Source organism: Lactuca virosa, chromosome 8, assembly GCF_052849685.1.
Source record: "Lactuca virosa cultivar CGN04683 chromosome 8, Lactuca_virosa_CGN04683_v6, whole genome shotgun sequence".
NCBI classification, from domain to species: domain Eukaryota; kingdom Viridiplantae; phylum Streptophyta; class Magnoliopsida; order Asterales; family Asteraceae; genus Lactuca; species Lactuca virosa.
Genome location: NC_136433.1, coordinates 334,002,115 through 334,074,203, shown reverse-complemented (window position 1 = coordinate 334,074,203; position 72,089 = coordinate 334,002,115). Strand labels below are relative to the sequence as shown.

Genomic DNA, 72,089 nt, shown 5'->3' with positions numbered 1-72,089 from the left:
CAAGAAAAACAAGGACAACAAATGAAAGGGGCGACAGAATCAAGGATCCTCCAAAAAGCAACACCAGCTGCTCCAGCCTCAACTATGCAAACAACTACCAAGCCATACTCAGGAACCCTACCAAATTGTAACAAATGAAGATTTCACCACCATGGAGAGTGCAGAAAAATGTAGTGTACCAACTGCAACCGCAAGGGGCACACCGCCCGGTACTGCAGATCTCAACCCCAACAGAACCGACAGCCAAACAACAACAACAACAACAACAACAACAACAATAACACCGGGGCCAGTCATACTTGTTATAGATGTGGAGGAACTGAACATTTTAGGCTAAATTGCCCCAAGGCCAACAACCAAGGAGCAGGAGGATCAGGCAGGGTCCTGACATTGGGCCAGGGAGAGGCAGTTCAAGACCCGACGGTTGTTACTGGTACATTTCCCCTCAACAACACTTACGCATGCATTCTATTCGATAGTGGGGCTGAGCGAAGTTTCGTGAGTAATAAATTCCAACACTTACTAAAACAAGAACCCCAAAATCTAAGAGAAGCCTTCACGGTGGAGATGGCTAATGGGAAAATTGAAACAACCAAAGACGTTTACGTACGATGCACGTTAACATTAAACAACCACTCATTTCATATAGATTTGATGCCAGTTAATATTAGGAGTTTTGACGTGATAATCGGCATAGATTGGTTAAGCCCCCACCATGCTGACATTATGTGCCACGAGAAGGTCGTTCGCCTTCACCTCCCCAATCACGAAACCCTAATAATCTACGGTGATAAACCTGGCGCCAATCTCCGTGTTATCTCGTGCATCAAGGCACAAAAGTGCCTGCACAAAAAGAATCAAGCCTTTCTCGCCCATGTTGTGGACAAAACAAAAGAGGAAATAAACATCAAAGATATCCAGCGGCATGTGACTATCCGGATGTATTTCCTGAAGACCTTCCGGAATACCCCCAGAAAGACAGGTCGAATTTTGAATCGACCTAATACCGGGAGCCACGTCAATTGCCAAATCACCCTACAGGTTAGCTCCCGCCGAAATGCAGGAGCTATCCAGTCAATTAAGCAAACTTCTGAGCAAGGGATTCATCAGACCAAGCTTCTCACCCTGGGGAGCTCCGGTCTTGTTTGTCAAGAAGAAGGACGGATCCTTCAGAATGTGCATCGACTATCGGGAGTTGAACAAACTCACCATCAAAAACTGATACCCACTCCCTCGGATTGATGATCTATTTGACCAACTTCAAGGAGCTAGTTATTTCTCTAAAATAGATTTAAGATCAGGTTATCATCAGCTCCGAGTCTGGGTGGAGGATATTCCAAAAATTGCTTTTCGAACCCGATACAGCCATTACGAATTCGTTGTTATGCCCTTCGGTCTGACAAATGCCCCCGCAGCATTTTTGGACCTCATGAATCGAGTCTGCCGCCCATTCCTCGATAATTTTGTAATTTTCTTCATCGACGATACTCTCATATACTCTCGAAGTAAGGAGGAGCACGGTCAGCACCTCTGTCAGATCTTGGAAACTCTGAGAGCCGAAAAGTTATATGCAAAACACTCCAAATGCGAGTTCTGGTTCGCAGTGTAAACTTCTTGGGTCATGTAGTGAGTGAGGAGGGAATTCATGTGGATCCTTCCAAGATCAAGGCTATTGAAGGCTGGGCGAATCCGAAAACACCAACAGAAGTCGGATAATTCTTGGGTCTCGCAAGCTACTACCGAAGGTTTATTCAGAACATCTCCAAGATATCCAAACCCCTCACCACTCTAACACAAAAAGGCGCACCCTTCGAATAGACGGACAAACAAGAAGCTGCTTGCCAAACCTTGAAGCGAGCCCTCTGTAGTGCCCCAGTGTTATCTCTACCAGAGGGAACCGAAGATTTCGTAGTATATTGCGACGCTTCAAATCAAGGGTTAGGCTGTGGTCTTATGCAACATGGACAAGTAATAGCGTACTCGTCTAGGCAATTGAAGACATATGAAGTAAATTACACCACCCATGATCTCGAGCTGGAAGTCGTGGTCCTCGCCCTAAAGATTTGGAGGCACTACCTCTATGGTACAAAGTGCACCATCTTTATGGACCACAAAAGCCTCCAACACATTCTAAATAAAAAGGAGCTGAACATGAGGCAGCGAAGGTGGGTTGAGCTGCTAAATGATTATGAATGCGAGATCAAGTACCACCCAGGCAAGGCTAACGTGGCAGCCGATTCCCTGAGCAGGAAAGAATACTCGAGTCTCCAGGTGAAAACCTTATCGATAACCATCCACTCTCCTCTAACTTCACAAATCATGGAAGCTTAATTAGAGGCATTAAAGCCGAAAAATGTCGCAAATGAAGCACTGCATGGAATGGATAAGAATCTGGAAGTCAAAGGAGATGGAGCTTATTACTTCATGGAACATATCTGGATCCCAAAATTTGGAGGATTCAGGGATGTAGTCATGAACGAAGCGCACAAAATGTGATACTCCGTCCATCCAGGTTCCGATAAGATGTACCTAGACATTAAACAACATTACTGGTGGTCCAACATGAAACCAGAAATTGCCACTTACGCGGGCAAGTGTCTCACTTGTGCCATGGTTAAAGTGGAATATCAAAAGCCCTCGGGATTGTTACAACAGTCAGTAATACCCGAGTGGAAATGGGAAAGGATCACCATGGATTTCATAACCAAATTACCTAAGACAGCGGACGGATTGGACGCTATCTGGGTGATTGTCGATAGACTGAAAAAATCCGCCCATTTCCTACCAATAAGGGAGACGTACAAAATGGAGAGGCTAACACGAATCTATATAAAAGAAATTGTGAGACTCCATGGAGTGCTGATATCTACTATCTCAGATCGAGACAGTAGATTTACTTCACGATTTTGGCAGTTGCTCCAAAAAGCTATGGGAACACAACTAGATATGAGCACTGCCTATCACCCTCAAACCGACGGCCAAAGCAAGCGAACCATTCAAACGCTTGACGATATGCTCCGAGCCTGTGTGATTGATTTTAGCAGGGCATGGGATACCCACTTGCCCTTAATTGAGTTCTCATACAATAACAGCTCTCCTACGAGCATCAAGGTTGCTCCTTTTGAGGCTTTGTATGGCCGCAAATGCAGATCGCCTCTCTGTTGGGCTGAGGTGGGAGACACCCTGCTGGCAAGAGGGAAAACACTGAACAGCACTCTTACACGACCCGAGATCATTCGGGAAACGACGGAGAAAATAGTTCAAATCAGGGCACGACTCTTAGCATCGCGAGACCGACAAAAGAGCAATGCAGATAAATGGTGAAAGCCTCTGGAATTTCAAGTCGGAGATCGGGTGCTATTAAAGGTCTCTTCATGGAAAGGGATGATCAGTTTTGGGAGACGAGGAAAACTAAATCCGCGATACATCGAGCCATTCGAGATTCTTGCCCGTATTGGTCTGGTGGCTTATAGGCTGCAGCTACCTGCGGAGCTCAGCAACATACACCCCGTGTTCCACGTGTCGAATCTGAAAAAGTGCTTATCAGATGAAACCCTCTTAGTTCCTCTGGATGAGATCGAAGTAAATGAGAATCTCCTGTTCGTTGAAGATCCAGTTGAAATAATAGACAGGGAAGTGAAGCGTACGAAAAAAGCAGCATTCCGATTGTGAAGGTTCAATGAAACGCTAAGCGCGGACCGGAATTCACATGGGAGCGCGAAGACCAAATGAAACAAAAGTACCCTCAACTTTTCTCAAATTCCCAAGAATAACTTTCAAAAAAATTTACGGACGAAATTCCCACTAACGGGGGGATGATGTCACAACTAGCATTTTGGCTAGGAAATTTTGTCTCTATGTAATCAATTCTCGATTGATCTTGTAACTTCAAGTTTAAGGATATACATGTTATTTATTTCAAAAACAATAATTCAAATCAAAACTCACTCATGAAGCCCAAAACCTAATTCGATACTTTTCATACACTCTACTTTGGGGGTTGTAATCCTAATTTCCGGTTCAAACTCAAATTGGACCAGGATTCTTTTATTGGGCCTGTTGGGCCAATAAACTCTCAATTTGAATTATTTTGGGCTAAGAAACCTCATTTGGGCCCTAATTGGACCCGCATTCATTAAACTATAACATTTTGGGACATAGACTTTTTATGGGCCTTATTGGGCCTAAAATGTCTCACTTCTTTTTCATGGGCCTTATTTGGCCATAACAATTTTCTTGAACCTCATTGGTCTGAAAACCCTTTGATTTTACCTCTTTTGGGTCGAGAGCCCCTACCCCCTATTTTCAGTTTTTACTATGTTTTGGGGGGGGATACAAGTTGCTTTGTGTTAGATCTATGTGTTTATGCATGATTATGTGTGCTTTCCATGTTATATGTTGTGTTTATATGTTAAAACTTCTTAAATTTCGATAGATCTACAAAAATAGGGTGATGTTTGTAAATCAAAACACTTTATGAATCTTATCATGAAGATGAAAGGATTAAACATGTTAAGGATGTTTGAAGAAAAAAACTAATAAAATCTTGAAAATGGTCACTTTTGACAAAATAAAGAAAAAGTGAGGTTCTTATGTAACTCACAGTTTTAACAGGACCAAAATGGATCATTTTTAAATAAAAATGGATTTTTATGAAGTTCACAGTTTTAAAAGGGCCAAAAGTGCAAATTTTCACAAAATGGGCCTCAAATTGGGCCTTCACGGTTTCATGGGCCAGATTTGTAAAATCTTGATTTTTTTGGAATTAATTGTCATTTTAAACAAATTTGAGCCAAAAATGTAAATTTCGGTTAAAAGGGGCTGAAAATGTCAATCTTTTAAATTTGGGCCGAAAAGGTAAATTTCTATACTTTTGGGCCGTAAATGTTAAGTTTCATCAAACTGGGCCGAAAATGTAATTTTAACAAAAAGTGGGCTAGTTATTTTACTTAAAGTAATCCCTTTAATGTAAATTTTTGGTCTTAATGGACCTAAAGTGTTATTTTTACCAAATATGGGCCTAAATTATAAATTTTCGGCTTAATGGGCTAAAAATGCCATCATTACAAAAAGTGGGCCTTTTATGTCGTTTTGGTAAATAATTGACCTAAAACAAACAACGTAATAACAAAAGGACTAAATACGTTATTTTCACTTTAATTGGGCCTGAAATATACATTACATGTTTATTGGGCCTTAGTGGTCCATTTACATGATTATTGGGTCTGGGATATACATTACATGTTTATTGGGCCTTAGTGGTCCATTTACATTCTTATTGGGCCTGGAATATACATTACATGTTTATTGGGCCTTAGTGGTCCATTTACATGCTTATTGGGTCTGGAATATACATTACATGTTTATTGGGCCTTTGTAGTCCATTTACATGCTTATTGGTCCTTGTAAACTTAAAACATACACGGAAACATTATTTACTGCGTTACATAGTGTGATACAATATTCGCGTAAACATAGTTAAGGTTCTTGTGAGACACATTCTTTCATTCGTACCTACCTAGTATACAACCTTTAGTCATGTAGTTATAACCAGAGTCTCCTGGAGGGAGAGCGAGAGTTTGTATATAGATCTATACGGGGTTGACAGCCCCGCACCTGAGCTGTTCGCTACAGCTAGACTAGGCCAGTCTAGGGTGACAAATGTCTTACCTTAAACAAGTCGACGCCTGAAAAACGTCATGATAGGCAATTCCGTCATATCAAGCATAGTTATAACGACTTACGTAGAGATTAACTCCACTGTAAATTTACGGAATACATATACTTTGATGGTGATACGAAACTATACAAACACCCTTTTTCGGTCTTAGGGTTTTAAGACTACAACACTTTTACAAGCAGAAAATATCGGATTTTGTGGGAAATACATTATACATCACATTTTACTTACAACAGAAAACATGGGATTTCTGGAATACACTCTTTATACATTTCAAAACAGAAACACACATGCTTTAATACAAGATTTGATACAGAACTTTCAAACCATTTTTACGGAAAATATCGGATTTTCTGGTGTTTACAAATGATACAAAACTTTTTTATACATATATGCTTATGAACTCACCAACATTATATATGTTGACCGTTTTCAAAATAACTTGTATTCTCAGGGAATCGTTAAGCGGATTGGACATCAAGAACATGTGGATTTTTGTTGTATTTTGTTATCATCATACATTAAACATTTGGAATGTAATTTGTAACCCAGCACACTTATGTAAACTATGATGGTTGTTATATTGTATGTGTGATGATGATGATGTTTGTTTCAATTATATATACTGTGATGATATTACTAGATGAAGTTACCCTAACCCCCGGACGTTTCCGCCGTTTCTTCGGTTCGGGGGTCTGACAAGTATCCACCACATACACAAGATACCCCATACAACCATGTTGAATGTACTGTCGAGCCCTAGCAGCAGAGCAAAAGGCTGACCCAATCCTGGTACCCTCTCTAAAAATAACCAGTTCTCCCCCTCGTGGGGTTTGAACTACCACATGCTAACAATCACATTCAATCATAGCCCTATATCTACTCAACCAATCCATCCCTACTATCATGCACACATCCCCCATGGGGATAGGAATCAAATCAATCGGCTAAGGCACGCAAATATCTCCAAAATACATCCCCGGTAAAAGCTCGATGCAGAAAACCCATGTTCTTTGGCGATAGAAACCCGTAATGGACACTCCAAGTCTCCAAGAGTCATATCAAAACCCCTACTAAAACACTTAGATACAAAGGACCAACTCGCACCCGAGTCGAAAAATACGAGAGCAGGCAAAGAATTCACTAAGAAGGTACCTAGAAAAATCATAAGCATAAGCATACCATAAAATAACTGACAAGATAATAAATAGAAACATACCAGTAATGATGTTCGGCGCCACCCTGGCCTCCTCTGCAGTGAGCTGGAATGCACAACCTCGAGCCTGCAGGGGCATCTCCCTACCCTGGCATCCATCCGACTAGTAATGGACATTGGGCCTTCACATGGCCCACCTGATCATAATGATAGCAGATCCTACTACTCGGCGGAGGAGCCTGCTGACGACAGTCCTTTGCAAAGTTCCATCCCGGCCGCAATTGCGGCATGCAGAAGAAGAAGACCAAAAAACACCATCAAGAACCTTGCCGCACTTCCCACAAGTGTGGCCCCTCTATCCTAAAGATCTGGAATCGGTGGGCTTGAACCACTTTGCCGCAGGATGAGACTGAACGGGATCCTGCCTTAACTCCCTCAATCGGAGCTCCATCTCAATCTCCTGCCTCCTTTCAGCCTCCTGAAGCTTATCGATGGAACCATAAAGTTGGATGGACACAAATTGTCGGATGCCCATGTTGAGCATGCTCAAGTATCGGGTCATCTAAGCATGCTCAGAAGCGGCAAACTTAGGGCAGAAAAGAGCCCTCTCAGTAAACATCTTGGTCCGTGTCTCAGATATTGATACTCCTGAGCCAACCATTCCCTCTCTACCAAGGGAACATACCTCGAGCAAAACATCTACGAGAACTACTTCCAAGTAACAGCAACTCTCTGCTCAGGAGTGTAAGAGCTAGTCACCAATCTCCATCAATGCTTCGCCCCTGATCGGAGAAGGTTCAGGGCATACTTGACCTTATATTCAGTAGGGCAAGAGCATGTGAAGAAACAACAATCCACATCAGATAGCCACCTCATCTCTACAATTGGGTCCCTGACCCCATCAAATTTTGGGGGCTTCGTATTTTCGAAGTCCCGGTACTAAAAGGATCTTTCCCCTCGAATCCCTGCCGTAAAAATCGTTACGGTGGTTGTAGCTACAACAGCATCAGAAAGAGCAGCATACCGATCATCAAAGAGCTCGATCATGGTGGTCTTGATAGACCCAAACATCTTCGACGTAGACCTCCGGACAGCAGCATCCACCTCAGTGACGATGATCTCTCGAATCTGATCATCAGCCAACCCTTGTCTATCCTGGCCACTCACTCCAGACCCGGAACCATATCCTCTCGTAAACACCATACTTAAAATAAACCAGAATATATCATAAATGCCACAATACATATTGCTACAATAACGAAACAATACTAAACCCTTGGGTTTGTGACTTCCTAGCTACGCGTACGGCTCATGTGCTTTCAGTAGTATGGGTCCATACTACCTTTCACACCTACCCATATTTGTCTCAAGGATCATCACAGCCACCTAACAAAAATACAATACCTAGGATACGTATACCTACTATCCTCACTCTCTCGAGAGTGGCTAAACATTCCTCATCTAGCACGCTACCCACACATATACTCATCCATGAAACTTCCACCAACCCTGCAGCACTCGCGTGTTCTAATCATACATATGTAGCACCTGATTACTGGTACGTATTTAAAGTCAAAAAATATTGCAATTTACTCTGGGACTCGGCGAGTTGGGGGCCCAACTCGTCGATTAGACTCGACTATTGATCGGGGGCTTAAGTGACCTACTCGACGAGTCGGAAGACCGACTCGACGAGTAGGAGCTGTCGGACAAAACCCTAATATTCAGGGTTTGCACCCTATTTAAACACTTTATCTCGTTCCAAACCAGCCCCCATCACCCTCCCAACTCAGAGAAACCCTAGATTGAAACCCTAAACCCTTTTTGAGTGATTTTGAGCTTGTTGTGCCTTTTTGTGCAAGTTAGAAGGTTGAAGAGAAGAAGAAGGAGCTTGGGATTTCAGAAGGAGCAAGGAGATCCAGAGGTTTTGCTTCATTTCATGTTTATAGAAGGTAAAAAGTCCAGATCTTGCTTCTTCTTTCATTAGATACTCTTTTTGGAGTAACTTAGGGCTTTTGGAAGCCATTTTGGAGCCATACGTGGATGCAACCACGATTTTGGGATAAAGACTTCATATCTGGAGCCATTGAGGGTTCCCATGGCATAAAGGTGCCAACTTTATGGCCATGGGAGACCCATCCATCATATAAACCCCTTTTTATGGCTTTTTGAGCCAAAGGCCCCATGCATGTACATCAAGTTTGAAGCTTTACGTATAAAATGGACCCTAGGAGGCCAGATCTATGGTTTTGACGTGTTAAGACCCATTGTAATCGACTGCATAGTGTTGGACAAAGAGGGACTCGGCGAGTCACTTGGGTGACTCAGTGAGTCGGGACGCTTTTTCCCCAAAAACGACTTCTAGAAATGGTTTAGATTGAGTGGAAGGAACACTCAGCCTGCTAGGGGTTTGTCTTGGACCTGGAAATCATAGGATTCGACGAGTGTATGAACAGACTCGGCGAGTCCAAGGCAATCTCCCAACTCATGACGACGGACTTGACGAGTTGTTCATATAACTCGACGATTCATAGACTGAACACGTTCGTATGAGGGAGATGAACTCGACGAGTTCAAAGGGAACTCGGCGAGTCGATTGAAGATGGTCCCGATATTATGGTTGAAGAAGGACCTGTCGAGTTCTTGCTAGACTCGACGAGTAGAGTCAGGGGTTGTATCATTTTGAAAGGATAGGAACTCGACGAGTTGGTGGACCAACTCGGCGAGTCAAGTCAACTGGATGTTGACTTTGACCAGAGTTTGGCCTTGACTTTGACTTGGATTTGGATTGACCCTTGTAAGGATGCAATAGTAATCGAAAAAGGTTGTTGTGTAGGGATTGGGGAGTAGAGACGAGTCGATTCCCGTGCCGATGACCGTGCAGATACTACACGACATCGAGGTGAGTTACCTTCCAGTAGCGGTGGGTCTACGGCCACAATGTCGGCCCACTAGTAGTAGTTGTATGTTAGGTGATTGTCTTTGTGATATTCATCTAGGTTTGCTACTACCTGATATGTTTATGTGCTAGCATGTTATGCTTTATGTGTGATCGGGTTAGTAGGGAGGGAATAGTCCCCACGTTCGGTTGCTAGGACCGAAGGGTAGGTCGGGCACCCCAGATATGCCTGTCAGTATGTTATGTTATGATATATGTGGAAGTGGTAGCAGGGGGTGAGATAGTCCCCAGAGTTCGGTTGTTTAGACCGACGGGTAGGTCAGCGCCCCAGAATGGCTTGACATGGGTAGGTCAGCACCCCAGAGTGGCTTGACATGGGTAGGTCAGCACCCCAGAACTGCTTGACAGGGTAGGTCGGCACCCGAGAATGGTCGGACCGGGTAGGTCAGGCGCCCTAGAATTTCCCCGCAGTATGTTTTGTTATGGGAATGTATGGTATGTGGTATGATGGGGGAACTCACTAACCTTCGCGCTTACAATTTTCAGTTTTTTTTCAGGTACCTCTTCGGCGAAGGGGAAAGAGCAGGCGCGGTAGCGGCACATCACACTCACACATGATTCTGCATCGAGTTTTCTGGGATTGTACTCTGATTTTTATTACCGTTGTTGATATGGTTTTGGGACACGTTGTTACAGTTTTATAAATTGATATGACATTGGCAATGCTTTTGGTAAACTATTTTATGAGTTACTTAATTAAAATGAAAATTTTGGCCTTGAAAATTGGGATGTTACAACATAACACTGGATCCTATAGACAGTTGAATACTTGATTCTACCCTAAGCCTACAACCAAAAAAGGAACAGGAAATAAGGCTAAACCAAACATTCTCAGGCTATAAAATCTTAGTCATGTATAACTATGATGTATACACTAAGCAACTACAGTAATGATGTCAATTTCATACAAGAAGTAACCCTAGGCTATCAAGCATCATACATTAGGCAATTCTATTATGCAATCCCTGAAGATCCCTAGCCTATCACTAGCATATTGTTCTATCATAAATATCATATCAAATAATAGTAAGGTAACTTAGGGTATACTTTCTTGCTCTGGCTGATCGTACGCATCGCATCCTTCCTTAGTTACTTTTGAAAACAATTCTTGAAAACCATTTTTTAAACTTTTATAGTTCCCTAGTTTGAGTCTGGACTCACACGAGTGTTCATCCAATTCTCTCAAACCAGGGCTCTGATACCAACTTGTAACATGTCAAAAATCATAAAAAATTAAAATTTTCAAAAACAACCGATTTCATCCATAAAGTGTTTACAAAACCATTGTTTCAAAAGTATAAACATAATCAGAGTTTTTCCCAAGATCCAATATTGTAAAAACAGAAAGATGTACACGAACACACTTTCGCTTTCCTGCGATCATCAGAAGTACCTGAAACAATAAACTAAAACTGTAAGCCAAAGCTTAGTGAGTTCCCCCAAAGTACCACCACGCAACACATAACATATACAATTCAGCATGTTGGGTCCATAATCTCCCGGTTGGATTACCATGTCCCACAACCTCTCGATTGGATTGCCATGCATATCACGTACTGGTCTACAACCTCCCGGTTAGATTACCCTAGCCCACAACCTCCCGGTTGGAATACCCTGGCCCACAACCTCCCAATTGGATTGCCCCGATCTGTTAACTAACGGCACAAAGCAGTAGTCTCAACCCCAACATAACATGCCGAAATATAACAGATAACAAACATATTCAGCCGACAAATAATCATACAACCAGTAATCACAGGTAGTCCTACAGATCTACCAGTCTAACGCCTATCAGCAACTATCATATAATCATACAGATCTACCGCATACTCAACATATCATCAATCCATATATAACAGGATATCAATCCAATGGGTCGGCCTTGGTGCCTTCGACCCGCAAGTATAGTGAGGAAAACTCACCTCACAGTCCGACAAATAGCAGAAAAGTACACAGCATCGAGTACAACTCCAACACCGACTCTACTAATCACCTAAACGAAACTGGTGACCTAAGTTTAGTTAATAACCCCAAAAGACCTAAAATACCCAAACTATCCTCAAGTAAACCTTGGTCAAACCCCAGGTCAAAGGTCAACATCAACAAACCAGTTGAATCAACTCAACTGAGTACGCTAGGTGTACTCAGTTGTACGCGGGGCGTACTCATCTTGACCAGGAATTCGGGTTTTTGACCGCGTACGTGCAACATACCATTTGGTATGTCCAGCGTACGTACCTGCCCACCTCAACTTCTTATTACAAGCTTAATCCATCAAGTCCTTATGTCCAAATCCAGATCTAAGCCCAAAATATCATTATATGTCATAAAGTTTCAAACTTTATGACTTTGCATGGCTAGAAGTGCTTAATACCAACACACCCTAACTTTTTAATCCATTAGGACATCCTAGCACATTCATGGGGAAGAATTAAGAACCAAGATCGTATTTTTATGCTTCATGTGACAACCCGAACCTTTTTCCGTTACCGTTAGTTGTTTTCTGTTAATAAAATATGAAATTTTATTAAGTTCCGTCAAAATTCCTTTGGTTTGGAAAATCATTTAGTTATATAATTGAATTTTATATAAGAGTCGGAACCAAAATCACGCAAAAAGCCCGAGCTTCCTTTGAAAAATCAATAGTTTTCGGCCTGAGTGATGTTCACGGTCGTAAACCCGTTTACGGCTAGTGCCAGGTGGCCCCAACCACCGACCATACCCCCCATCCTATATATACGGGACTCCCACCTTCATTTGAACTTTCTTAGCCGAAAACTCTCTCATCCTCTCTCTCTACCTCTCAACCGTAAACATCAAAATACCCTCTTTTCTTCCGAAAATCATCATAAATCACCTTTGGAGGTTGTTTCGGAGTAGCTAAAACACGTTTTTCATCGAATCCAACATCATTGTTCTTGAGTTTACGGCCGTACACCCTTCAAATCTTCAAATCCTCAAAGGCCGCAAACTGTTTACGGCCGTAAACCCTTCAAACCTTCATAGATTCTTCAAGAACACCGTTCACGGCCGTAAACCCTTCAAGGGGTTGTTCACGGCCGAGAAAAGTTCATGGCCAGAAACCCTTCACGGCCGCAAACTCCTTCACACCGTGAATCTTGGCTGCAAACCCGCTTTTCCGATTCAATCGAGTCCCGGTAACATTCCTAAGTTGAAAGCAAGAGTTTTTCCAACACTATAAATAATGGTTTCGCTAATAAAATTCATGTATGTATTAATTGTAGTAGGATCCCGTTGAGTGTCGCGTACATCAACTCGAGGGTCTTCACTCCCAGTTTTCGCTGTCCGACTATTCACACGACTAACAGTGAGTTCATACCCCTATGCTTTTATGATTTTAAATGTTTTCAGGGGGAGAGTACAAGCCAAACACAAATGATTTTGTGCATTTATACAAAAGGATTTCAACACATTTAAAACTGATGCAATTGATACAAACATACAGTTTCCACATGTTTATAAAATATTTAGATATTTTATCCCTTTTGTAACGTGCTTAGCATAAGGGACCTTTTCAATCTACATTCACAATTGCATAGTTTTCAGATTAATACATAAACCAAGTACGTATCATACATGCAAACTATAATAGGTATAGTTGGGTTTTCAATACACAGTTTTACGAATTCAGAGCTTTACATAGCAAAACATATAAACTATGACAGATTTAGTTTATGATATACATTACTACAAGAGTACAACATTTAATACTTATTTAAGTATAATTATTAACTTATAAAGTATACACACGGGTTTAAATACAATAGATCGATACAGAACTACACGTAAACTAGTTAATACAGGATTATGAGACAACACTTCAGTTGTACCTTTCGGGGTACAGGTTAAATCCTATCATAGTATAACCAGAGTCTCCTGGAGGGAGAGCATGAGATTTGTGAATAGATTTATTCGGGACTGACAATCCCACACCTGAACTGGTAGCTACAGTTAGGCAGGCATGCCTGGCGTGACAAATGTCATTTATCCGACACTTGAAGAACGTCGTAAAGGTCACTTGGTCATATCAAGCATGGTTATACGACTCATAATAGTATAAACTAACCTTATTGTTTACGGGATTTCATTCTTCTTTAGTTTTATTTTATTAATAAAACTAGTTCATAATACAACTGGAGGATTCCAGGGATTTCAACTCATAGTTTTATTTTAAGTAATGAAACTACTATACATACTGGTGGTAACCAGGGATTACAGACAGATAATCTTATACATTACTAGTGATAATCAGGGTTCTCAAACAGAACATCTTATACATTACTGGTGACATTCAGGGTTTTCATACAAGGGTTCTCATTCAAAACAATGTTATACAATACAGTGGTGGTAACCAGAAGTACAAACTAATACATTATACACTACTACAGAACACGGGAATAAACACATATGTTAGAAAATATTGGATTTACTTGGGAAGCATACAAACATTTTACAGATTCAATAAGAGGATTTTCATTACAAAAACATGTTTATGAACTCACCAGCTTTATGTTGATACTCTTTTCAAAACCGCTTGTATTCTCAGGAAATCAGTAGACAGGTACCTCAGCGGACTTTTGAGAAGACGGAGCATATAGAGTCATGTATTTGTTTTGCTACTTTTGATGTATATAAATATGAACCAAACAGATGTAAATACCTTTTTATATATTCAATGTAATGGTTGTGTTTACTTGATTACTATGATGCAATTGTTGTGATACTACATATGACGTCATCCACCCCCGAACGTTTCAGTCGTTCCGGTTTGGGGGTGTGACACTTCAAGACATCTCAAAATTTCTGAAAGGACGACTTATTCGGGATAGAGTATGACATACTCATAAATGTCAAGATTTGGGACCAAAATGCTTCAAGACTCAAGAGCTAACAAGATATAAAGAAATGAAAGCAAAGTTCAAAACTTTATACCTTCTGGAGGTTCCTAAATGGATGAGGATTCCAGATCCAAAGCTACTTCAAGCTTCCAAGGTGATTCCACTTCCTTACTTCTCCTTCAAGGTCACCAAAATGCACACCAAAGGTCACGAATGCTCAAACAATGAACTAGGGTTTGCTAAGGTCGAGTGAAGTGATGGAGGCTGATGAGAGAAAGAACTTGGAGGCCATAAAGATGTTTAAATAGGGTCCAAACCCTAAAAATTAGGGTTTGGGATCCTGCCACGTACCCCAGCGTACGATATGAGTACGCCCAGCATACGTGCCCCACGCCCATTATTTACAAAAATGCCACTATGGGCCATTTTGCAACACTTCACAAGGGATAAAATGAAATAATCTTCATACTTAGGGTTAAATTTTGGAAATACCTCAACATCAGGATGTTACATATGTGGTATCAAAGCTACAAGTTCCTGCAGAGCTAAAAAGGTCATGTCGGGTCTTGTTGATTTTAGTTGCTGATCAGAACCTAATTTCCTATTGAGTTTTGGTGTTGCTGATTTCGTGTTATGTTCCTGTTAAGACGTTTCTATTCAAAAAAAATGTTATGTAAGTTATATATTGAAGAAGACGAAGAAGTGGGGTTGGAAGATACTGTTTCAACCGAAGAAGTTTGTGAAGGCGAAGAAGATAAGGAGGAAAAGTATGAAGCGCCAAATTGAAGCACGACTTTGGTCTTAGAGCATTGAAAACACAGGTGGTGCATGCTGATTGCGATCAAAGAGATCAAATTTTTCATACAAGGTGTAGTGTGAATGATCGATGGTGCAGTTTGATTATCGATGGTGGTAGTTGTACAAATGTTGCTTCGAGTGAGATGGTTACGAAATTGGACTTAGTCATAACAGCCCATTCTAATCCATATGCACTTCATTCGTTGGAAGATGAAAACGAAGTGAAAGTAACGAAACGGGTTAGGGTTGGTTTATCCATGGAATCAAATGAAAATGAAGTTTTGTTTGATGTGATTCCCATGGATGCTTGTCATGTTCTGTTGGGAAGTCTATGGCAATTTGACAGGGATGTGATACACAGAGGAAGAAGCAATGAATACGAGTTGAGGCACAATGGTAAGAAATTTGTGTTGTCACCCATGTATTTAACAGAGATACGATCGATGTACAAGCAGTCCAAAAATCCAAACCTTACTATGTTGGCTAGTGAAAGAGAGGTGGAACAGGTTCTCAACCAAGGAGATGAGATTTTTGTCCTTGTTGCAAACGAATTCCCGAAGGTGGAGGAGATTGTGAAAGAAGAGCTTACTGAAGAAGCTTGTTGAATCATATAAGTGACCCTCTTGAACTCAGTCTACCGCAGCCTACCAAGATCTGCAGTCAACCCTGATCAGCACCCCCATCCGAAGTCATCATTATCCGCAGTTCACTATCTTGTTTTTCTAGTTTAGCTCTTTATCTACTTTTATTAGAATACTCTCTTTTGTCCAGTATGCCTTGCATGGCTACGCATAGATAGTTGAACAAGTGTAATATTTGAGTCTCTATATATAGAGCTCAATCTTTCTTATTCAAGAGAAATCTCTGATAACACTTCGCATCTTGAATCTCATATCTTGTGTTATTACTCTCATCTCCTTCTTACTCTCAAAGTTCACTGAAATATAACTGATTATTATCTCCCTTCGGAGCAAGTCATTCTTGACTTAATCACTAAGATTGATCTCACTTACTAACTTGGTCTGATTGCATTCTTTGTTAAGAATCAACTTATGTGTATACTTGATATAATATCTGTTGTCATTTATATTTCCTTACATTTCCGCAACTAACTCTCTAATTATCTAACTCTAACTTATTATTATTGTTGAGCTTTTAGATCCTTTGAGATAAACTATTCCGCAACGATACTTGTTCTAACGTTTGTTCAAGTGTGTCTCAAGTTTTTCTCTCAACAATTGGTATCAGAGCCAAAGTAGTTGCCTATTGAAACAAAAATCTGTGTTTCAAAAAGCCTTCTATACCACTAAAGCTCATTTCTTTAAAAAAAACAAAAAAACTTTTCAAAACAAGGAAATATGGCACAAGCATTATCTCTTAATGTATCAAACAGTGTTGGTGGTTCGACTAGAGCACCGATACTTGTGGCTAATGAATATCATCACTGGTCTCAAAGAATGGAAAGATATTTGAGGAGACTCGGAAGAGATGTATGGAAATCTGTTGAAGAAGGGCCTCATGTCCCTGTTCTTACTCCAGTACAAACCGATGGAGCCACAGCCAGACTAGGAGGAGGTCAACCAGCGATGAATCGTCCCACCAAAGACGATCTTGACAAAATTGAAAATGACGCTATTGCTTTTTATGAGATTTCGTGTGGAGTTGCGCCTGACAACTTCGACATAATCATAAACTGCAAGTCCGCAAAGGAGATCTGGGATGTTCTTAAAAATCTGTATGAAGGAACTGAACAAGCTCAAGACAAAAAGCTTACTACTGCACTCAATGAGTTTAATAACTTTAAACCTCATGCGGGTGAAAGCTTGGAAGATTCCTTTAAGAGGTTCAATCTGATAGTCACAAAGCTATCCAATGCTGGCACGATCCGAAGCAACCATGAAACAAATCTTCAGTTTCTAAACGGCTTAGGAAGACACTGGACAACTGCCAAAATGATTGTTCAAGGGGATAGAAAAATTCATTCTCTGTCTCTTTATAAGCTCTACGGTGAACTACAAGCTCAAGAGTCTACGGTACTCAAAGACTGTGCAGACTTCGGTGGTGCACTTGCTCTCGTGGCACAATCTCCTCACTCTCAATCATACTCCACCGCATATGACAACCCTCCGCAGTCATATGAAGCAGACTCAGAGTATGACGATGAAGAAGAATTTCAGAATGCAATTGCTCTTGTCAGCCGACAATTCAATCGACTACCACCTTCATTCTGAAAGAATCAGCAGTATAACAAGCCACCTTTCAACCGTAATCTTAACTCTCAAAACAATCACTCTCGTTTCACAAAAAAACCTCACCCACCACCGCAGTCTCAAAATACTCAACCCAAGGAGGCACCGCAGTCCATCCAAACCACTGACTTCGGTACTCACCCAGAAGATAAAAGTGATATTGTGATATGTCACAAGTGCAACAAAGAGAATCATTTTGCCAAAGACTGCAATGCAAATGTAGTAAAAGATAGAGCATTATATCTCAGAATGGCTCAAGAAATAGAGGAAAAAGAAAAAGGAAGGGCGTATGTTGCTCAAGTGAAAAGAGACCATCAAGTTTGGTCCTCTGGGGATGAAGATGAGGACATCAGCAACATCAAAGGAAAGGGAAAGATTTGTATGATAGCGACTGCTGATGAAGATGGCTCTATAAAGATGGAAAAGAATTATTGCTACATGGAAAAAGATGGGACACTCAGCATTGTCGAACAGGTAAAACTTATGATTCAAACTCTAAATTATAACATGCATGATTGTCAGCCCTTCATAGACAACCTTAATGACACTTGTGCTGCCGTCCTTACAGACTATAACAAAGCATTAGATGAGAAGAACATTGTGTCCCAAGAGATGTTTCACGTAAGAGGACGTTTGGACAACAAAAGACTCAAAATGACTATGTTAGAAAAGGACTTAATGTTAGAGAAAGATGCAAGAATGTTGAGTGAAACACAGTTAGAAATAGCTTTGAACCAGAGAGATTTAGCTCAGAGTGAAATTGTACGTTTAAATCTCTTAATAGAAGAATTGTTTAATGAAAGTGAAGCTATCGATAATCTTGTTAACAATGGGACTACTGATAATACTTACATTTGGGTTTGGTCCAATGGGTACTCTACCGCAACAGACTCATCACCCCGATTCAATAAAGACCGTCCCTAAGTCCCTCCGGACCGTGAATTTTTGTTTCCGGTCAATGACAAAACATTTCCTGAAGATATCAAAACTCACTTTTGTAGACTTCACGATCAGAGTAATAATTGTGTTATCGAGGAAATTCTCCCTGAATTTTCTAATCCTATAGATAGCACTACTCTTCCCTGTTCTCAAACTTCATCAATTGCTGATAAGGAAATTGTCTTGGAAGGTCCCGAAGTCTCAATGGACTTCCCTTCTCTGCCTTCATACCGCAGTATCCCTTACTGTAGTCATGAACCGCAGTCTGTCCATCTACCTTCCATCAATTGTCCCACCAATATACCCACTCAGACTTATTATGCGGTTGTTCAAAGCTCCGAACCGCAGACCAAAGTCAAAAGTACCGTGACCATCCAACCAATTCATCATGTTCCCTGAATCCTGAACTTTCCAATTCGGATGAATCAAGTCCTCGTTTTTCAAAAATACCAAATGATTCAAGGAAACCGCAACTGAATGTCACTGACTGTGGTTCTCCTAAAACCGAAGCAAACAAGGCTTTCAAAGAAGAAATTCGTTCTCGTGGCAAAAAGCAGGAAAATCTTTCAAAACAAAAGAAATGTGTCAAAATTCCTAAGTCTAGGAGTCCACAAAAATTTGTTTTCTCAAATTATCTGCCCAAAAACTTTGAAGTCAAGAAAACAAAGAAAAAGGAATGTACAGTTTCTAAATCCATTCCAAATTCATCTGACACAACACAAAAACAAGTAAAGTCTTTTCGTAACAATGGTTTTCAAATCTATTCCTCAGATGATCCGAAATGGAAGGGTATCTTACCCACTCCAACACTTTTGAAATCACATCAAAATTTTAACAAGTGGAAGGGTATTTTACCAAACCCAACAAAAAGGTCCAAAAGATCTACACGTGCTAAATCTTTTTCGAAACAAATCTTTTCAAATTCCAACATCACCAATGTCAGATCTCACCACTCTCGGACTGGTCAGAAGCCTACCTCGTCCTTTAGACCGCTGACCAAGCAAAATGTCAGGGTAAAGGACAAAACTTTTGTGTGTCAGTGTACGTGTCAAAAAGGCCCATCACATGTCAAATATGGTTCTTATCAAAAACCTCGTAACTTTTCTAAATCTCACAACACTCCAAAAGTTCACAAACACCCAGGACTAGGCTTAAAAAGTTGACATAAAACATGTCCCTGCAACCTCGGTTCATGCATCATTCAGAAACTCAGCTTTTACCTCAGGCTCCAAACTAGTTTGGATGCCTAAACTAACCGTGTAATTCTCAGGCTTTGTGCAAGGAGTACCATGAAGAAGAATGGTTAATCGACAGTGCCTGCTCCATGCACATGACCGGAAGGTTGGAGTACCTTCGGGATTTCACGCCAGTTTGCAATGGGGGTAACGTCACATTCGGCAACAACGTGAATGGTATCATCCGAGGTTACGATGTTCTTACTACTGGAAACTTTTCTATCCAAAAGGTCGCTTATGTGGAAGGTCTTAAACACAATCTCATTAGTGTTGGCCAAATATGTAAGGCAGGCCATCGGGTTGAATTTGATGACCAATTATTCTACATAATGACAAGCGATAGGAGCACTTGCCTAATCAAATCCAGATCCGAAGGTACTATGTATCCTCTGGATGTCTCTCTGATCATAGGCAAACCGCAGCTATGTTTCCTATCAAAAGTTGTATCCGAAGTTAGTTGGCTCTGGCACCGCAAGCTTGTGTTGGATTAATGTCTAAGTCCATAACTATATTTGGTATGTACTTGACCCGACCCGACATGGTCCATTTGGGTTGCACTTCACCGGCACAATTTATATGGATAGTCTTTTGAGAATAGTATATTTATGATTTATATTAATATATTATAAGTTCTAATATATTAATATGGAATCATATTATTTAATTAGTATTGATCAAGAATTAAGTTAGAATTAATTAAGTGATCAAAAAGAACTAATTAAATATGGACTCTTATATATATGGAATGGGCCAAGTTCATTTAGGTTGGGCTAAGCTTTCATGGATGGTCCATGGAGCTTTTAACCCATGGATCCTATGTAAATGAAAGGTCATGGGTATTAGGGTTTACATGGATGTAACCCTAATCCTCCATAATATATAAAGGGGTCATTGGCTCACAAAATTGGCACAAGTGTGTGAAAATAAGAGTGGGCCGATTTTAGTGTGCATACATATTCTCTCAAGTTCTTCCAAGGTGTTTTGGTGATTTGTGATTCCATTTGAGGCTTCCACACTATTGGGGCTAAGCTCTTAAAGCTTGAAGACATCAAGTTACATCAAAAGGTATGTCATCTAACTAGAACTTTGTAGTATAGGTGCTTCATAATATGCTAGTTAGGATGAAACCTTGGAATAGTTAATATTTGCATGTATAATAGAGAAAACATGCATCCAAGGTTTATAGGGTTGCATGTACACCATAGGAGTGTTAGAATGCTAAAAACCCAACAGTGGTATCAGAGCCATGGGTTGTTTTCTGTTATATTGATGCAAATGTTTATTTTCAAGTTGAAAAAAAAAAGAAAAAAAAACATGACGTTTGTCAAATTTTAAGATAATTACTTGTTTTGTGAAAAACGAATTATTTGTAAAATTTGAATCATTTGTTATATGAGTTGAATTAGGTCAAATTTAGTAAAAGATAAAATGATATGATTATTTTATTAGTTTTAAAAGTTTGATCTAAATGTTTTAAGGAGTTACATATTTTGTCATAAAATTTTGGAGCTCAAAAGTTTTTTTTTAAAGTTTTGATCTTAAGCGTTTTTGAAACTTCTATAAGTTATGGATATGAAAGTTTTTTTTAAAAAAAAATTTGATTCAAAGTTTTTATGGAGTAACAAAATTTGGTGTTAATGTTTTAAAGAATTCCATAACTTGTTCTTTAAGTTATGGAACATGGAAAGTTTCATCATAAAACACCATTAATTCCATAAGTTATGGAATCCAAAGGTTTTCAAGAGTTACAAAACTTGCCCTCAAGTTTTGGAATTTGGAAAAAGCTTTTTATGAAAAAAAAAAAAGAATTGAATTCTAAAACTCTTGGGTTCATAACTTAAACAATTAATTAAATGGTTTTAATTTTGAATTTAATAATTGGAATTATGATGTTATATTGAATAATTCAAATTAACTCTTATGGACTTTATTAATAGTTAATTAAAGCGTTTAATTAAAAGAGTATTATTAAATCCATAAATAAAGATATGGTTTGAGTTTAATTAAATTAAAAGTTTAGTTTAATTAATAGATTAAACCACCAAGTATTTTAAATGTCTAAAATACACCCTTATACTATTATAATATTAAAAGTTTAATATATTATATGTATAAGAGCAAGTCGTCTTACCAATAGTAGGCCTCATTCACGAAGCCGGTCTATAAGGGGGGTATAAGGTTACTGCCTATAAAATGGCAGTTTAATGGGTGTCTACTCTCACCCACCGCTTCCTTGACCAGTGGAGGGTCGTTAGCCGAACGGGTAGGACAAGGACTATAATTCTCCCTTCATTAAAAGTATTAATGATAAATACTAAGTAACTAAACTCTTAATAATACTCAATCTTAGTTACTTAGGAAAATGTGAATTTGGTGCTAACCCATGAAATTACACTTTGCACTTTGCTTAAGTCAGTTAGTGGAGCGTGTGTGGTTAACCGGCACACTAGCTTGATTTAACAAGGTAGGCAAAGGGTAACTTAATGTTTATCATAGTATCGGTGGAGCGTGTGTGGTTAACCGGCACATCAATTGAGGGGTAAATATTAAGGGTACCAAGTATATTTGCATGGTTATTCACACCTTGTTTTGTGATCCTCGGCATCCCAGTCACAAAACCTGAAGGGCACACTCGAGATTGAAACATGCCTTTGAAAAGTTCAATGAATCTCAAAAGAATCTAGGAGTTTCAAAACCAATTAAAACCTAATAATACATTTCGTTTATCTTGGTGTAAATTGGTGAATCGTCATTCACCTACCTTCAAATATTTTATAGCTTGGATTACGGCATCCCTCTTCCAAGTTATAAAATAGTTTATTGGGTCCTAGCCTTAATATTTCATATTGGGTGTTATATTAAGGACTTAAATCAACTTTACGTGAATTTCTCCCATTGTTGATGTCTGGTTTAGACAACAATGATCTTCCCAAACCAAGCTTTCCTAATGAATATGACTTCTCGAGTTTGGCTCATGGAAGTCATACTTCTCTTCCTCCACCTCCTCCAATTATTCTCCATAACCCACAAGTTCAAGGTCACTCAAGCCCTAATGGCAAGCAAGGTCTATGTGTGATCACATCTTAGAGATGAAGTCACATATTGACAAGCCGGGAGAGTTGGGTGTCAAAGTCTTGAGAAAGTTGGATGTTCAATCACTTTCTAAGTCACATAGTGAGTTCCTTTGGGACTACTATGAAACAGACTATGACATGAACCTTAATGATCATATCTATTTGCTTGGTGCTGCTGAATCAGCAATGATTTGGAACGATAGTAAAGAAAATTTGATTAGAAGATCAACTTCCCAAAAACTTTATGGACAGTGATAATGGTGACACTGGAAATCCAGAAAAAGCATTCTCTTCCCAATGGAAAGGGATTGGCCATAGTCAACCCGGTTGACCAAATGGTAAAGAGAAAGGCTAAGTCTGAAATAGTCCCATTACCAAAGGGTCCATATGTTTATTTTGCCAAAGGAAGGGGCGTTGATTGCAAAGCTGCCAAATTTACCTAAGGATGTTAAAGTCAATAAGTTTGACTCTACATCAGGTAGAGCCCATTATCTAACTCTGTTAAGTTCTATTCTGAGATCCTCATTACATGATGTGACTGGGTCACATGTTGATGTTTTAAGAATCAAAGAATAGAGAGAAATCTTAAAGGAAGTATATGCTGATTCTGATCGCGAAGGTGGATTTCGATCGCATCAGAATTTTGAGCAGTTGCTTAAGAAGTTATGATATATTGCTAAGGAATAGATAACAACAATTTTCCATGTGGATTGTAAGGATATGTTTTTCCGCAAAGTTTTAAAATAAAAGAAAATTGTTTAATTTTATTTATTTGAATTATCCTTACAATGGCATTTGTGGAAAATTGTTGCTTATATGATTCCACTGACAGCAATATTGGAAAATGGATTTGATTCTTTCATTTGTGGTAGTGTCTAAATTTACCAAATCAGGAAAGTTCCTCATCACCCAAGTTTCAATTGAACCGAAACTTGGAATCATGCAAGTTGAATAGTATGATGAATGAGAACTTTCAAGCATTGGAAAATCAAGACTAATTACTTGTTCACATGGATGTGTGAGTCAAGTGAAGGACTAAGGGATCAAGTACACATTCTTGTGCACTGGTCATGTCCGCCACAAAGCTCGTTAACTATTTGATTTACTAAAGTTTAGTAAATATGGTTATACTTACAAGTTTAAGTATAATTCTGAAATATTGGAAAAAGTCTCAATGTATGGCAGAACGAATGGGAAGAATCAAATTAGGCAGAAAGATAAAAGTTTTTCAAATCTGAAAAGATGGGAGAGTACTTTAGTATCATGTTTGTGATCATCTTAATGATTTAGAAATCATATCACAATTAGTCCTCTAAAGGTCATCTTAGTGCATTCTTATGACTAAGAAGAGGAGTCATGAATTGTTGAAATGGTTAGATCAGGAAGATGAGTCATACTTCGTTCCAAAACAATTCTTAGAGTCATACTCCAAGATTGTAACTTGAGTGACATATCTTAAAGAAAGGTTTAAAACACTTGTCAAATGTAAGAGTAAAAGTGTCCTACTCTTGTACATTTGAAATTGGTAAGTTGTGATGTTTTGGATAAAACAAAGACCAACTAAGGCCAATTGTGTGAAGTGTTTGTCTTGATAAAGAATCCGCACTATCTCTTGAATATTTGGCAAGATAGTCTTATATGTCAAGAGGATAGTGGGAGTCTTAAAGATCCTAAAAAGAATTTCAAGAACTAATCAAGAATAAAACCTGAGGTTCTTCACTAGCACACGACTTGAGGTTTATAACCTATCGTGTTGACATATTTTGTGCCCATTCCAGTTAGAGTTGGCTTTGCATAGGAGTTCTGAAAGTTCTCAATTGGTTGCATAACAACTTGGAAGCAATGGCAGGCCCTGTACTGCCAGGTGGCAAGAAGTTAAGATTGCATAAGTTCAGTCCATATGAGTTTGGATTTGTCATTATCCTTGTCTTGTGACTATGGTTTTGACGATTCACATGGATAAGAACACATACACCATAAAATCTAAGGGTCATAAGGTTTCTCTCCGATTCATGAAAATGATGGTGAGGAAACACTTCCACCAAGTAGATTTGAAGCAGATGGCAAAAGGTCTAAACAATTGAGACTATGATTACGGCATCCCTTTTCATAGTTCTGAAATTGTTTAGACACACATGCATGCTATCTAAGGAAAGGTGTATGATTTTGATAAATTTTTATCAAAGCATCTCGTATCAGAAATCTGAACTTTGGTAAGAAAGTCAATAAAGTATTGATTTCTAGAAGTCCAGCTGACATCTGAGTACATGTCAAAGCTAGTGGGAGCATAAGTGTTATGCTAATAATCATCATGTTAGTGGGAGCATGATAATTCTTGTTAGTGTTGCAAGTTAGCAATGTTAATTATAGAAAACAAAAGTTTCAATTCGTGAGGCTGCAGGGTTTGAAAAAGTTGTTTTGCTATAATTAAGGGAGAGGATATACTTCATTTCAGTTCTAAAGGCTTAGATTGAGACCTTAATCATCCTTAGACAAGAATATATATATATATGAATTTCATGTTGGATTGGTTCAACTTAAGGAAATTCTATATATTGCGTTCTCAAAATTCGATTATGATTACGGCATCCCTCTTCATAGTCAAATTTTGAAAACATGGCAAATAAAAATATTGTAGCAAAAGACTGGTCTAGAATCATGTCTGTATGTGAGACATCATTAATCGTGTACCATTTGCTTTGGGTACAGGATCGATTGCATGTGCTATAATATTTGTCATTTCTAAATTTTTCCAAATGCCCAGAGACATTAAGAAGGGAAAAGGTCTAGAATTGGATATGACTAAAATGATTAAGCAATTGTCGAGGACAATCTGAGGTTTACCAAAGATTGGTTGATCAGGGACAGTTGGAAGTATAGTGCTAATTTTGGAAGGACCATATTGACATATTCTGAAAAGAGGCATCTCTTATTCAGAAGTGATAGTCAAAATGAGAATATGGAGTTGTCTCCATAGGTGGAAGTTATCTGTGTAAGATTAGAAAACTTAATGCAAGAAGCATGTCCAAAGCAATGTACTTTGAATATGAGACTTAGTTTCCATGGAGTTGATCTCCATTGGAATACCTTATAATGACTGTTGACAAGTCTTTGTGACTTTGTACATATTCATTACAGGAGGGTCAGTGCATATAAGTTTAAAATCTAAACAGATTTCGATAAATGATAGGAATTTGAAATTCTCACATTTTTCGATAAGGATTTGGGAGTGTGAAATTAGAATCATTGAAATTATGTTCAATTGGTTTATTTCACAAAGTAAGGATCATAGACAAAGATAGAGTGCATACTTGGTGTATGGCAAAGCTATTGTTTAAGAAAAACATAGTGTACATGCTTGGAGCATGGGACAACTAGTGTTTTTAATTCAAGTATAAAGTTGATAAAACCGAAACAATGAATAATGAGTAATCAGTATGGTGATAAATAAAAGTGTTTATTTATATTCATAGGGTTTGATACCATATTTGATTCATTTATTCTTGTGTTTCACTTTGCATGTTTTGACTTCCAGAATAACTAAGTCGCTCTTCCTGAATGATTAAGTTATTCAAACCATCCACAGTCGGTCATATGTTGGAAGTAGATATGAATCAAGACTGTCATGGGTTGGTTTGTAGAGGTCCAAGTTGGTGGACAAAGTGGTGCTACAACACTCATGAGTGCTCATAAGTTCTGAGTATTGGATTCAACCCACGCTCATTTGAATCACTTCATGGATTTTATCACGAGTGATCATGAGACGATAATATCTTATATTCTTAAAACCTAGAGATATGAGTTGTTACTATGAGTTGGTTATACACTGATTGCACGAAAACGCATTGGTAACTCGATGTTATAAAACGTGCCTTTGTGTATGATTCAACAAGTAGTAGAACAAGCAATATGAGTCGAAGTTTATCCATTCCTTTTACCTTCGGGATAAAAGCGATATCTGTGGGCCCCTCGATGATTTAGCGATGACACATGTGAGTGCTTGGCCAAGCCAGGACTGATTTGATTTGTTCAATCTGTCAGTCATCATAAATCAAAAATCGGGAAACAACAAATAGACAGAGAGAATGATTATAATCCATGTCTCAGTCCATATGATATCTAGAATGGAGGAATATATGATCCCTTATCTAATGGACAAGTCATTGACAATGTCAGAGTTCGACAGCGGCTTTAAGAGCTACGATTGCCAGTTAGGTTTTGAAGTCATACTCAATATTAGTTTTAGACTTATCCAAGTGGGAGACTGTTGGATTAATGTCTAAGTCCATAACTATATTTGGTATGTACTTGACCCGACCCGACATGGTCCATTTGGGTTGCACTTCACCGGCACAATTTATATGGATAGTCTTTTGAGAATAGTATATTTATGATTTATATTAATATATTATAAGTTCTAATATATTAATATGGAATCATATTATTTAATTAGTATTGATCAAGAATTAATTTAGAATTAATTAAGTGATCAAAAAGAACTAATTAAATATGGACTCTTATATATATGGAATGGGCCAAGTTCATTTAGGTTGGGCTAAGCTTTCATGGATGGTCCATGGAGCTTTTAACCCATGGATCCTATGTAAATGAAAGGTCATGGGTATTAGGGTTTACATGGATGTAACCCTAATCCTCCATAATATATAAAGGGGTCCTTGGCTCACAAAATTGGCACAAGTGTGTGAAAATAAGAGTGGGCCGATTTTAGTGTGCATACATATTCTCTCAAGTTCTTCCAAGGTGTTTTGGTGATTTGTGATTCCATTTGAGGCTTCCACACTATTGGGGCTAAGCTCTTAAAGCTTGAAGACATCAAGCTACATCAAAAGGTATGTCATCTAACTAGAACTTTGTAGTATAGGTGCTTCATAATATGCTAGTTAGGATGAAACCTTGGAATAGTTAATATTTGCATGTATAATAGAGAAAACATAGATCCAAGGTTTATAGGGTTGCATGTACACCATAGGAGTGTTAGAATGCTAAAAACCCAACAGCTTGCTCATCTCAACTTCTGGTACATCAACAACCTGGTCACAGGGGAACTTGTCAGAGGTCTCCCTATTCTTAAATATCACAATGACATTCTCTGCCCTGCATGTGAGTGTGGCAAACAGGCCAAAGCAAGTCATCATATGATAATCGACTCTTCAATCTCAGAACCACTGGAACTTCTCCATATTGATCTCTGCGGTCCATCCACCGTAGCCAGTCTTCACCATAAGAAATACATACTGGTTATAGTAGATGACTTCACACGTTTCACATGGGTTTTCTTTCTTAGACTCAAGTCAGAAACACCGCAGGCATTCATCAATTTTATCAAGGAGATAGAGCTTCAAATCAAACTACCAGTGCGTCGCATCCGCAGTGACAATGGAACCGAGTTCACTAATCATCATCTAAATATTTTCTTAGTGTCCAAGGGCATAAGTCACAATTTCTCAGCACCATACACACCGCAGCAGAATGGAGTAGTAGAGCGAAGGAACCGCACTTTGGTAGAAGCAGCCAGATCTATGCTCAATTTTGCCAATCTTCCTCTCTACTTCTGGGCCGAAGCAGTGGCCACAGCATGCTTTGTGCAGAACCGAAGCATTGTGTGCAAACATCTCAGCAAAACACCATATGAGGGCCTTAACAACAAAAAACCTAATGTCTGATTCTTCCATATATTTGGGTGCAGATGTTTTGTAATCAACAACAAGGACCATCTCAACAAGTTTGCATCAAAATCTGATGAAGGCATCTTCCTTGGTTACTCAATGAACAAGGTAGCCTATAGGGTTCTCATAAGACGTACGAGACTGATAGTCGAAAGCTTTGATGTAAAATTCGATGATTATTACATCCGCAACACTGCTCCCTCCATTGAAACCAAAGCAATCCTGGAATGTGATGTTCCTGACTCTTCGGGTCCATTAAACATAGTTGACGTGAACTATGATTTACTCTTCGACCCAATAGAGACTGCTAAACTATCCTAGGTAAACATAGTCTCCTGAAGCCCAAATACAACATGCTGAAGTATCTAGTCCTACGCTATCCGATGATGTGTCACTGAATACTTCCACCTCGCCAGTTGAGGGGGAAAACTCAACTTCGGATCATACGACTACCATCGAGGTTCCAGTACTAGTAGAAGCAGCTTCAGTCCCTCTCCGCAGAGGAACTCAACCATCAAACGTATCTTCGGACTCGGATGATGAAAACATGGAGAATATCGACACCAGAACTGACCCAAGAGTTCTCACAATTCCAATAATCCAGGGGGAACCTTCTCAAACTCAAGAGGAACCTTCATCAGCAATCCAGGGGGAACCTCTTCCAATTGCCCAAGAAAATGATAATCTCGCTCCAACAGTCCAAGATGATTCCGCAGGATGTTCTCAAGTCCAGGGGGAACTGCCGTCTCCAACCGCAGAGTCTTCCGATATTGAAGACATTCCCTTTACCACAGCTGCTGATCATCTGCAACCTCGTCTACACGTATGGACGAAGGACCATCCACCAGGTCAAATAATTGGCAACCCATCCGCAGGTATCCAGACTCGATCTTCCCAGGATTTATCTAATCATTGTCACTACACAGCATTTGTGTCCTCGGTCGAGCCCCGAACGATCAAAGAAGCATTACTAGAACCATACTAGATATCCGCAATGCAAGAAGAACTAGAAGAATTCAAAAGAAACAAAGTGTGGCAACTCGTACCGAAGCCGCAAGGTCACACTATTGTTGGTACTAGATGGGTGTACAAGAATAAGTTAGATGAATCTGGTGCGGTCGTCAGAAACAAGGCAAGGCTAGTTGCCAAGGGATATAGTCAACTCGAAGGTATTGACTATGATGAAACATACGCTCCTGTGGCACGAATGGAAGCCATCCGAATCTTCTTAGCATACGCAGCTCACAAGAACATCAAAGTACATCAAATGGATGTGAAAAGTGCTTTTCTCAACGGTGAATTAAAAGAGGAGGTTTATCTTCAGCAACCACCGGGCTTCGAAAGTATTGAATTCCCAGACTACTGCTACAAGCTTGAAAAAGCAGTATATGGTCTAAAGCAAGCCCCAAGAGCGTAGTATGAGACTCTCTCTGAATTTCTTGTCTCATCCGGATACAAAAGAGGAGTGATTGATCCCACTTTATTTAGAAAAGCAAACGGTAATCACCTTATGCTTGTACAAATATATGTGGATGATATCATCTTCGGATCAACTGATCAGGGAATGGTAGATGAATTTGCTAAGCTCATGACCAACAAGTTCCAAATGAGCATGAATAGAGAGATTAACTTCTTTCTAGGACTTCAAGTGAAACAAGTCCCTCAAGGGATATTCATCCATCAGGAGAAATACACCACTGAACTACTTAAGAAATACTCAATGGACAACTGTTCTTCGGCTAAGGTTCACATGGCCTTCGGATATAAGATATCTGCTGACCCTTCTGGCGAATCAGTGGATCACAAGACTTATAGAGGTATCATTGGCTCATTGATGTACCTCACCGCAAGCCGACCAGACATTGTCTTTGCAATGGGTGTATGCGCAAGGTACCAGGCTGATCCAAAAATGTCACACATGACCGCAACCAAGCAGATTCTAAGATACTTAAAGGGTAGCAAGACTCTTGGTTTATGGTACCCCGCAGAAAAGGACTTCAGTCTACAAGTATTCACTGATGCGGATCATGCCGGATGCCGACTAGATCGAAAAAGCACCTCTAGTGGATGTCAATTTCTGGGTGGAAGACTCGTCAGCTGGTCTTCAAGAAAGCAAAGTTGTGTATCACTGGCTACCGCAGAAGCTGAATATGTGGCTGCAGCCAGCTGTTGTTCACAAGTCTTGTGGATGAAAACACAACTTATGGACTACGGATACAGAATGTTGCGGATACCAATTTATTGTGACTCTGAGAGTGCTATAGCGATTTCCCACAATCCTATTCATCACTCTAAGACAAAGAATATTGAACTACGGTATCACTTCATCAAAGACCACATCCTGAAAGGTAACATTGAACTGATTTTTGTCCATACTCATGAAGAGATTGCTGATGTATTCACAAAGGCACTTGACTCTACAAAACTCAACAGTTTCTTACAAATGTTAGGAATGATGAATCCGGACTCATAATTCTTTTTGAATTAATAGGTACCGCAGACCATCCTTGGTCTCTGTTGCGGTCCTAATTAAATTTATTTATGATAGATAGTTTTGGTATTCTCTATGTACCGCAGTACATTCCATGTACCGCAGTATCCCACATGTACCGCAACTATATATCATATCTATCTTTCAATGGTCCTTATTGTTTGTTGTTACTAATTTTTGTTCAAGTGCTCTCCTCAGTTCTTCTACTGCAGTCTTCTAACCATCCATCCGCAACGATAAAAGTTCCATCCGCAATCACATTTATGAACTTCTCAGCTACTTCATAAATTCTTGAAACATTGTGTGCTATTTAATGATCCTTCATTAAATAATAAAAACAAAAAAACATTCTTTGTGTAGCATATCACTGTCACAGTTCCACTTTTCAAATAAACTTTGTGTCAGACCTATTTTAGGTATGATGACAAAAAGAACAGTTTTCCATAATCAAAACGTCAAATCCGTTACATCTTCCTCCTTTGTACAACGGATTAACCCCTCACCACACGTTCGTCAGACGTGAGATTATAGGGACTGACATTTCATTAAATGCAACCGCTTTTGGAAAAATTCAAAAAATAAAGTAAATCTTCTAATTAAAATTATGTGTGGCTGGGATTATTTCTCCAAATCCAAATAAAAACCCAAACGTTTTTATCCGACTTTACTTAGGGTAAAATCAATAAAGTTTTTTAAATCCGCCACTATAAAACCCTCTTTTCCTTCCCAAGAAATCTTTACGCTTTCTGAAAACTCTCAAGACGAACTTCATCTTCTTCACCTTCTTGCACTCTGTTTTTCTGCAAGTTCTTCAAATCCTTTTCAAAATGGTGAAATCGAGCATCTCAAAGAAACATTCCAAGGCATCTGCATCTGGATACCCAACTGGTTCAGACTCTGCTTCAAGAAACCAAATGCCAACGATTGCTTTAAGCAATTTTAGGGCAGTGTTCGACGAGCATTCTTCTTACAATGCTCCAATCAAGTTGATGATCAAGTTCCTGTCAAATCACCCATTGTTTGATCCTTTTGATGCTTTCACAGATGTGGTACCTCTATCAACCCTCTTCAAATGTGCCTTCTCTGCATATCGCCCCCTCAACAACCCTCAAGAGGTGCATCTGAATCTGGTGAATGATTCCTTGGTTATTCTGACCAAAGAAAATTTTCTCAACGCCATTAATCTGTTAGTTTATCCTTCCACGAAGTTTTTCACCCCAAGCATGGTCGACATTCAATCTACACTCTACCAGATGGGTTATCAAAAGAAGCTGAAAGGCATAGGCGAATTCAAGAAGAATCAGTTGCCTGCGGTATGGCAGTTTGTTTACCATTTTGTGATCCGCAGTTTATCTGGAAGGACCGGAGGCACTGATAACATGGGCCTCAAGTTGTTAGAGTTGGTATGGAGTATATTTACTGGCCACGATGTTACCTAAGGTCAGATTCTGTGGGATGACTTCTTGCAGTACATCCCCAAAGAAAGTCCAAAAGAAAACCCTACCGAGCTCACCTTTGCAAGATTCTGGTCTCTATGCATCTCGGATCTTCATGCGGATGCAGGAGTAAGCATGGGCAACGATGTCAACCTCTTCATCACCAAAGATCTAAAAAGGTACAACCCTTCTAAAGATCAATCTATTTTTGGACCCATTAGACGACTACGAGTCCACATACTGTCCACACTTGGACTTGAAACCATTGATGTAGCAAATCACATCGAGGCTACGGAAGGTATTGACCCATACCTTCCTACCCCGCCTCTACCAGCCTCAACCGCAGCCATCAATCCTGGTAGTACCGCAGCTCCGTCTTCCACCACTCTATCCAACATACCTTTATCACAAAGGGTCAAGAAGGTAGCCTCAGCCAACCAAGGCCCCCGCAACATCACCAAGAAACACGGAACCCCAACAAAGAAAGATGCTCCCAAAAACACTGAACCATCCAAGAAAAGGAAACTCAAACAAATTGTTCCCTCGGATGACAATTCAGATGACAATCAATCTCACTCTCCCTCCATGAGTGATTCTGATGATGACGCACAACCCATTGCTATCCTTAAGAAAAGAAAAACCAAATCCAATAACCAAATGCGTGACCGGACTGATACCTCAGCCTCTCAAAAGGCTCCGGTACTCCTTGGGGTGGTCGCAGACCCATTCAACACAACCATCCAATTCTACTCAGACACAGAAAGTGTGTCTGTTTCACCCAATCGTTGAGACTCCCCCCAGTTCACTCCCAAGGGGATGGAACTGGTTCTCGCCCTAAGGTCTCCAGGGCTTCCCGTCTACATTTCTTTTCTGCTGAGGAGTTGAACTCCATCCTTTTGTCTGTCACCCAAACACTTCAAACACCTTCCCAACTGCAGGGCACTTTTTCAGCTCTTGCAAGAACTGGGCCAAGGCCAGACTTGACCAGAGGTCAAGGAGACCGACGAAGCCCAGGAAATCCTACTATGCTTACATCTTTTCTAGGTGGTTTAGGCACAGTGAGCACTAATGTGCAAGGATCTGTGAACCCGAGGGACACCTCGGTGCGCTTTCAAGGATTTGACGGTGAGGAATCGAATGATTCATGGCAACATTACACTCCGGTCTCAGACTCCGATATCAAGAAATATGCCGCTTTTCGTAGGACATTTCAAGCAAGAAAGGAGCAACAAACCAAGCAACTTCAACAGAAACAGCAGGAGATTGAAACCGTAGCCAAGTATTTGGCCAATGCCATCAGCAACGCCAATACGGTTGCCACGATTCAAAAAGTTCAGGAGTGGATGTCCACTATGGCTGAAACGGTCCGCAACGCTCAGACCAATCTTGGTGAAGGTTCATCAAAACTCCCTCCGACTCCAACTGTTAGAGATTCTCAAGACGATGGCACCGCAATCGAAGTCAGCTCCGCACCAACATTCGGGAATGATGACTTTGATATCAATGAGGTAATTCAGCCTAACCCTTCTGATGATGATTTAATGATTTTTGATGAGGAAGAAGCTTCGAGTGGCTCTCAACACTCAACCTCCAAGCCGAAAGAGAAGAATAAGAAAAGGAAGATTGTTGTCTCAAGAAAACAATTTCTGAGTCTACAAGCCAAAGTAGATCAGATCCTTGCTGCGGTTAAGCCCACTCAGCCGCAACCTAAAGACATGTCGGGACCGCAGTCCCTTATTGAAAGAATCGAGCGCTTTGAAACCCGTGAACGACTAGCTGCTGAGCGGATTTCTCTGAAAGTTGAAATGGGAATTTGTTCCCTGGATACAAGTCGTCAGGTTGATCATAAACAATTTATGGCTTCTACGGAGTGCATCATCTCTGAGGTGTCCGCAATCAAGACAGATCTTCAAACAGCCATTGCGGATCAGTCCACTCATTCGAAGAAGCTGATAGATGAAACTCACACTGCCTATGAGTCCACTATCTCGGTCCTCCAATCTACAATCAACAGACTTCAACGCTCTCTATCTTCCAGCTTTCATGGTTCTGAGATTCTTCAACTTACTAAGGAGATTCATCGACTACTCTTCAACCCCACCATCCCAAACAATCAGCAACTGGGTGATGCACTCAAAGCTCAATTCCAGGAAGTGTGTGCTAAAGTTGATGGTCTTAGGCAATGGCTTGAGGAATCCCCACCTCTGCATTCCTCAAGAGGGGGAAGTGGTGAAGACCATCATCATTCAGACAGCATCTCTCATCAACATACGAACTCCCCTATCATAAATGACAAATTCCCTACTTCGCAACCATCTCCTCAAAAGGATCCAAGCCATCAGTCTCCACCGCAAAAGGAAATCATTCAAGAAAACAATCCTTCTCCTCAGCGACCGGAGACCCCTCCCCACTTCAAGAACCTAGCATCCAACATGTCATCCGAACATTCCAATGACTCTCCCGCAACGAAACAGAAGAAAGCCGATTGGAAAGCAGCCAAATTTGCTGAGCTTATCTGGAGAGTAAACGGATTCGACATCACCATGGATGAATCCTTAGTCAATTCTTGGATCAATCCCCACCGAAGACTACTGTATGATGACTATAAACCCTACCTTACTTATGTTGAACCCCCTTCTGACGGTTACTGGGATGTTCCAATCTCTCCCAATGCCAAATACTTCACTGTATTTGAGCAGTTTGACCGCAGCCTACCAGATCACAAGAGACTGCCCATGGAATTTGAAAGACTCAATCTATTCCATGCCAAACATGTTTCTTCAATAGAGAAATCTGGTCTAATGATAGACCATCCGCAGTTAAGAACTTTAAGCCCCGAAAATTCATGAAAGATGACTTCATCCAATATACTCTTACAAGAAGGAATCAGGACTACGTCCGCACCCAAGCTGACTTCCCATGCATGAATCCAGAAGAAGACTTCCTGATAGCAAAGGTGTTCCAAAACAAAACTGAAAAGTATCTGAAGATGAAGATAGCATTGGAAAGGGCAAGCACATTTCTAAGGGAAACTGTCTGCGACTTCGCAAAGATTGATGCAGACATTCACCCTGTTCTTGCCAAAAAGTTCGATCTGCCACCACTTGACCCTGCACCGATGGTTACTGAAGGTTTTCAAGAGAGATCTCTGGGTGCAACAAACTTCCTAGATCTTGGAGTCATCTTTAAACGAAAGGTCGATGAAACCAAAGATTTCATCCCTATGACTTCCATGAATCGTCTCACAAGGAAGCAAATTGAAATTTGTCGAACCGCAGTTCAAAAGTCAAAACATACAACTGCCGAAGTCAAGTTCGAAATTTTAAGGAGAATCACCTGGCTAGAGAATGTCGGAAAGTTTTGGTGGATTCTCATCAAGTTCCTGAAACTCGATAACTGAAGAAAAGTTAAACAAGTCACTTAGGGGGAAATTGTTGAATCATATAAGTGACCCTCTTGAACTCAGTCTACCGCAGCCTACCAAGATCCGTAGTCAACCCTGATCAGCACCCCCATCCGAAGTCATCACTCTTTCTTATTCAAGAGACATCTCTGATAACACTTCGCATCTTGAATCTCATATCTTATGTTATTACTCTCATCTCCTTCTTACTCTCAAAGTTCACTGAAATATAATTGATTATTATCTCCCTTCGGAGCAAGTCATTCTTGACTTAATCACTAAGATTGATCTCACTTACTAACTTGGTCTGATTGCATTCCTTGTTAAGAATCAACTTATGTGTATACTTGATATAATATCTGTTGTCATTTATATTTCCTTACATTTCCGCAACTAACTCTCTAATTATCTAACTCTAACTTATTATTATTGTTGAGCTTTTAGATCCTTTGAGATAAACTATTCCGCAACTATACTTGTTCTAACGTTTGTTCAAGTGTGTCTCAAGTTTTTCTCTCAACAAAGCTACTTTCGTGATCGAAGAAGAAACTGTTGAAGCAATTGTGAAAGATGGGAATAATGATAAATCTGATGAGGCAAATAAAGGTGGTATTAATATGGATCAAGAAGAACTCACTTCTGGAATTGGTTTGAAATTTCTAAATGATTTGAATCGGGATAGAGGAGGAGTAGTTAAGGACACGAATCAAATCGAGAATAAAATGGGTTTATTGAAGGAGTCAGTTGATTTGCCCCGAAGTGCGTATTGGGTTGATGATGATCGTTTGGAATTGAGGACAAATTCCTTTTAGGGGGGATGATACGAATACGAAAGGAGAGTCTTCAATTTCCGAGTCGAGTGCCAATTGTGAACGGGTGCGACTGGGTGCGAACGGTCGCAATGAGTCGCAGACGCTTATTATCGGATGCAAATGTGATTCCCGCATTATTGTTAGATGCTAATGGATGTGATTGACTACGAACGATCGCAAGCCATCGTAGTCTGTAGTAAGTGGGTGCAAATCTTGGAAGTTACTAGGATGCGAACAAAGTTCTTTGGATGCAAACAACCTCGGAATGTGGTTGGTTGCGATTGCGAACTTCAGAACGAGATCAAATTGCAATTGTGATCCCAAAAGCCAGTTGCGAATGTGGGAAGCCAGTTGCGAATCTCGGAGGCCAGCACTCACTTAAGATTGGTTGCGACCCTCGGATGCGAAAGTTACTTGTTGGGATCTATGGTGTGAAGGGTATGCTAGATAACTTGCAACCGAAGATTCTAGATTTTACTTTATTTTTTGAGATGATTTTTAACTTTTATTTTTTTGCCTTATTTAGTTTTCAATAAGCCTTTAGAAGATAGTTACTTTTTTATTTATTAGTTTCCTTTTATTTATTAGTTTCTTTTTTGTAATAATTTTGTAAGGTTATAAATAGCCTTTGGTAGATCGTTTGTAAGATATGATAGATCGGAGAATTTTTAGAGAACTTTTGTTATATTTTCTTGAGTTATTGGATATAATTCAGACTGTGTCATTGTTTGAGACGCGTTTCTCATTCGTGATTCAATTTCAAGTCAATAGGTTTTGGTTTGTCATTAAATATCATTTGACGGATGCTTTCCTGATCTTGATAGAAGTCAAGTTAATAAGTCTTAATTTATTTTCACCCGATATTCAATCTATTAGTCTAATTTGTCTATCAAATTTATCCATTTTTCTTGTTTTCTTGTCGAATAAGTTATTGTTTCTACTGCATTCATATTACTTGAAAACAAACCCCCTCCATATTCGCATCAAAAACCTACCATTTATTATATTTCAGTATCGTTACAAAGCCATGAAAATTTTACATTTTTTTTCTATAGCTATTTTAGCCTGTTATATCAGTTAAAATGGTCATAAGAGAATTTGTAAAAATCAAATAGTTTTAGTGGAGTTTTCGTTTTTTTGTTTTACCACCAAAAGTTTTGTAGTCATTTTGATATGCTATAATAGGTCAAAGAATGTTAAAATGGTCGACATATTTGAATTGACGAAACATAATAACTATCATAGTTAAACTACAAAATCGACAAAAATATAATAGGTTTTATGTAACTTGCCCTAAAAGCAATCTAATATTATCATTTATTCCAATTAACGAATGGAAATATATGAGCTAGAAACTCGCTCAAAATGCATTGCTTTTAGCTAGTTTATCGAACTAAATGTACCACATTATCCTCCTACAACATTAAAAAACAGCCCAAATTTACAAAACAACTTGTAGCTTTCCCAAAACAGGATTACAAAAGCTTGAATCTTTAGAATTCAACTCCTAATTCACAAGAACAGCTTCATTACTTGAAGCTTTATCTGCACCAATTTCTTTTAATCGTTTCCACGTGGCTTCATGTCTTGATTTCATCTTATCTTCCTTTGCCTCTTCTTCTTGGAAATTGAGCAAGCACTCATTGAAAAGTTCAGGGTCAAGGTCAAAGAAGATTTTCCTGACATTTAAAGTCAAACTATGAACAGCTTGATTCCAATGATATCTCCCATTTCTTTCAAGTGCTGGAAAGATTATGGGGAGGATTACTTTCCGATTTTGTCTAATTAGATTCTCAATGTGATCATTGTTCCAGAAGAATAGAACTCTTTCTGCCACCTGAAAAAAGAAAAAAATAATAATAATTAAGTAAACTCCCTGATTTGAATTTGAAAATGTCGGGGTGATTAAATGATTTGTTAAAAATCTTGAAAGAGCCTTGATACACCCCATTTGAAGAAGGAAATACCAAATCTACCCTTCAACATGATATCATCAATCAAAAAGCTTTGATCTTTTCTAAAAAACTTAGTTCATGGAATGGTTTTCAAAGGAATGGAATCTATTAGAGGAATCGGAATACGAAGGAATCATAATCTGTTAAGACATTTGGTTGAAAAAGTTGACATGAAATGGAATGGAATGAGCCATTCCATTCCATTCCATTCATTTCACGATTTCATTATAACAAACACTACCTAAGTCATACAAAACCAATACACTACTACACATTTGAAAGAAAAAAAACAAGAAATAATCAAAAGAATGATAAATTAATTACCTGAAAATGCAAACTATTCAAGCAACGAGCAATCTGTTTAAACAAAAGCACCATACACCGATGAAATTCAGGTTGTTGTGTAGCTTCAAGAACCTCTTCCAATTCACCTAAAAACATAATCTCCTTTGAACTATTTGTAACAGGCCAATATTTCAACAAACCCCTTATCACCATATCAGCCAATTTACAATCTTTCTCAACAATTTGAGTAATACAATATGATAATTGTTGATGATACATCGCCAAACATTTCGGTTTATGCAATGGAATCAAAGCCCTTGAAAGAAACAACTTATGTTCTTCCTTCAATGGCAACACATAACATATACAATTCAGCATGTTGGGTCCACAATCTCCCGGTTGGATTACCCTGGCTCACAACCTCTTGGTTGGATTGCCATGCATATCACATACTGGTCTACAACCTCCCGGTTAGATTACCCTAGCCCACAACCTCCCGGTTGGAATACCATGCCCACAACCTCCCGATTGGAATACCCTGGCACACAACCTCCCGGTTGGATTGCCCCGGTCTGTTAACTAACGACACAAAGCAGTAGTCTCAACACCAACATAACATGCCGAAATATAACAGATAACAAACATATTCAGCAGACAGATAATCATACAGCCAGTAATCATAGGTAGTCCTACAAATCTACCAGTCTAACGCCTATCAGCAGCTATCATATAACCATACAGATCTAACGCATACTCAACATATCATCAATCTATATATAACAGGATATCAATCCAATGGGTCGGCCTTGGTGCCTTCGACCCGCAAGTACAGTGAGGAAAACTCACCTCATAGTCCGACAAATAGCAAAAAAGTACACAACATCGAGTACAACTCCAACACCGACTCTACCAATCACCTAAACGAAACAAGTGACCTAAGCTTAGTTAATAACCCCAAAAGACCTAAAATACCCAAACTATCCTCAGGTCAGCCTTGGTCAAACCCCATGTCAAAGGTCAACGTCAACAAACTAGCTGAGTCAACTCAACTGAGTACCCTAGGTGTACTCAGCTATACGCGGGGCGTATTCAGCTTGACCAGGAAGTCGGGTTTTTGACCGTGTACGCGCAACGTACCATTTGGTATGCCCAGCGCACGTACCTGGCCGCCTCAACTTCTTATTAATAGCTTAATACATCAAGTCTATGTCCAAATCCAGATCTAAGCCCAAAAAATCATTATATGTCATAAAGTTTCCAACTTTATGACTTTACATGGCTAGAAGTGCTTAATACCAACAAACCCTAACTTCTTAATCCATTAGGACATCCTAGCACATTCATGGGGAAGGAATCAAGAACCAAGATCGTATTTTTATGCTTCAAGACATCTCAAATTTTCTGAAAGGAGGACTTATTCGGGATAGAGTATGCCATACTCATAAATGTCAAGATTTGGGACCAAAATGCTTCAAGACTCAAGAGCTAACAAGATATAAAGAAATGAAAGAAAAGTTCAAAACTTTATACCTTCTGGAGGTTGCTAGATAGATGAGGATTCCAGATCCAAAGCTACTTCAAGCTTCCAAGGTGATTCCACTTCCTTCATTCTCCTTCAAGGTCACCAAAATGCACACCAAAGGTCACGAATGCTCAAACAAGGAACTAGGGTTTGCTAAGGTCGAGTGAAGTGATGGAGGTTGATGAGAGAAAAGACTTGGAGGCCATAAAGATGTTTAAATAGGGTCCAAACCCTAAAAATTAGGGTTTGGGATCCTACCACGTACCCCAATGTACGATATGAGTACGCCCAGCATACATGCCCCACACCCATTATTTACAAAAATGCCACTATGGGCCATTTTGCAACACTTCTCCTACACAAGGGATAAAATGAAATAATCTTCATACTTAGGGTTAAATTTTGAAAATACCTCAACATCAGGATGTTACATATGTGGTATCAGAGCTACAAGTTCCTGCAGAGCTAAAAAGGTAATGTCGGGTCTTGTTGATTTCAGTTGCTGATCAGAGCCTAATTTCCTGTTGAGTTTTAGTGTTGCTGATTTCGTGTTATGTTCCTGTTCAGACGTTTCTATTAAAAAAATGTTATGTAAGTTATATATTGAAGAAGACGAAGAACTGGGGTTGGAAGATACTATTGCAACTGAAGAAGTTTGTGAAGGCGAAGAAGAGAAGGAGGAAAATTATGAAGCGCCAAATTGAAGCAAGACTTTGGTTCTTAGAGCATTGAAAACACAGGTGGTGCATGCTGATTACGATCAAAGAGATTAAATTTTTCATACAAAGTGTCGTGTGAATGATCGATGGTGCAGTTTGATTATCGATGGTGGTAGTTCTACGAATGTTGCTTCGAGTGAGATGGTTACGAAGTTGGGCTTAGTCATAACAACCCATCCTAATCCATATGGACTTCATTAGTTGGAAGATGAAAACGAAGTGAAAGTAACAAAACGGGTTAGGGTTTGTTTATCTATGGGATCAAATGAAAATGAAGTTTTGTTTGATGTTATTCCCATGGATGTTTGTCATATTCTGTTGGGACGTCCATGGCAATTTGACAGGGATGTGATACATAGAGGAAGAAGCAATGATTACGAGTTGAGGCACAATGGTAAGAAATTTGTGTTGTCACCCATGTATTTAACAGAGGTACGATCGATGTACAAGCAGTCCAAAAATCCAAACCTTACTATGTTGGATAGTGAAAGAGAGGTGGAACAGGTTCTCAACCAAGGAGATGAGATTTTTGTCCTTGTTGCAAACGAATGCCCAAAGGTGGAGGAGATTGCGAAAGAAGAACTTATTGAAGAAGCTACTTTCGTGGTCGAAGAAGAAACTGTTGAAGCAATTGCGAAAGATGGGAAGAATGATAAATCAGATGAGGCAAATAAAGGTGGTATTAATATGGATCAAGAAGAACTCACTTCTGGGATTGGTTTGACATTTCTAAATGATTTGAATCGGGATAGAGGAGGAGTAGTTAAGGACACGAATCAAATCGAGAATAAAATGGGTTTATTGAAGGAGTCAGTTGATTTCCCCCGAAGTGCGTATTGGGTTGATGATGATCATTTGGAATTAAGGACAATTCCTTTTAGGGGGGATGATACGAATACGAAAGGAGAGTCTTCAATTTCCAAGTCGAGTGCCAATTGCGAACGGGTGCGACTGGGTGCGAACGGTCGCAAGGAGTCGCAGACGCTTATTATCGGCTGCAAATGTGATTCTTGCATTATTGTTAGATGCTAATGGATGTGATTGACTACGAACGATCGCAAGCCATCGTAGTCTCTAGTAAATGGGTGCAAATCTTGGAAGTTCCTAGGATGCGAACGAAGTTCTTTGGATGCGAACAAGGATGCGAACAACCTCGGAATGTGGTTGGTTACGATTGCGAACTTCGGAACGAGTTCAAATTGCGATTGCGATCCCGGAAGCCAGTTGCGAATGTCGGAAACCAGTTGCGAATCTCGGAGGCCAGCAGACTCACTTAAGATTGGTTGCGACCCTCGGATGCGAAAGTTACTTGTTGGGATCTATGGTGTGAAGGGTGTGCTAGATAACTTGCAACCGAAGATTCTAGATTTTGCTTTATTTTTTAGACGATTTTTAACTTTTATTTTTTTGCCTTATTTAGTTTTCAATAAGCCTTTAGAAGATAGTTTCCTTTTTATTTAGTAGTTTCCTTTTATTTATTAGTTTTTTTTTGTAATGGTTTTGTAAGGTTATAAATAGCCCTTGGTAGATCGTTTGTAAGATATGATAGATCGGAGAATTTTGAGAGAACTATTGTTATATTTTCTTGAGTTATTGGGTTTAATTCATATTGTGTCATTGTTTGAGACGCGTTTCTCATTCGTGATTCAATTTCAAGTCAATAGGTTTTAGCTTGTCATCAAATATCATTTGACGGATGCTTTCCTGATCTTGATACAAGTCAAGTTAATAGGTCTTAACTTGTTTTCGTCTGATATTCAATCCATTGGTCTAAATTGTCTATCAAATCTATCAATTTTTCTTGTTTTCTTGTCAAGTAAGTTATTGTTTCCATTGCATTCATATTACTTGAAAACAAAACCCCGCCCATATTTGCATCAAAAACCTACCATTTATTATATTTCAGTATCATTACAAAGCCATCAAAAGTTCACATTTTTTTTTCTACAGCTATTTTAGCATGTTATATCTGTTAAAATGGTCATAAGAGAATTTGTAAAAATGGTCATAAGAGAATTTGTAAAAATCAAATAGTTTTAGTGGAGTTTTCGTCTTTTGTTTTACCACCAAAAGTTTTGTAGTCATTTTGATATGCTATAATAGGTCAAAGAATGTTTAAATGGTCAACATAGAAAAATAACTTTGATGGTTTGAATTGACGAAACATAACTATAATAGTTAAACTACAAAATCGACAAAAATATAATAGGTTTTATGTAACTTGCCCTAAAAGCAATCTAATATTATCATTTATTCCAATTAACGAATGGAAATATATGAGCTAGAAACTCGCTCAAAATGCATTGCTTTTAGCTAGTTTATCGAACTAAATGTACCACATTATCCTCCTACAACAATAAAAAACAGCCCAAATTTACAAAACAACTTGTAGCTTTCCCAAAACAGGATTACAAAAGCTTGAATCTTTAGAATTCAACCCTAATTCACAAGAACAGCTTCATTACTTGAAGCTTTATCTGCACCAATTTCTTCTAATCGTTTCCACGTGGCTTCACGTCTAGATTTCATCTTATCTTCCTTTGCCTCTTCTTCTTGGAAATTGAGCAAACACTCATTGAAAAGTTCAGGGTCAAGGTCAAAGAAGATTTTCCTGACATTTAAAGTCAAACTATGAACAGCTTGATTCCAATGATATCTCCCATTTCTTTCAAGTGCTGGAAAGATTATGGGGAGGATTACTTTCCGATTTTGTCTGATTAGATTCTCAATGTGATCATTGTTCCAGAAGAATAGAACTCTTTCTGCCACCTGAAAAAAGAAAAAAAGAAATTAAGTAAACTCCCTGATTTGAATTTGAAAATGTTGGGGTGATTAAATGATTTGTTGAAAATCTTGAAAGAGCCTTGATACACGCATTTGAAGAAGGAAATACCAAATCTACCCTTCAACATGATATCATCAATCAAAAAGCTTCGATCTTTTCTCAAAAACGTAGTTCATGGAATGGTTTTGAAAGGAATGGAATCTATTAGAGGAATTGGAATATGAAGGAATCATAATCTGTTAATACATTTGGTTGAAAAGGTTGACATGAGATGGAATGGAATGAGCCATTCCTTTCCCGATTTCATTATACCAAAAACATGGTTCATGGAATGGATTTGAAGAGAACGGAAACTATTTAGAGGAAGTGGAATATGAAGTAATCATAATCTGTTAGCCATTTGGTTGAAAACTTGACATGAATTGGAATGGAATGAGACATTCCATTCCATTCCTTTCACGATTTCATTATAACAAACACCATCTAAGCCTTGCACAACCAATACACTACTACAACACATTTGAAGAAAAAAAAACAAGAAATAATCAAAAGAATGATAAATTAATTACCTGAAAATGCAAACTATTCAAGCAACGAGCAATTTGTTTAAACAAAAGCACCATACACCGATGAAATTCAGGTTGTTGTGTAGCTTCAAGAACCTCTTCCAATTCACCCAAAAACATAATCTCCTTTGAACTATTTGTAACAGGCCAATACTTCAACAAACCCCTTATCACCATATCAGCCAATTTACAATCTTTCTCAACAAATTGAGTAATACAATATGATAATTGTTGATGATACATGGCCAAACATTTCGGTTTATGCAATGGAATCAAAGCCCTTGAAAGAAACAACTTATGTTCTTCCTTCAATGGCAAAGCAAACCCATTGATAATACTCCCTAAAATCTCCAAAAGTTCTGCAATCCCATTATGCTTTTCGGTTTCTAACACAAATCTATAAAAGATATTGTTGATAGATTTCCTTATAAAAGGACGATGAACCATGAATTTACCATAAACCCTATGAAGAATTGTCTTTAAGTACTCACGTTCTCTTGGATCTTCAGAATCAAACATGTCTAACAATTTAAGAACAAAGTAGTGATCGATGTACTTTTTTGCAATTTTGGCATCGGCTTCTGGGGAGGCTATGAATCTTAGTAGAAGTTCATAAACGATTTGTAAATGAGGCCATGAGGGATCCATACATGGTTCTTCTTCTTCAAGATCGTATGATTCCAAGATTTTGCAATCACGGGGTTGTGGAGTGAGTTCACGAAATAAATTTGCAGATACCATTTTCACAAACTCTTGCATGACTGATTCTGTGAATTTAACGTTGCTAGACGCAACAAAATCGACTAATTCTAGTAAAGTTTGTCTTTTGATTTCTTTTTCTTTGAGGTTTTTTGTGGGGTCGGTGAAATCAAAGATTACAGAACACATGGCGACCTTTTTTATGAATAAATTCTGTTTTTCATTGCTTGAAACGTCTCTGAAACTTGGTAGAGCTTCGTAAGAAACACTTACAGGATTACCATTGCGGAAATTCTTCTCGCCTGGATTGAATCTGGAATCCAAAGGTGAGGAAATATCGGCGTTTACAAGCTTTCTTGAATTCCCGCTTCCTAAATCGCTTCTCTTTGAGCTAGAAGAGGTTGAATTTGGGGTTAGGTTGCTTAACGATTCTTGATTTTTGGACGATTTGGACTGTTTCCGGGAAACTTTACTGAGAATCTGCTTGAGCATATCTTAGATTGCGAAGAACGAAACAAGAATTTATCGAAACCCTAGAAACCCAACTCGAATTCTGATCAAAATCATCCGAAGTGGAAGTGATGAAGAAGGCTTTAAATGGAGGTTACAACAAACCCATCGTAAAAACTGTTCTAGAATCAGAACTAAAGCAAACCCCTTTCCAAACCCTATGATAAAATACACAAAACACAAAAAAAGATATCTGAACTATACATCAGAAACCCACTGATTTCAATCAAACCGAAACAAACTCCCCCAAAAACCATCAATGCCCCTTTCTTCAAAATTCCCCACATCAGTTTTCCCCTTTTTCTGTATGGATCAAACCCCTCGAGGAGGGAAAGATTCTGACTTTTGATTTAGAAAAAAAAGAAACCCCACTTGGAGTTTAACGATCTTGGGACTTGAAAGTAAAGATAACGCAAAAATCTCTCAAAATAACCTGGTCTTTTTGAATAAAAATAGCTTTATTATCTCCTGTGAGCTGGACAGATGGATAAAAAGTAAGCTCACTACACCACAAGAATCCTGCTTTACTTTTTTCACACTTTCTTTTAACAAACCCTTGAAAGGGAATAACTAAAAAGAAAAAAAGGGAATCAAATTAGTGTAAAAAAGATTGATAATCAGATAATGAAGAACAAATCTGAAAAGAAAATTCAGGGAATTTGATCGAGAGAGAGAGAGAGAGAGAGAGAGAGAGAGAGAGACGCGTTTGGAAGAAGGAACTTGAAAACCCACCTAACAGGAGAGACCAAGCCGCCCTTCGAATGATTCTTTGCTTTGTTTCTTCTTTTTCTTTCTTCACATCACCATCCCATTTTTGCTTTGTTGTTTCTTGACTCCTATTTTACCTTTTCTAATATAACTAGTGGGGATTTCAATATGATGCAGGTATTAATCAGGTATCATTTAATAAATAGATTGATATAAAAAGTTGGTATAAATCAAAATAATAAATAAAAAGTTGGTATAAATCAAAATAATAAAAAAGAAAAAATTTATTATTATATAAGACTTTTTTTTTAATTTCTTATATATAGATATTATTATTGTAATTTTGTCATATATATATATATATATATAGGGTTGTTCACTATTTGGATTGGACTATGTGGTTCAGATATTCGGATTTTTGGATTGGATTTCACCAAAACCGAATTATTATTTTAGATTTCGGATTGGTTTTGGTTTATAAAATAAGAACCGAATAGTCCAAAAAAACCGAATAACGATTTATTATTTATTTATTTATAATATATCTATAATTATTTATTAATTTTATAAATTATTTTTTTTCAAAAAAGTTCAAAATGTTTCACCTAATAAAAAACTAATATGCATTTTCTCTCAAAAGTGTTTTATCTATTAAATATTAAATTATAATATACATTCTTAGTAGTTGTTTGTAAATTATAAATTACAACTAATTTGCTTCTATAAAAATGGGATAATATTATAATTATATATCGTTTTGAAATGTTATGCCTTTTGAAAACCGAATTATAAAAACCGATCCAACCGAATTGTAATTGGATTGGATCGGATTGGATTTGAATTTAGTTTGAACAATTCGGATCCATATTTTGAAAACCGAAATCAATTTGGATTTACTTAATTGGATCGGATCGAACCGATCCATCCAAATGAACACCCCTACATATATATAAAGAGGATTTTTTGTAAAACATGTGGATCATTTATGTACATTTATGTCAAATAAAGATAAGTTTTATAATAATTAATTAATTTTGGGAGCATTATGTCTTACATAAAATTAAAAGGACCAAAAATATAACCAATCTAATCCAAAAGAAAAGAATTTAATATAGGGACCATTTAAAAAAAAGTAATTAGTTTAAGGACTATTTTGTCTAACTAGAAAAATTAAAAGCACAAAAAATTAACTAATTTATTTTCAAAAAAACAATTACTATAACATGATATGACCTTCTAATTTTTTTATATAGCAACACACTTCACATAACTTTAAATTGTCAAATATTATAGGATAATCAAAATAAATTTAAAAGTAATTCTTTTAGTTTGATTTTCATAATGGTCCATGTCCTTGCATTAGTTTGGTTTATCTCGGACATAATGTTTTGTCTTTTGGTTGTTTTTTTTTTTTTGTTTTTTTTTGTTTTAAATAGAGATAAGTTTTATAATAATTAATTAATTTAGGGAGCATTATGTCTTACATAAAATTAAAAGGACCAAAAATATAACTAATATAATACAAAGGAAAATAATTTAATTTAGGGACCATTTAGAAAAAAGGTAATTTGTTTAAGGTCTATTTTGTCTAACTAAAAAAATTAAAAAGACTAAAAATGTAACTAATTTATTTTCAAAAACAATTACTATAATATGATATGACCTTCTACATAACCTTAAATTGTCAAATATTGTAGGATAATAATTAATTTAAAAATAATTCTTTGATTTTCATAAGCGATTACTTTTCATACTCCAAACTACTTCTTTATCCCCTAAATGATATTTTATCTTTTTGTTGTCTTTTCGCTTCTTTTTGTTTTTATTATTTTTTATTTTTTAATATTTTAATAGATACATATTATTATTATTATTATATATATTAAACTTATGAAGAAAAGGAATAGTAAACTTGTCATTTTTTTGGCAGAATTGGTCCCTATAAATAATAAATTTGGATGTTTTTTGGCAACTTTGCTCCTCATTCTTTAACCATTTTGACACTTTTGGTCCTTACAATCAACATTTTTACAAAGGAATAGTAAACTTGTCATTTTTTTGGCAGAATTGGTCCCTGTATTATTATTGGGCTTCAAAGTTAGGAATAATAAATTTGGATGTTTTTTGGCAACTTTGCTCCTCATTCTTTAACCATTTTGACACTTTTGGTCCTTACAATCAATATTTTTACACTTTTTAGGAACCTTTTAATATTTAAAGTCTGGCCATAAAACTTTAACGGTTTGACAACTTTGATCCCTTTTCTAAAAAGTTGCAAATTTCTACCCCTTTAATTCTTTAGTCATTTTGACACTTCTGGTCCTTGCAGTTAAAACTTTTACATTTATCCTGGATTTTTTTTTGGCAACTTTGCTCCTCATTCTTTAACCATTTTGACACTTTTGGTCCTTACAATCAATATTTTTACACTTTTTAGGAACCTTTTAATCTTTAAAGTTTGGCCACAAAACTTTAACGGTTTGACAACTTTGATCTATTTTCTAAAAAGTTGCTAATTCCTACCCCTTTAATTCTTTAGCCATTTTGACACTTCTGGTTCTTGCAGTCAAAACTTTTACATTTTTTCATAAAAACATGAAAAAAACGGTCCGGGGCAAAGTCCGGGCTTTTCATCATTGCACTTTCTACGTCTGTCATATTTATCGATTCGCAAACAACATTGAAAGCTTCTGGCCCCCGCGTAGCGGGGGTAACCTTTCTAGTTATTATTATCATTATTATTATTATTATTATTATTAACTGTTCGGATTATCCACATGTTATTGTTTTCGTTCTAACTAGCTTTATGTTGTTTTTTCGGTCGGATTATCTCATGTTATTTTTTCCATTCAGACTATCTATTTGTTACTTTTTTCGTATGGACTATTTTTGTGTTATTTTTTTGTTCCGACTATCTGTATGTTATTTTTCCGTATGGACAATTCACATGTTATTTTTTTCATTCAGGCTATCTTTATGTTATTTTTCGTTCCGACTGTCATTGTGTTAATTTTTGTTCCGACTATACTTGCGTTGTTTTTTTTTTTCAGTCAGATTATCCTCATGTTATTTATTTCATTCGGACTATCTATGTGTTATTTTTTTCGTTTCGATTATCCCTGTTTTATTTTTCCATTTCGACTATTCATATGTTTTTTTTTTCAATCAAACTATCTTTGTGTTATTTTTTAGTTCTGACTATTATTGTGGTATTTTTATTCGGAATGAAAATACAGGGATAGACGATGAGAAAATAACATAGAGATAGTCCGAACAAAAAAATAACATAAGAATAATCCGACCGAAAAAAACAATACAAAGATAGTCTAAACGAAAAAATAACCCAATATAGTATGAACAGAAAAAATAACACATGGATAATCCGTACAAAAAAAATACTCCGAACGAAAATTTAACATATAGATAGTTCGAATGAAAAATAAAAATACAACTATATATAAAATAATGTTTTTCTAAAACACAAATAATTTAAAAAAAATGACATAATTAACCAAATAATAATAATAATAATAATAATAATAATAATAATAATAATATAATCTAATAATAATAAAAAAATAAAATACAAAAAAACAAAATTGGTTAATTTAAATCAAATTGTTAAGGGTTTGTATTCAAGTCAAATTAAAAGGATATAGAAAGCAACATTTTTTCCTTAATTGTCCATGTTGTTGCCTTAATTATAGGATAATTCTTCTAATACCCCCAAATTGTTTGGTTTATCTCCGACATGATCTTTTTTCCATTTGTTTTATTTTATTTTTTGTTTTTTGTTATTTTTTGCTTTTTAATATTTTTAATAAATGCATATTATTATTGTTAACATTAAACAACAAAAGACAAAAAATAATAATAATAGTAATAATTATTGTATAAGTAATATAATAATAATAATAAACAATAAAATTCTATTTAATAAATTAAGAGTTTTTTTGTCACTTCTCACACTCTCATTCAACTTGTCAAATTTCATTTTGTGGTTATTTTGAATTAATTTTTTTTCTACATGTCATTTTATTAGTTTTTCTATTTTATTAAATTTCACATAATATTTTAATATAATAATTGCAATAAATGTAGTAATAAATGGATATTAATATCACTAATAAACTTACATTTTAATTTCAAAATTCTCAAAATTAAAGTTCATTAGTATATTTTCTTTATTTAAATTATTTGTTTAAATTTAAAAGATAAAAAATATTTCCATTATAATAAATCATTATTTTTCTTATTTTCTTATAAATTCAAAATTCTTAAATATTTTGATTTTTATATTTAACTTTTTTTTTAATTAACTCATGTAATAATAGGTCTCACACTAATAAAAAATAAATAAATAAATAAATAAATAAGGCTACTACTAAGGTTGTACGGTATGGGCGCCTTCATTATGCCACATCAAAAGCAAGAAAGAAGGAAATAGCTTTGGGAAGGTGTTCCTCCATAAAAACGTCGTTAAGATGAAGAAAAAGCAGAGGAAGAAAGTGTGTTGTAACTAATAAGGTTCAAATATGCCGATCTAATATAAAATCAGAAATTAATCCATACTAAAACTCATAGTTTCGAACCTGGCCCAATGGCACGGAGAGTTTTTACTAGTTATATTATAATTCGACATTTTTGCGTTAGCTAATCTGAAAGTTATGTGATATTTTTATTGTTGGATATTTATTTAAAATATTTTAAAAACCATAATAGCGTTCTTATAAATTTTTTATAAGGTCTTTCCAAAAATTAAGCAATATTTAACACAACTATTCAATATTAAAATTCTTGTCAAACTACTTAAATAATATGTGAAATGGAGTTTTGTCGACTAAAGTTGATTTGTTGATACGTGGCTCACTTAGGTTTTTTTTAAATTATATTTTCAAGATATATTTTAAAAGTTATAAAAAAGAGTTTTATTAACCTATCAAATATCAACACCTCATCTCAAATAGTTATTTTATTATTATTATTTTTAAACCTAGCAAACACTAATTTGCACAAAACTAAAAAAGTAAAGGAGTAATATCACTAAAGTCTTATGTTTTTGGTATTAAATTGAAAAAATCCCTGAATTTTATTTTTCATTGATTGTGGACACGATATTTTCATGGAATTATGGCAAAAGGGCAAAGCGTCGGTTTCAGCAGGTTACAAAGCAAAGACGAACGTTGGAGGTCAGTTGTTAGCTAGGTTTTGTTCCATTCTTCTCTCCAACGTCAATCCTGCAAGATGGTAAGCTCCTCCAACACGCACACACAAGGGTATAGAGAATAGGTTTTAAGGAATCGTTGGTCTGAAGATTTGAGATGCGAGTGTGATGAACCTGCAACATTCTCGATCTCCAAAACGGTCGATAATCCATGGAGGAAATTCAGGGGGTGTCCAAACTATCAAGTAATATCAAGTTTCCTACTTCTTTTTGTGGTCTTGTTGAACCAGTATGAAGAAGTGGTTGTTGTGCATGACTCCAAAAAAAATGCGAATTTTTTTATGGTTTGATCCACCACTGCCAAAAACACCTACTACAAGGAAACTGTGTGGAAGTTCCATATGGATTTGGAGGAGGCTAAGAACAATAAAGCATTTGGAATGGAGATTTTGAAGCTTTCGGAGCAGGCCAAGAACAACAAAGCAGCTCAAGTGGATATTTTAAACCCGTTGAATGTGGTGCTACTTATGATGGTCATGCTTTTGGTGGTGGTGATTGTGATGGATTTTATGGTTCACAATGTTGTGGTTAAAACACTATGAAGTTGTGGGCATTAGTTAGGTTCAGGTGGAATGGTAGTAGAAGTTTAGGTGTAAAGGTATTTTGGTCAAGTTAGATAGTAAGTTGATGCATGTGTTATGTATGGTAATATTTTGGTGTTGTAAGAGATGACAATGATAACAACTTATTATGCAATACCTTTAACACATACATATGTATAAAAATGACCAAATCTTGAAAATTTAATAGCAACCTACTTAACAAACTAACCAGAACATGGAAGGTAACAATAATTATAATGATCAAGGCACATATATTGATAACTTAAACAATCATACCATGCAGTTTACAAAGCTTCCCAAATGTCATTGTCAGTTAACAGCCAAAAAGGGGAATGTATTTTACAAAGTTTCCCACAAACCACTACCATACCATGTAACCTAATTAGAACCAAACTTTCAATGCTACCAAACATTATGGACAAGAACTGGAAGCTTGTTACCAAAAGACTTAATGCCTTTAGTATATTGTTGCTAGCAACCTTTCACTTAGAAGCAATAATAGGAAGTCCTAGGCAGTCTTATCTTATCTTATGGGCAATGCCCCCTTTGCCGTAAAGAGTAGCCATATCCAGTGCGATCTCCCCATACTCAGGCGTCACCTCTAATCCCATTTCAAAACTCTACAACCGCTCCGGTCACACTTCACCTTAGATCTTTAACGGGTCTTTAGGCTAAGGATAGATTGCCTGATAGACGAATTCGTTGACCTCCAATGCTCTAATAATTTATCTTTCTCCCTGGGCTTCTTCGCTAACAACCAGTCCTGCAACCCGACTGGTTGGACAAGAAGAGCTTTATTTCCTAGTCCTTGATCCTAGTTACTAGCCTTCAAGGCCGACTGCAATTCAAGGTGGTACGAGCTAGTGCGAACTAACTACTTGAATCCACACATCAATTGTATTCCTTTCCTGACCTTCAATCAAAGGATTCCACCTGGCACTATGCCAACAAGTCCCACCCCAACTCTAGCTGGGAAGTTGAGACATCCTTCTTTTTTTTCAGAAAAATAATCGAATAAAGAAAGAGCTAGTCTATATCTTGTATCGATCATAGGATCACTTTATGAATAGGTAAATTCTATGTGACCTCCCACCGTTCACGACATCCCTTGCTTCTCGCTGCGAACGACTCCTCGGTAGAAGAGTAAAAGTGCTGCCCCGCTTCAGTCAAATTGCTTGTACCTGTTGTTACCTACCGTAGGACCTCCGTCCCCGAAGCGAAGAAAAAGGAGCAGGAACAAGAGGTTGTCCTCTCCCGGCCCAGTAGTTCCGCAACTACTACCGTGGTTGTTGCCAACAGGGATCCCCCATTCCGAAAGGTTACTAGGCCGGCCGTTAGGTTCAAAGGTGTATGCCACAGCTATGGTGTCGATAGATTCACTACTTCAGCGCCGTTATCGGACATTTCAGGCTGAGCATCTATTTCTCGTATATCACTCCACACCGAGAAGAGGGATGTGTACCTCCACCAACAATAAGATGGAACCATAGGCTTCTATGCTGGGAGCATTTCGGGGTCTAGGTCTAACCATCTCAACTCCCTCTTTCTGGCATGCTATAGTTAGTTAAGTCTCTCGACGCCGGGAATGGGAGATTACCAGTAATCCAGATGCTTCATGAACCATATTCTTAAGGCATTTCGTTGCACCTAAATCACCCTCTTGAATAGGCGCACTCCGATACCATTGATGTCCAATAGCTTTGATAGTAATGGTTGGATTTACTGCTACCTCGTCCATTGAGTAGAAGAGAGCAAATGATGGTATAGCAATGAACATCAGTATGATACTAGGAAATATGGTCCGAAGAATCTCGATAGTAGTTCCATGAACAATCCTTTGCGGGATTGGATTTTTTCTTTTTAGAAATGCCATAAAGCGCGAACCAAGATCCGTGAGACGAAAACCAAAATAAGAATGAGGAAGAAAAAGATATCGTGATGTAAGTCTATTATTCCTTGCATCATAGGTGTTATTGCGTCTTGAGATCCTAATTGCCATGGTTCCGCTACATCACAAGGAGCAATTATGAGAAATTGCCATTCTAGAACAATCATTTGATATGTTTCATTCTTTGACTGCTTTGCTCCCCCAAAAAAATGGAGAGACTTGTTCTTGCTCTTCCAATTAAGGAAGACGGATTTCACCGGTTGGTCCAACCAAGAAAGACATGGGAATTTTGGGTGTCAGGTTCTTCTTCTTCTCATACTTACTATATTTCGAGTTGGACGAACAGATCGCTCCTAAAAGCAAGCAGCTGTGTGATCTTATATACGATACCACCAGACGCGCCCCAGTTTCAAGCGAGCTCACCCTAAGGACCTTGCTGAACTAGATTCTCTGCTAGCGAGAGCGGATTAGAAAGATAAAGGAGCACAAACAAGGGTTGTTTGAAAATGAACAGATAAGCTAACGCTAGGAAGGATTCCTCAATTGCTAGTAGAAGGATAGAGACTAAAGTATCAGACCCCCAAACCAAAACGGCAGAAACGTTCGGGGGCGGAGGACGTCATATACAGTATCAAAACAATTGTAAAATAGGAATCAAAGCAAACACAACCATTACATTGATAAGGTAAAGTATTTACATCTATTCAATACATAGTTTGTATGACATCAAAATGTATAGAAAAAGTATTAAAAGACGGGACTCTAAAAGCTCCGTCTTCTCAAAATCTGCGAGTGTACCTGTCTTATCGGTTCCCTAAGAATACAAGTGATTTTGAAAGTGTATCAAAATTTAAGTTGGTGAGTTCATAAGTATGTATTAATGAAGGAAAACTTCTCTTTGTACTATGAAAATGTTAGTATGTTTCTCCAGAAAATCCAATATTTTCTATAGTGAATGTAATGTAGTCATGTATGTTCCTTAAAAATGTATACTGTAGTGGTGTACTTAGCACTAGAAAATAGTGTATTGTAACTGTATTTGTACGTAAAACCCTTGTATAAATGTTTGGATGCCACCAGTTGTAGTGTAAAGTAGTGTATCATGAAGTACTGTAATCCTATTAAATAAAATAAAATTACTGAAGTAGTGTTAATCCCGTAAACATGTGGGTTAGTTATACTTTTGTGAGTTTCATATAACCATGCTTGATATGACCTAGTAACCTCTACGACGTTCTTCAGGCGTCTGAAAGTTATGACATTTGTCACCCCAGGCCTGCCGGCCTAACTATAGCTAGCAGTTCAGGTGTGGGATTGTCAGCCCCGTATAGATCTATACACAAATCTCACGCTCTCCCTCCAGGAGACTCTGGTTATATTGTATAGGATTTAGTATCGTATCTTTGTGGATACTAGTGAAGTAGTGCCACACAACCCTGTATTAACTAGTTTACGTGTAGTGTTGTAGTTTTGTAGTGTTCTCTTGTATTAAAACTGTATGTATTGCCTTGTATTAATGTACCTTGTAGTGTAAAATAAGTATGCTTAAATAATTATTTTAATAGTGTATACTTGTATCAATGTAATAGAGTAGTGTTTCCCAAACTATACCTATTATAGTTTTGATTGTATGTTCTTGTTCTGTGTATTGTACTTAGCAAAATAGTATAGTAATCTCAAACCATATAGATTATAGTTTAACTGTAATGTTCTATAGTGTAATGTAAACATTTGCAATTTATTTGTATAAAAGCAATTTACCCTTATCCTCGACATATTACAAAAGGGTTAATAATATATGAAATACTTTTAGAAAATGTAGCGAATACTCGGTTTGAAACAATTACAAAGGTTTTAAAACTATTTAAAAATGTTTGAATAAACACAAAAGTCCTTGTGTTTTACTTGTACCCCCCCCCCCCTAAAAATATTAAAAACATTGAAAATGTAGGGGTATGAACTCACCTCGAATGTGCGTTTGTGTTTGAATTAGCGAGCTTGTAGAAACGATCATCGGGTAAGCGTACGCGCTAATAATGTTATCCTAAAAATCATTATAGTCGACGTCGTATTTAAATTAATAAAATATTAATTTAAATAATGTGCTAAATAATAAATTAATTATGTAAGAAAGACTTACAAATTAATTGGAATTATTTGAAGTGTTGAAAGGTGTTTTCGGTGGGAAAATAGGGTTTTCGGTGGAGCTGCGGGGTGTTTTCGGTGTGATGATGTTAGTGGTGTGTGTTCTTGGGGAAATTATGAAGATATGAAGAACATATGAAAATTTGAATATGGGTTGAATGTTCTTGAGGAATTGGTTGAAGATTTGAAGATTTTGGGCAAAATCTATGAAGATTGAGAGAATCTTTGGATGACTTTTGAGAGCAAAATGGGTGTGTATTCGGTGAGAAAAGTGAGAAATGAATTGAGAAATCGTTTATACATATATATATATATATATATATATATATATATATATATATATATATATATATATATATATATATATATATATATATATATATATATATATATATATATAATAGGGGTGTTCGGTCCTTAATGGGCCTTAAACTTGTAAATTCGGTCCTACATGACCGATTTCTCCTTGAATTCGGTCCCAAGGTGGGACATACATGTGTGTTCTCGGTTTCTAGTCAATGGAGAAAAGGAAAATAGGTCCAAGCTTTTCCAAATGGGGTGAATTCGGTTTCTCGGTCAAAGGAAGAGGGAATTCGGTCATGCCTTTAATACTTAGGGAATTCGGTTTTGGTGTTTGGAATTAGATTCCAAAAACCAAATTCTATATACATATTTCTATATATTATGATTTCATGTAAGTGTTAAGCTTATATATGTTTCCAAAGACATGGTTTTTCATGATTTACACTAAGTATTAGTTTCTAGAGTGAAGGATTTTAAATCCCTATTTATACTAGTGTAAACTTTGATTGAACTAGTGTGAATTTCATTGACTTTTATTGACTCGAAACAACGGGTTGTTACATAAAGTCAGTTTACCTTAACCAAAGTCAAGAGAGAAAGGTGGTAGCTCTCCATGCAAGCTATTCTAGCAAGTCTTCTGTGGAGGAGTAGCACTAGGCAAGTAACTTATTTCACTAGTTAAGATACACAGATTACTCATGGTTGTACGAGCTTGAATAGTAGGTTAAATGACCAGCTATTGAATACACATTGAACCATGGAAATAACAATCTTAATGGGACTATACCAGAGAATCTTGGCTTAACCTACAATGCCTAGTTCTTTCTCATAATAATCTATCCGGGTCGATTCCTTCCAAGTCATCTTTGTCTTTTCTTAGGTTAATATACCTGATTTGAGCTATGCTCAACATCGTAGAGTTTTTGATCAGTCTTACAATAGGTTGTCTGGGACCATACCTGATGAAAGAAAGGAGGTCACTTGTTTAAGTCAAGCAATCGTAGAGACCGGGAAGAGTTAGCTGTGAAAATTCTACCTATATTGGCCTCAACAAGGCAGAACCAAAGAGAGTAGTGAGGGGAGAGGAGTGAAAACCAGGCTCAAGGCATAGTAGATCTATTCTTGCTACTTTAAAACCTCCCCCAGGCTCGCACAAAGACAAAGAAGGAAGATATTTTTAGCATGAAGCTTGCTTGGCTAGAAAGAGAAAGTATTCAGCCTAGCTCGACTGAAAGGAGAGGAAGCACTTAAAAGCTCGACTGAAAGGAGAGGAAGCGCCTAAAAGCTCGACTGAAAGGGGAGGAAGTGCCTAAAAGAAAGCCTTTTTTCGAGATTTGAAACTCCTAAGAAATATTGCCTTCCTCTGCTGCCCCGGGAGAGTGAGTTTGTATGCATGTTGGGTCTTTTCATGGCTTTCTCACTAGGCAAATAATCAAGTCGATGCTCATATAACTGCATTTTGATACTCTCACTTTTCCCTTCGATGAGCTGATCTTGAATTACAAAAGTGATAGCTTATATAACTGCATTTTCATACTTTTTTGAAGACGAGAAAGAGTTAGCCTTAAATGTTCGGTCTTCCATTTCAATAAGTAGTCAGCAGCGGGCTAAGAGGCCTTGTAGTTAGACTTCACATTGATTGAAGCATCTGTTAGAGCATTGAGCAATCAACTTTGCCCAAGTTGGAATGACAGAAAAATCCCTTTCGATGAAGAATGTTTCGAAAACAGCCTCAAAGCGGCTAGCTTCGCTTTCCTTGACTTTAGAGAGGAATGGTTTCAGATGAACTACTCCCTTTACCGGTTGATGAATCATGCTTCGAACACATAGACCAGCAGCCGCTTAGTAACGTCTGCGCTTAGATAGAGATGTGAACCCACCTTCCTTACCTTAATCAATAGATAGGTTTGTACTACTACCAGTAAAAACAGAAAGTTTTGAAATATTTTTCGTAAGGCAAGGCAGTCAGTGCAGGTAGGCGAGGGCAGTTCTGGTCTATAATTTATGGCAGTCTATTTTCTTTCCTTTTCTCGTTGTAGCAATCTATCTTATTGCACCTGTAAAGAGAGAATGATTGGTAGCAGGACAGTATGAGTTCAGTAGGCGGGCCAGTTCACGCCAAGGATAATAGTCCAAGGGTTGAAAGAAAGTAGTAAACCAGTCAGCTAGTTGAAGTTATCAAGTTTTGGATCGCGAAGCCTCGGCCTCATACGCTAGGCATATGAGGAGTACGTTGGGCGTACGAGGAGTTTAAGAAACCATAATTTAAGAGTGTTGCACCCTATATAAAGACCTTAAGTCTCTAGGGCTGGCCTTTTTACCATTATCCATGCCTCCTAAACCTAGAAATCGACCCTTAGCCTTCATATTGGTGTTCTTGAACTTTTGAGAAGGATTTGGTAGTTATTTTTGCCTTTGTGAAGGAAGTGAAGAAGATTGAGGTTGCTTTGCTTAGTGGGGATTTCATAGATCCAGAATCATCACCCTTTTTGCAAGACTTTGGAGGTATCAAGTTCATACCTTGGCTTGTAGATGTTTAGATCTCTTTATAGCTTGATTTGTTATGTTTTTGGTCCCTTTTTGGGCTGGTTGTGGAGTTAAGACGTTTGAAGGACTTATTCTTTTGGATCTAAGCTTATTGGGAGTTCCTTATGCATAAAGGTGCCAACTTTATGGGGTATTTGGTCGCATGCATGCATTAAGTCACATATTAAGTCCTTTTAAAGCTTAAGAGCTTCATTTAGCCATTCATGAATGTAAAGTTAGTAACTTTACGTGATTAATCAGTCCAAGGAAGTCAAATCTAGGTTGTGGTGTAAAGTCTTTATGGAATAGAGCTTAAAATGGAAGTTGCTTGTATGCGAGGGTACGCTGGGCGTACAAGCAAGTACGCTTAGCATACAAGCCTAAGGCGAGTACGTTGCATGTGAGCTGAGTACGCCCCACATACGTAACAGGCTGGGCCTCGGATTGGTGGATCTTCGGTTTGGTCCATTTTTGGACTTAGGTGTGTTGGGTCTTGTTGGGCCATCAGAATTTAAGTGTTTTTGGACTATGAATGTTTTGGACCTTGGTTTAAGGCCCATGAAAGGGTTTGGGCCCAATTTGGAAAATTGGTCCATATTTGGGCTTTGGAAATTAGGCTTTTGGATTGTTGGATTGGGCCTTGGCTTTAGGCCAAGTTATGAAGAGGGTAAAAAGGTCTTTTACCCTAGTTTGGACACTTAGTGTGGGTCGGATTCGATTATTGATGGATGATTAACTTGTGATTGATAGCGCGGGGATTCTTGTGGGCCAGCAGCCAGAGATTCTTTTTGTGAGATTCGGTAGTGCGAGGTGAGTTTTCCTCATTGTTCTTGTGGGTCGAAGGCACCAAGGCCGGCCCATTGGATTAGATATCTTGTTATGTGATAGTATGTTATCGTGCTGTAGTGATCTGTTAGATCGGTATCCTAGTATATAGGATGATGTTATGCTTAGTGATCTGTAGATCTGCCTGTCTGCTTGTAGATTGTTTATATGTTTATCTGTTATATATGGGCACATACTGTTGGTGGTTGAGGTTTTACTGTTATGTGCATGAGCCAACAGACTGGGGGCATTCCAACCCGATGGTTGATAGGGCCGAGGGTATTCCATCCCGAGGATGACTGGACCCGTTGTATATTAGCATTCCAACCCGATGGTTGATTGGGTCTGGGGTATTCCAACCCAATGGTTGATTGGACATGATATGACAGTATGGTATGTGGTGAGATTGGACTGCTTTGTGCGTCAGTCAATAGGCCTGGGGTATTCCAACCCAATGGTTGATCGAACCCGACATGTTTGGTATTCCAACCCGATGGTTGATTGGGCCAAACTTCTTAAGATGCGAGGGTATTCCATCGCGAGGATGAGTAGGCCCAACGTAGACATGTCTTTCCAGCCCGAGGCTGATTGGGCCAGGCATGAGTGTTTGAGCATGCTAGTTGTTGTTATTTGTTTTGTGGTGGTATTTTGGGTGAACTCACTAAGCTTCGTGCTTACAGTTTGGTTTATGGTTTCAGGTACCTCGGAGGACCGTGGCAAGGCGAAGGTGTGACCGTACACATCCTTGATTTTACGACTGAATGGATCTTCAGAGACTCTGATTTTAAATAATGCCTTGGAAATACTTATTTGTAAACACTTTTATTAGTAAATGGGTTGTTTTTAAAAGTTTAAATTTGTTGAAATTTTTAGGATGTCACAAATTCTGTGTATTTCTTCCTGAAGTTTGCAAAGATGTGTCTAGCATATTGTTTGTGCTCAACATGGGCGAGTACGTCTGCCACAGCCTGTAGAAGTCCCCATAATTAACAAACAAACACAAGACATGTAGAAATTTATGAGTGTTACATATAAATATATATTGTATACTAATATATGGTGTATGTACCTTGTGTGGGTTTGAGATAACAACCACTCCATTGCCAACACCAAGATCCAAATCAGCAACCAAATTCTCAATGAACTAGGGCCAGTTATGCTTATTCTCAACATTCACAACTGCCCATGCTATTGGGTAGACATGGTTCTCTTCATCCCTCCCAATAGCAGTTAATATCCCCCCCCCCATGTAACGCCCGCAGATTCGGGCTAGTCAATTTAGAGACAATAAGCGTAAAAAAACGATTTTTTGATAGAAGATTATTTAGAGTAAATAGTCTAACCAGTTTATAGTATATGTCACAAGGATTCCGTACATATAAAGAACGCTGAAATCTGACTTATAACGAAGAAGTTATTACCCATCGAAGTTTTGCGACAAAACCGGCACGGTGCCGCGTATCGTAAATAGTAAAAAGTGAATTTTTGATAAACTACTTTTTAGCCTTAGCGATCTAAACGAAAGTTGTAGTAGACATTAAAACGAAATTGTACATATAGACAATGTACAAGTCTGACTTCGTATGAGGAAGTTATGATTTTTCTAAGATTTGGCATAGGAGTATGCAACCCGGAAATCAAATTTTAGATCGATCAATTGTTAGCCGACACAATCTAAACAAGAATTGAAGATCTCGTTAATAGGAGCTCAACGATATAAAGACATTAGAAAATGGACGTTGGATGACAAAGTTATGAATTTTTAACGGACTTTAACTGTCTAAGCCTGTTAAAATATAACTTTAAAAATAAATTCAAAATTAGCCGATGGATTCCTAACGAAAGTTGTAGATGTAGCACCCGGTTCCTGGTATGTATTTCATTCTGGTATTTTTTCACAATTTGGACTGAGACTCGGCGAGTTGATGGCCCAACTCGTCGAGTAGTAGCGGTTTGGACCCGGGGGTTAAGTGACGAACTCGTCGAGTCGGCGGCAAGACTCGACGAGTAGACTCTGGCTGGGCAAAACCCTAATATAAGGGTTTGCACACTATTTAAACAACCTTATACAGCCTCCATCGCCCCTTTATGCTCCTAGAACACTCCATACAGAACCCTAGTCGTGTTGTGAAGATCTAAAGACCTTTTTGGTGATTCTTGGTAGCTTGTGGTGGCAAGAAGGAAGGGAAAAGCTTGAGGAACCAAGAGGTTGGCCAGAGGAATCAAACTTGTGCATCATCTACAGTTCATGGAAGGTATAAAGTCGACACCTTGCTCCTTCTTGCATTAGATCCCTTTTTGGGGAGATTTAGGGCTTTTTATAAGCCATTCTTGGTGACCAACCATGATTGCAAGCATGGTTGGGGGTTGAGGCTTCAGATCCAGGATCCTTAAGGAGTTAGAAGGTAGAAAGGGACTGCCTTTGCACCCAAGGAAAGCCCCATGCAACTCAAGAGCTTCTTTTAGGGTCTTTTTAGCTCATAGTCACATGCATGCACGTAAAGTTCGTAACTTTACGTGCTAGATCAATCTTAGGATCCTAGATCTATCATTTGGACAAGTGTTGTACATCAGAAATCAAGAAATAAGACTTGGACAACCCCGACTCGGCGATTCGTTCTTGGGACTCGGCGAGTCCGAGGCTTGGCTCCCTTAACTGTTAAGGTTCAAAGAAACCCAGTTGGGTGTTAGAAGGGTTTTAGAGGGTCCAAGGGAGTGGCCCAACGTGTTGGACTTAGCCATAGACCTGGAGTTCATAGGACTCGACGAGTGCATAAGCAGACTCGGCGAGTCCAAGGCAATCTCCCACCCATTGAAGATGAACTCGACGAGTTGTTCATACAACTCGGCGAGTCAAGGCCAGGACTTGTTCATAGGATGGGGATGAACTCGACGAGTTGTTCATACAACTCGGCGAGTCGGATGAAGTTTCATTCAAGGATGTTTTAGAAGGAGAACTCGTCGAGTCGTTGCTAAACTCGACGAGTAGGGGCTTGAGGAAGGTCAGATGAAAAGATAGGGACTCAACGAGTTGGCGGCCCAACTCGGCGAGTCAGGTCAACTGAAAGTTGACTTTGACTTTGACTTAGTCAGGGGTAAAATAGTCACTTTACCATAGATGATTGTCTTTGTGATATTCATCTAGGTTTGCTACTACCTGTTATGTTATGTGCTAGTATGATATGATGTTAGTAGTAGGGGAGATAGTCCCCAAGATTTCCAGTCGATAGGGCCGAAGGGGGTAGTCATACCCAGTCATGCTAGATAGAATATGATTGTGTTACATGTTATGTGGTAGTAGTAGTGGGGTGAAATAGTCCTCAATATCCAGTCGAGAGTACCGAAGGGGAGGCCAGCACCCAGATATGCTAGGCAGTATCCGGTCGAGAGGACCGAAGGGGAGGCCAGCACCCAGATATGCTAGGCAGTATCCGGTCGAGAGGACCGAAGGGGAGGCTAGCACCCAGATATGCTAGGCAGTATCCGGTCGAGAGGACCGAAGGCGTAGGTCGGGCACCCAGATATGCCTGACAGTATATGTATGTTATGTGATTGTATCGTATGCAGTACGATGGGGGAACTCACTAAGCTTCGTGCTTACAGTTTTCAGTTTTGTTTCAGGTACCTCTTCAGCGAAGGGGAAGGAGCCGGCGCGGTAGCTGCACATCATACACACACGTGTTGGATTTCTGCATTATGAGATTCTTGGGAATGTACTCTGATTTATTTTACTTTTGACAAAATGGTTTTTATGGTGACATGTTTTGGATTATTGCAATATTGGTCGTGACATGAGATATCATTATGAATGTTTTTATACCGATGGTTTTTATGTTATAATTTATTTAAAAATGAAATTTTTGGCCTTGGATTTTGGAATGTTACAAGTTGGTATCAGAGCCCTGGTTTGAGGGATTCAGACACACCCTCGGGGATGTCTGGACTCAAACTGAGGGATGAAAAGATTTTTACAAGAAAATGGTTTTCTAAAAGCTAAGTTAAAAAGTTTTAAGAAAGAACAAGGTGTGTGATGTGCGCGACCGGCCGAGCTCAAGTAAGTTTTCCCTAAATTACCCATACAAGTTTATGTTATGATTATCAGTGTTAGTAGAACAGCATGCTAGATTAGGGCTAAGGATCTAGGAGGATGCCTTATGTGCCTGCTATATGTGTTTCAGCTTTATGAAAACTGATTGGTCAGGAGCATAGCCTGAGTAGTATATGCTTGCTTATGTGCACTCGATGTCCGAATGCTGCTTACTTTGTGCTTTTAGGAGTTCTAGTTGTCTTTCACTAGCTAGAAAACAAATATGTTAAGTTACATATTGCAAGGACTAAATAATTTCAGAAGGTTAGGTCTAGCTCTATTTCGCAGCTCTTGTCTGAGTCCAACCGTTGTAGGATAGGATCTCTCATTCGAAGAATTATCTAGTCTGAGTGATATGTAATAGTATTTGAAAGCTAGTTAGGGGAAGAAAGCAGGGACTTCTTACGCTGTGGGTTGGTGATTACCCTAGGGCAAGCCTAGGAAGAGAGTAGCAGAGATCAGTAGCAGTAGAAGGGACTTGGTGGAGTCGAGGCAGTTCTTGAGGAAAGTACGGATAGATGTGGAAGGTAGTATGGGCCCGTACTACTGAAAGCAGAGGATCCGTACTTGAGTCGAGGAAGGATGAGACGAGACCGGGAAACTTGTAATAGATATGATCCCTCTAGATATATCAGTATCACTGACGGTTGTCATTATGTATTGCAGAATGGTGGTACTACGTCTGAGGCCAGCAGTTGGCAGTTCAGGGGAGGGATCGGGTTCGGGTTCAGGTTCCGAACCAGTGGATGAGAGGCTACGCAAGTTCATCGCGTCCGAGCTCACTAGAGGCATCCTTGATGTGACCCCGGTCATCTTTGGGTCGATCAAGGAAGGGTTATCGAGCTGATGGAGGATCGCCTCAGGGCGTTCAGGAGTGACATGGCGACCAGGCAGTCAGGACCACACACACTGTCCTTTAGGGACTTTAGGGGCAGTGGTGCGCCGGATTTCCATGGGGCGAAGGACCCTATTGTGGCCAGGCGGTGGATTGCAGACATTGAGTCTGCGCAGTTGACCAGCTTCTGCCCCGAGGGGTCGAAGGTGAGATATGCAGCAGGGTGCTTGAGAGACAGGGCCATAGATTGGTGGGAGTCGGTTGGTGACTCTCTGGGAGCCTCGGCTATTGAAGCTATGACGTGGCCGGATTTTGTGACCCGGTTCAGGGCTGAGTTTGCACCTGCGGTGGAACTCCAGCAGTTGGCCCGGGAGTTCCTGGATATGAGACAGACGACTGAGACAGTGGCGGAGATCACCTCCAAGTTCTAGGAGAGGGCGTTACAGGTGCCCCAGTATACGAGAGACGAGGATATGAGGAGGACCCGCTATCACGACATGCTACGCGCCGACATTCGGGAGCATGTCAGTTTTTCAGCTTGCCCTACCCTGGATTCCATGATTGTCAGGGCAAGGGAGAGGGAGATTGACCTGGAGAACATCCGGAAGAGGAAGGCCGAGGAGGGACAGATGAATGGGGCTTCGGGGAAGAAGCCCAAGGGATCAGACGCAGGGCCAAAAGGCCAGCAGGGCCGAGGACGCTGCAGGAAATGCGGCAAGTCACATGAGGGAGCGTGCAGGTTGGGATCGTCGGGCTGCTACAAGTGCAGCAATATGGGGCACTTCAGCAGGGATTGTACTGCCCCTGCACCTACTGTTCAGATATCTGAGTTGTTGTGTTTCCACTGTAACCAGAGAGGCCATAAAAAGGCCAATTGCCCCCAGTTGACAGCAGCAGCAGCGCCAGTGAAGGCGCCAGCTCCAGCAACCCTGCGGATTACGGATGGCCAGCAGGGCAAGACGGAGGCTCCAGTGGTGAGGAGTCGGGCCTTCCAGTTGACTACCAAAGAGGCACGCGCCGAACCCGATATGGTGACGGGTATGATTCCTTCTCTCTGGTTTTTATTTATATGATGCGTATGATATTGATGTGTATGTACTTTGTTTAGGATCGTTCCATGTGAACGGTATCCCGGTTCATGTGTTGTTTGATTCAGGTGCTACTCGATCATTTGTTTCTCTTGCGCTTAGCAAGAAGTTTCCTGAGTCTTCGGGCATGCTGGATTGCCCTCTAGAGGTCGAAATTGCGGACGACCGGTCAGTGCGAGCATCAGAGGTCTACCGGGATTGTGTATTGAGGCTGTTCGAGGAACGCTACCTGGTAGACTTAGTTCCCATACCTTTGCGGGGGAACAAGGTTATTATTCGTATGGATTGGCTGAGCCCCAATGGGGCAGTGATCGACTGCGCGCAGCAGTTGGTACGGATCAGGACCCCGAGGGGGGGAGAGCTGGTTATCCAGGGCGAGAGGCCACAGCGAGGACCAACTTTATGTTCAGCAACAAGAGCGAGGCGCTACCTTCAGCAGGGTTGCGCAGGATTTGTCGCTTATGTTGTGGATACCCAGGAAGCGGGTAAGGCGACGGTGGGCGATGTGCCCGTGGTACGAGAGTTTGCGGATGTATTCCCTGAGGAGTTGCCTGGGGTACCTCCGGAGAGGCAGGTAGAGTTCAGGATCGAACTAGTCCCTGGTGCGGCTCCGATGGCCAAGGCACCGTATCGGTTGGCTCCTCCTGAGATGCAGGACTTGTCTACGCAGCTGCAAGAGCTTTTAGACAAGGAATTCATTAGACCGAGCAGTTCACCCTGGGGAGCCCCGATTCTGTTTGTGAAGAAGAAGGACGGGTCGCATCGGATGTGTATAGACTATCAGGAGTTGAACAAGGTAACGGTGAAGAACCGTTACCCACTTCCGAGGATAGATGACTTGTTCGACCAGCTTCAGGGAGCATCCTGGTTTTCCAAGATAGACTTGCGGTCAGGCTATCATCAGATGAGGGTAGGGGTGTTCACGGTCCGTTTTTTTCGGTTTTTAGGTCAAACCGAAGCCAAACCGTTACTAACGGTTTTTGTCAAGCAAAAACCGAAGCCGAACCGTTGAAAATTTAAAATCGAACCAAACCAAACCGTTACTAACGGTTTGGCTCCGGTTTGGTTTCACGGTTTGGGCTTTTTAGGCCCATTTTAGTCGAGTCCATTAAACTAATTTAGTAAAAAAAACTGCACTATTACATGTATTAAAACAGTAAAAAAATATATGTAATATTAAAGCTACAATATTAAACGTATTAAAACAATAAAAACTGCACTATTAAAGGTATTAAAACAGTAAAAAAAATTTGCACTGTTTAAGGTATTAAAACAGTCAAAATTCTGCCTAATTTAGTAAAAAAAACTGCACTATTAACGGTTTGTTAAAAATACTGCAATAGTAAAATTGTCAAAAACAGCAAGAAAACTACAAAAAAAGTTGTCCAAAACACCAAATAAAAAGCAGTAAATGAAAATATCAAATATTGTTCCATTACATCAAATATTAGACTAATACACACATCCTACTAAGCTGTCCAAAACAGCAAAACTGTTATCCAAAAAGCATTATCAGCACGCTCACTTCCAAAATGCTATCCACTTCCAAAATGTCATCCAATTCATAAGCTTTTGCTGTCCAAAAAAGTCAATATTAAAACATCACACCAAAAATTCAATATAAAACCAAGAGAAGAAATGTACCTTTCATTCGATATTGTCGGTGCAAATATTAAGTTTGCTTGCAAAATCTAAAATACAAGTTATATTTTGTTAGAATTTAGAAATAATAAGTAGGAGAAAATATATAACTTTTGAAAATTTAAAACTTACCATTTTCAATTTCATCAAGGTCTTCAATTTCTTTTAACACATCTTCATAACCAACTTTTGCATTTTTGTTAAACACACCCCAAATTCAATTTTGTGTGCATATAAGCGCTTGCACTGTTTTAGGAGAAAGACTACTCCTAAGTGAATCCAAAACTCTACCCCCGGTGCTAAATGCGGATTCCGACGCAACTGTGGAAACTGGAACAGCCAAGACATCCCGTGCAATTTTTCCCAAAATCTTATATTTTTCTCCATTTGTCTTCCACCAATCCAACAAGTCAAATGACTCATAGCTTGGCTCTTGGTTATCTGAAAAATATCTTTCAAGCTCACTCACTTCTCCTATTTTTTCATCTTCCAAATGTGCCTTATATTTTAGCATACGCTTCTCTTGTATGCTAAGATTCTCATTAACTTTTCTTTTGTTATGATTCTTGTTTGAAGAAGAACTTCTAGCATGCATAGGATCTTTTTCCAAATAAAAGTCATAAAGTCGAGTCAAAGTGGCTTTTAACTTCTTTTTCAAGTCACATGTAATATCACCAATAGGGTACATTTCTTCCAAACTCCAATTGACATATTTTAACTTGTATCGAGGATCAAGAACAACAGCTACATACAATAAAGGATTCATCTTTACTGCATTTCCCCAATATTTATCATACTTTGCCTACATATTCATAGCCATCGAACTCACCCGCCAATCATCACTTTCAATGCATTCATCAATATGGCTATGTAATGAACACATATCATGAAAGTAAGCACTCGAAGTTACATACAAAGACCCCGAAAACCGATTTGTCACTTCATAAAACACCTTAAGAAAAACCATAAATGCTTGTGCAACATCCCAATCAATATCACTAAGTGGCCCGACTCTAGTGACATCATACTTTTTCTTTGCATCTACTTCATTCAACAAGCTACTAGGACCCACATTAAAAAACCTTGCATAGTGTCCATCTTCTTCCAACCTATTAAATGCTTTTCTATACTTCAAAGCCGACTCCAACATCGAGTAAGTTGAATTCCACCTAGTGGAAACATCTAAACATACAGTTCCAGTAACATTTAACTTTTCTATCTTCACACATTCCTTGAACTTAGCCAACCTTGAAGGTGAGGATCTAACATACCTCACAGCATTTCTAATAACTTGCATTGCAGGATCATAATCTTTTAACCTGTCACACACAATCAAGTTTAACACATGAGCACAACAACGCATATGCAAGTATTGAGCATCTAAAACCGCATGTCCCCACTTTTGTATTTTCTTTTTTAGAAAGGAAATAGTTGTATCATTAGAGCTCGCATTATCCACGGTGATTGTAAAAACCTTCTCAATACCCCATGTAATTAGACAACTCTCAACCATTTTACCAATTGTGTCACCCTTATGATTGGAAATTACTTCAAAATTCAAAATCCTTTTTTGCAAATTCCATTCTCCATCAATGTAATGGACTGTTAAAACCATATAATTGATGTTTTGACATGAAGTCCATGCATCAGTTGTAAGACAAACAGATTGTGAAGATTTTCGTAAAAGCTCTTTCAACTTATTCTTTTCATCCACATATAATGATAAGATATCTCTAGCAATTGTAATCCGACTCGGTAACTCTAGCTCGGGTCGAACTACACTACAAAAATAACGAAAACCTTCTTTTTCAACAAAGCTAAATGGTAGTTCATCAATAATAATCATTTTAGCAAGAGCTTGTTTACCCAATTCCTTTGTAAAACGACCACATTGTAACTTTCCATCCTTACCCTTTCCAACAAAATTTATAGTTGTTTGTTTTTTATCTACTTGACATTTAAGTGGATCAAACTTGCATAACTTTCTCAAATGGTTTAACATAGCACTAGTACCATTTTGACTTGGTTCATATACATAGCTTTTCTTACAGTGAATACATGCGGTGCCTGCTCCTTCAGGTGGAACTGGATCTGGTTTGTTGAAGTGTTTCCAAACAATAGACTGTTTTCGTCCCCTTCCTTGGTTATTATCAGTTGCACCTCCATTTTGCTCCACATGAACATCATCATCTACATCAATCTCTTCCATATCATCATCAGCATCAATGATGTTCACAGGTTCACTACTTGGAATATTGATGTTATCTTTATCCATGTAAGGACCTGAAAGAAAAAAGTGCAATCAGAATTCAGAATTGTGGACTCACTGAAATCAGATTAAGAGGTGATGAGTCTTAGCAGTTAGCAACAGGTTTAGAAAGAAATAAAAAATCAACAGGTTTGGAACGATGTTTGCTTCTATTAAAAAAATCAAACGCACAATGATAGGGGAGGTGATGGATGGATAGAAATCAGGTGTAGATGGATGGTAAACAAATCAGTTCAGTTGATTCAGAACACAACATACCTTATCGGAGCACCAAGCCAGCCAACGATAAAGAAACGAGAGGTGTAGTCGGAAACTCAGAATGTCGGACACTCGGACCTGCAAACGCCAAACGGAGCTAGAATCGGAGCTGCTGCAGGGAAGGCGACGAGCTGTAAGCCTGTAGTCGGAGCCAAGCAGTTAGCAACAGGTGTAGATGGATGGTAAACAAATCATTTCAGTTGATTCAGAACATAGCATACCTTATCGAAGCAACAAGCCAGCCAACGATACAGAAACGATAGGTAGAATCGGAGCTGCTGCAGGGGAGGCGAGTCTGCGTCTTCGCGATTTGGTGTGGCTACTGGAAAGTGGAAACCGAGTCTGGGTCTTTGCAATTTGCGATTACTCAATTAGTCGATTAGGGCAAGTTGAATAAGTGAATCACCGTTCACGATTGCTTGGAGCTGGAGCCTGGAGGTGGACTACTGGCCCAATTCAATATTGGGCTGTAATAATTCAATATTGTGGGTTTTTAAGTTTATTATTTGTATAATAAAATTAATATATAATACAATAAAAAATAATTGCATATAAAAAAAATAATTAATATATATACAAATCCTACGGTCCGGTCCGGTTTTTATACGGTTTGAAATCTTAAAATCCGTAAGCCAAACCGTTCAATACGGTTTGAAAAGTTCAAAACCGCAAGCCAAACTGTAAAGAAAAATACAAACCGTAAAACCAAACCGATGACCGGTTTGGCCGGTTTCACGGTTTCAAACCGGACCGTGAACACCCCTAGATGAGGGTCAGAGATGAGGATATTTAGAAGACTGCTTTTCTTACTCGCTATGGCCATTACGAGTTCATGGTGATGCCCTTCGGGCTCACCAATGCTCCTGCCGCGTTCATGGATCTCATGAACCATGTGTGCAGACCGATGCTGGATCGGTATGTGATAGTTTTTATTGATGATATCCTGGTCTACTCCAAGACGCAGGAGCAGCATGAGGAGCATCTGCGAGAGGTTTTGGATACTCTAAGGAGGGAGAGCTTGTACGCCAAGTTCTCCAAGTGTGAGTTCTGGTTGCGCGAGGTGCAGTTTCTTGAGCACCTTGTCAACCAGAATGGTATTCTAGTCGACCCGGCCAAGGTGGAGGCCGTGATGAGATGGGAGGTTCCGAAGTCTCCATCTGAGATTCGGAGTTTCCTGGGATTAGCCGGCTACTATCGGAGATTCATCCAGGATTTCTCCAAGATAGTCGTACCCTTGACTCGGCTAACGAAGAAGGCCGTAGTCTTTCGCTGGGGGCCTGAGCAACAGGCAGCGTTCGAGACACTGAGACAGAGATTGTGCGAGGCGCCAATCTTAGCCCTGCCAGAGGGCGTAGAGGATTTTGTTGTATACTGCGACGCGTCTATTTCGGGTTTGGGTGCGGTATTGATGCAGAGAGGGCATGTCATCGCCTATGCCTCGAGGCAGTTGAAGCCCCACGAGGCGAACTACCCGACGCACGATTTGGAGTTGGGGGCGGTTGTCTTCGCCCTCAAGATTTGGCGACACTATCTCTATGGGGTTCGATGTACCATTTACACGGACCATAAGAGTTTGAGATACCTCATGGATCAGCCGAATTTGAACATGAGGCAGCGTCGGTGGTTAGATGTGGTGAAGGATTATGATTGTGAGATCCTTTACCACCCGGGGAAGGCCAATGTGGTGGCCGATGCGCTTAGCCGCAAGGCAGCGCCGATCAGGGATATCTGTATGAGGATGACCGTGGTAACCCCACTGTTGGAGCAGATCCGAGAGGCCCAGCATGAGGCTATGAAGGAGGAACATCGGAAGAGCGAGCGTATTGTGGGTCAGGTTTCCTCCTTCGACTATGATAGCCGAGGGTTGTTGACCCTCCACCGTAGGGTGTGGGTCCCCTATCATGGAGGCG

The 72,089-nt window shown here is 38.8% G+C and overlaps 2 protein-coding genes across 3 annotated transcripts; both read right to left on the bottom strand.

Moving 5' to 3' along the window:
• Positions 1-38,055: 38,055 nt before the first annotated feature.
• On the bottom strand, positions 38,056-39,355 carry LOC145128990 (serine/threonine protein phosphatase 2A 59 kDa regulatory subunit B' eta isoform-like). The gene is made up of 2 exons (XM_079063756.1): positions 39,058-39,355; positions 38,056-38,615 (listed from the first exon to the last, which is right to left on the bottom strand). Exons 1-2 carry the CDS (start codon positions 39,295-39,297, stop codon positions 38,286-38,288), a joined length of 570 nt encoding a protein of 189 aa, XP_078919882.1. The 5' UTR covers positions 39,298-39,355; the 3' UTR covers positions 38,056-38,285.
• A 4,163-nt stretch (positions 39,356-43,518) lies between these two features.
• Positions 43,519-46,679, bottom strand: LOC145128988 (serine/threonine protein phosphatase 2A 57 kDa regulatory subunit B' theta isoform-like). Of its 2 annotated transcripts, XM_079063754.1 has the most exons (3): positions 46,552-46,679; positions 44,614-46,389; positions 43,519-44,028 (listed from the first exon to the last, which is right to left on the bottom strand). In XM_079063754.1, exons 2-3 carry the CDS (start codon positions 45,799-45,801, stop codon positions 43,699-43,701), a joined length of 1,518 nt encoding a protein of 505 aa, XP_078919880.1. In that variant the 5' UTR covers positions 45,802-46,389; positions 46,552-46,679; the 3' UTR covers positions 43,519-43,698. The 2 variants fall into 2 exon arrangements, with proteins under 2 accessions (XP_078919880.1, XP_078919881.1); XM_079063755.1 differs by having other exon boundaries at positions 44,614-46,661.
• Positions 46,680-72,089: the final 25,410 nt, after the last annotated feature.

Bases quoted from the DNA above. Each gene is read 5' to 3' on its own strand.
- LOC145128988 (XM_079063754.1), bottom strand. From the start codon at position 45,801: ATGCTCAAGCAGATTCTCAGTAAAGTTTCCCGGAAACAGTCCAAATCG. The intron at 44,029-44,613 runs GTAATTAATTTA...TTCTTTTTTCAG, and splicing joins TGAATAGTTTGCATTTTCAG to GTGGCAGAAAGAGTTCTATT.
- LOC145128990 (XM_079063756.1), bottom strand. From the start codon at position 39,297: ATGTATCATCAACAATTATCATATTGTATTACTCAAATTGTTGAGAAA. The intron at 38,616-39,057 runs GTAATTAATTTA...TTCTTTTTTCAG, and splicing joins TGAATAGTTTGCATTTTCAG to GTGGCAGAAAGAGTTCTATT.